The sequence below is a fragment of the Manacus vitellinus genome, unplaced genomic scaffold (genome assembly GCF_001715985.3).
Source record: "Manacus vitellinus isolate BGI_N305 unplaced genomic scaffold, ASM171598v3 scaffold_14_pilon, whole genome shotgun sequence".
NCBI lineage: Eukaryota > Metazoa > Chordata > Aves > Passeriformes > Pipridae > Manacus > Manacus vitellinus.
The window spans coordinates 3,696,133-3,767,797 of NW_021939063.1; the positions used below are offsets into that span (position 1 = coordinate 3,696,133).

The window sequence follows — 71,665 nt, forward strand, 5'->3', positions numbered from 1 at the left end:
TTTGCTCAAGTGTGCAGTGATATCTGCTATTTCCATCACATGAAAAGCCTTCAATTATTGTTTACATTGTTAATTTATACCAAATTTTTGCTAAGTGTAAGTCTAACAACTACAGAACTACTTCTAGTTGTTTATAGAAATTATTACACTGATAATTTAGACAATGGAAATAGCAATGTGTTGTATTGTATTTTATAGTGTATTTCACAGAGAAATGTGTTTCTGATTGAAACCTATGCCTAATTTATTTCCATTTGTTTCCTACATAGAGAAACCATTTTATTCTTCATTTTACTTGTTAAACTAAATGCATACTCTGTATCTGATTACCATTTGTACGTACATGCCAATTATATATCTAGAATACATTATGTATCATATCCGTGAGATTATGCCAGATTTACTTGTTATTATTAGCCACGTAGAGTTTCAAATGTGCTCAGAAATTGCAAAGCTTCATGTTTCTATTTTTCAAAGGAACAGCAAGTTTTCCTCATTACTTGCCCAAAACACTGTAGATAATGTTTTTTCATTCTTCAGTGCTGCATTAAACACATAGCAGCCAAATTAACTTCTTCATCAGAGAGACGCACCAAGAGATGTAAAGTGGTCTTTGTACATTTCCAAATAAAACTTTTTATTACAGTTCTAAAAAATTCAGTATGCTTTTTACAGAAGAAAGCAATAAACATTCCTTAGAGATGTTCCTTCATACTTTACTTGGATGAAAAAGCAGAATGGCTGAGGCACCAGCTTCTTCACTGAAATCAGCATATAAATAGTTCTTTCACAAGGCAACTATTACCAGAAAAAAAGGGCTGGGAGTTCTTAGACTCTAAAAAAATGATAGTGAGGCAGTATTGGAAAGTGTCAGTTAGACAAGAATAAACTCTCTAATGAAACTTCTTATCTTTTACGGACTTGTCCTGCAAATTTGAATTTATGCAGAGAAGACGGTGCCTACTGGTTCATAATCCAGCTTCCTGTCCAATATTCTTATAATAGATTACATTGGTAAGGTCCAAAAGTTAATTAGTGCAGAATTCCTCTGGAAATGCATCAAAAGTTTCTAAGGACATGATCGAGGCCTTGGTCCAAGTCAAATCAGCATCTGAAATTAGATGTCATTAATTTCTTATTATAACAGAAAATGCATTTTATATGCCATGCATCTTCAATTTCTGCAGGAGAAAAAGTGGGACACAAGGAAGTTTAGGCAGAATATTAAAACCGTACATCAGTTTTAGATCAGTGGGGAGAATGATCTATTTTGAAGCAAATCATTTGATTTTTGTGCAGTATTTAAACTGCTGGTTCAGTTCTGCACAAGAATGAAGAAGTTATCCCATGAAGAGATGTCATATTCAGCGGATTTCCAGCCTGGGGGATTGTTTGTCTACTTTTTTTTTTAAAAGAAAAATTTATTAGCAGAAGTTACATAATTATGCTTTCTCCCTCCAGGAAAAATGTTTGAATGCATCTCAGAGGGGGCAGCAAGAGGAAGATAGTCAGCAGTATTTAAAGATGCAAAGAATTATCTGGAACCAGAATACCTCTCATGGTATAATGGCAGGAAAATCAGACTAATTCTACATTAGGTACTATATTTAATAAATTGCGGCCTTTAAACCGACTTTTCTGCTTTTGGCAATTTTTTGAGCTTCTTGTTGCATTTGCTCCTTAATGCTGCATTGTATTGCATCAGGATCTGCCTCTTTTCACACTGTCAGTGTTGTTCTGCATTTATCCAATGGCTTAGAAGAGATGTAATTGGGAATTCCTACTCCGGCAGTGCTCACAGGATCACTCCTCAGTTTACTGATCTACATCCCCTGCAGCAAAGTGTGAACACAACAGAAATAACAGGACATTTGCTCACATGAATTAGTCCTGGAGTAACCACTGTTTTCATAGGAAAGCACAAACCAACTCTTCCGCGCACTAAAAACTGTTCGATTTCCACTTATGAAAAGCAGCTGAAATAAAACATGCAGAGCGCGTGCAATACATTTTATGCAACTACAGGTAAGAATCCATTCTTTCCATTTCTCAAGGGGGCGGATTCTGATTTTTAGCCTAAACAACTTAGGTTTTACACAGTTACACTGTCCATGTCCACACTAACTGTTAACCATTTCCTTTCTAGCAACTCCGGGAGACATCGCGCAACTCCATCAGATTTTTAAGAGCGACTCGAACTTAAAGATGATGTCTGAATCCCGGCGTATTTCGCGAAAGCCAGCAGGGGTACAGACAAGCAGCCGGCTGTGCCCAGGCTGGCCGGGCACAGCGCTCCATGAGGGCGGGCGCAGCGGCCGCCATTGAAAGAGGCGGGGCGCGCCCCCGTCTGCGCCTGCGCGAGGACCCGTCCCGGTGCGGCGGGCGCGGGAACTTGCGCGGGCGGGTGGAGTGGCGCGGCGGGCTGGGCGCGGATGGGGCTTCCCTTTCTCATCCCCTTATCCCGGGGCTCTTCCCCCTGGGAGCCGCCTCCTCGGAATGCTCTGTCCCGCTGGAGGACTCGGGAGGGTGGCCCCGAGGGGTTACGAGTGCAGGGGGGGCCCTCGGCCCGATGTGAGCCAGCGGTGGGAGGTTGTGTTTTACCGGACCCCCCCGTCCTGCTCCCTGCGCCTTTCCCTGGAGCGCGGCGGTGTTTGCTCGGGAAGGGCTGGGAAACGGGATTATTCGGGATACATGCGCCTTCAGCGGCGTCTTGGCGCCGTTCCTCAGCCGTGAGATACCGGAGGGGTTGTGTGGCAGCCTCCGGAGGGGTTTGGGGTCGTTCCTTTGGGTCAGGGATGCTCCAAGTGCGGCAGCAGCGCAGGGACGGCTGGGCCTGGCTTTAGGACTGCTTTTAATAGATGAAACTCTGACTTAAGGAAATAAAACTTGCCGACTGACACTCCCTGAGGGGTCTAAATGAGCGGCTGGATTTTTGTATCCCAGTTTGCGGCGTTGAAGTAGGCAAGAAGAAAGCCCATAGCGCTGTACTTTTGATTTGCAGGTGTTCCCTATCCAGGCACAACTTTATATAAACACCTGGCAGCTTTTCAGCCTGGAAAGGGTGGGAATGTTGCCCTTGAATTAAGTAGTACGGTGCAATGGGGAATTTAATTTTTTTCACGTGTGCCAAATGAGGTAGATTACCCATATGAAGAAAAAGGTAATCTGTTAATTTGGCCCTGTTAATGGTTAATGGTTGCTGTCTGTTCATGAAATTGTCACAAAGGGGATATATTTAACAAACATTTATCTGGGAAAGTGCTACTTTTCACTCACTTTCACAGTTTAGTTCTATTCTGCGTTTTTTGACTAAAATATTTTTGTTTTAAAAAGTTAGTTTTCGAAACTGTGTGGCCATTTGTAAACATGCCCTCCCCAAACAAACAAAACTCCAGTCCACAACTGGATTCCACCTGATGAATTACCTCGTATTTAGAAGCTATTGAAGAGTCAGACAAGTTGTATATTGGGTGAATAGTTCTATGTAAATTCCTTCTCTCGTGCTGAATATGTACATGTGCTGGTGTGTATACACACCTGTGGTTCTGATGGATGTTCATCTGAACTGACCTTGCATCTGTTGCTTGTTTTCTGGCCAAGGTGTGTGTGAACTATAAAATACAGCTCTATTTTTTTTTTGCAAGTTTTACTCTTTTTCAGTGTTTTCTAATAGTGGTTTGTGATCAGTTCACTAAAGAACTGTAAAGGTCTGTATGTGAGATTATAAATAACAGTTACAAAAAGTTGAAAAGTTTTAGGGCCTAATTCAGTGTGGGATTTTTATGTAGAATATAACAGGTGCTTTTTGCATCTGTTATCATTCAGGTGTTTCATTAAGGTGCAGAGGTGGTACCTTCACATTCTGGATAACACTTTGATGTTGTTGTCATGAGTGTTTTCTTCTTGAGCATGTGGAAGATCATTTTGTGAGAATCTGAAATGTTCTTCTTAACAAATTCTGAAGAGACACAATTTGCTTTCATAAACTGGAAACTACAATAATCTTTTTCTTATTTTTATAGGGCCACACAGTCATTGCTTTTCCTGCTGGATCCATCATGATAACTCCAGCTTTTGAACTGACCCAGGATCCGGATTTTCTCACAATAATAATCAGAGTACCTTATGCCAGAGCTTCAGAGTTTGATGTGTATTTTGAAGGGGAAGACTTTAAATTTTATTCTAAGCCATACTTTCTCAGGCAAGTAGTGGAAAAACTTATAAAATTTGAACTTCATAGTAAAGATTGAACTTAATTTTGGTCCCTCCAGAACATTCTTCATCTGCAGCTTTTACAAGGGTGGCTGCAGACAGCCCACTTCATGCAAAGATCTGTTATTTTGGGTCTGGCCTCTTTGTTCTTAGGCATTAAATCCCATTAAAGAGAGTTGAAAGAAACTTTTCTAAATTTAACTTACGATATATTTTTAATTGTGAGGCAGCCAGACAGACTTTGGCTGTAGTTTTGTAGAACAAGTGTGTCTTTTCCTGTGAGGAATCCATGGGAATTTAACTGCGTGGCTTCCATTACTATCAAAGGGAGTCACGTAGTCTAATCCTTTGGGCTGCTTTTGGAATGTGCCTTACATTTTTATAGGCTGAGATGTTAAGTTGCCTCATTGAAAGCCTGACTAATTCTGCATCTCATTTTTTGCCCACAGATTGACACTTCCTGGGAGAATTGTAGAAGATGGCAGAGAAAAAGCATCCTATAATACAGACGAAGGTATTGGTTCATGTTATTGGTATATATGTCATTAAAAATGCTACTAACTCCAGTAATTTATACTTGAAAACAAAAAAGCAATAGAGCCTATAAATTTGTTGCTTGCAGAGTGTTTATTACAGGCTTGACTTAAGACAATCAGTTTGCTGAAGGAGTTTCTTATGATCTTGTGTAACTTGTTTGGTGGCAGGATTAAAAATAAAACAGAGCTTGTATTCTTCCTTTGGTTTGTGTTTATACAGTGTGAGTCAGGAGACCACAACTGGTTAAATATTCTCTTTGATGTTTTATCATTAAAATCTTTGAGTTTTGTGAAATAAGGTTAAAAACATGCACAGAGATTGATGCATAATGAAATGCTACCAGTATGTGTCCCACTTCCTCTGAGCCTTTTTGATGAGAGGAAAAATGCACATTTTTGTTTGTCTTGGATATTTTAATGCACTAACTACGTTCTGACTTTCTTTTAAGGAACTTTTACAATTAGGTTACCCAAGGAGGTTCCTGGCCAACATTTTGAGGGCCTGGACATGCTGACATCTCTTTTAGCACCAAAGAAATCAAGATCAGCAAAGCCTTTGGTAGAAGAGATAGGTATGATAAGAAAAATTGTGTTTATACTAATGATATATGTACATAATGAAACGGTTTTAAATCTAAAGTGATATATGTGGAAAAATACAGTATTTATTACTGGCTAGTCCTAGGTGTGAGAAGGGTATGAATAAATGTAGAAATAAGTATGTTGTAGACAATATACATGTCAGCTTTATAGGTTTAGTTATGTTAAAATTTTTCCAAAATGTGCTTTAAAATATGCTAATTCTCTGTAGATCTCTGTACCCCTCTAGTGGCTGTAGAGCACACACACATTGGAGTCTTCTGCTTTCTACAAACTACCACAACTGGACTTTTAGCTCATATAAGCAGCTGATTAAAACCCCAGGTTCTGGTGGATATCTTGCTTAACATCAGTATTTAACAGACAAAAATGTTTGACTATCTCTGTTTAAACTTTTAGTACCTATCTTAAATTATTGATAACATCACTTCTGTCAGGGTCCTCTTAACATCAAATTCTGATCTTGTTGAAATCAGTGGAACAAGTATTTCAGTCTTTGAGGGAGTACACTTAAAAATTTAGCATTCCCGGTCTTCAGTTTTGAAAGTGGGAGAGTTGGAAGCAGGACCTATGGGTCACTGACCTGTATGACCCCCCAGTGTTGTGTGAGATTTCTTAAAAGATGTAGTAAAATGAGAAAGGCTTTCTGTGCTACCAGTGTTTGCCTTTCTAGGAAATCATATATATGTTTTCTGTGCACTGATTTTCTTTCTCTGACCATACAATATATGCAGCTGCCTCTGCTGAGCTGTCTGAGGAGGAGGAAGAAGAAGAATTTGACTGGGAAATAGAACAGACCCCTTATGAAGAAAGTTCAGAGAGCATTCCACCACTGCAGCACCCTTATGGATTTGGGAATTTGCGGTCAGGGGTGTTCCAGAGGCTGCAGGTAGGTGCATTTTTGTCTTTTCCTGTTGTAAAAGTTCTGTTTAACTGGCTGTGTAGGCTCTCTGGCTCACAAGGCAACTTTTGAAGAGTGGACTCTTCAAGGTGTCTGTCCACCTGGTGTCTGGGATTCACTAGCATTATGCTGAAGCATCTAAATTTGCTTTTGTGGGTTGATTGGTAGGATAGGAGACTTCAAATGCTGTTACTCTGCTCTTGTGCCTTCAGCAGTTTCTTTTAGCCATGAATTGATTGAAACTAATCTAAAACCTGTAGCATGCTGAGTAGTACAACAGTACTTGTAGTCCACAGCACTGTTATTAAAATAGCTGATGATTTTTTTGTAGTGTTCTTGCTCTAAGCAACTAAGTTGTAGCTGTTTAAAGCAAGTTAATTCTGTAACTCTAATTATTGCATGAATCGTAGTATTTTCAGGTTTTGGAGCAGAAGGATTGCTATTTATGGAGAAAGTATTTATATTCTGTTAGAATATACATACTGGTTTACTTGTGAAGAAATACATTTCCCAGCAGCATTAAAGTACCACTGCTTAATGATGTTTAAAGGGGCACTGCAATTGCCTATTAATTCATGTACAGCCACTTCAGAGAGCGAGAGTAATCTCAAAAGTCACAAGAACAGTATCTGTGATTTTTATCTTGTCTTCATTGTGGTTGTGTGCTTTTGTTAAATATTTCAACTTTTACAATAATGCAAAATAACCTCCCTGCCTTATGATAAAATATCCTGAATAGACTTGATAACATCATGAATTCTAAGAGGCTTCAAATAATTGCATTTCCTTGGAATTTGGATGTTTCATTTGCACAGTGAAGGCAGAATTTGGAAAGGGAGGTTGAAGATCCGGGGATTTCAGTGTAATGCTGATCCCTTCCTAAATTATTACTAAATCAGTCTTGCATGTCATACGTGTGGCTTGGTCCTATAACTTTTTGGCTCCCTTTGCAGGATGAGCTCAGTGATGTGATTGACATCAAGGATCCAGACCAGACCCCTGCAGATGAGCGAAGGAGGAGACGCCTGGAAGCTGAGGCTGCCAAGTTTGAGCCTGATCATTACCTGTGAGTATTGATTGACTTCACCTGCTCAAGGAGAGGGAGCTCAGCTGAAATACATTCACTTTTCCTGTTCATAAATTATTTGGTTTAAAGATCATGTCTGGAAAGAATAATTTCACTTTTCATTTGTCTCTTTCTTTGTCTCACCAGGGCAGGCCCTGGAGGGTTTTCTTAGTGTGACACACAAGACATTGCCCATCTGTTTTGGGGTTACTCAACTGTTTAATTACTGCTTAAGTCCGTGTTCAAGTGGGGCTGCTGTGAACTCTTGCAGAACATTGTTTCATAGTTCACCTCTTCAGCAGCTGAGCAGCCAATCCCTGCCAGCATTTTGGGTTGTAGATGTCAGAGCTTTGTTTTCCTCTTGTGAAACAAGAATTAATGAACCATCCTGGTCTATGAGGAGGTAATTTCAGTTTTGAAGTTAGGAATATTTTGTCTTGGCCACTTTGTTTTTTGCTTTCACGTGAAAGCTGTTTTAAAGCAGAATGAGGAAAAGTTCCAAATCAAAACTTTGTGTTTCTTTTGTGCTTCATTCCATGTAATGAACATGGAAGTGATTCTTCGTGTTCTTTTCAGGTTGGTTTTTTTCAGGTCAAGTTAGGTTTAGAAGCTGTAAATAAAATAAGTTGGAGCCATGAGATCTATTAATATACATTGATTTCTGCAAGATGAGTTTGGTGGGGGAAGAGTTTAGTCCCCAGTAGGGAGAACTAGTCCTCTGGTGTGTTTTGTGGGGGTCAGGAAGGCTTTACCCACTGGGAGTTTTTTCAGAAGGTATCTTTGCAAACCTGGAATTTTTCCCCAGTTGGATGTTTCAGAGGCAGCCTCATGTCTTTCTGTAGCACACAGAAAATAGAACAGCTTTCTGGAAATATCACTTGAAAGTACATTTCACTAGAACTGAAGTAGTTCCTAACCTATAATGGGATGCAAATTACAGTAATTCTAAGTTTCCACTTTAGACTCTGTGTTCTGGCCTGGTAGATGAGTTACACCATTTAGTTTAATGGCTGGGTTTTGGTTGCTTCAGAACAGATGATCCCAGCCTTTCTTCAAGAAAAATTGTTTTCCCAAGTACCCTGATTAAGAACAGAAGCTCTGGGAGAAACGGTGGCAAACAAGTGTTCTGGTGCCTTTGAGCAAAGTGTACACTGACTGATATCTCTAAGTGACTTTATAATGACATTGAAGGAAGGCAACAAAAACATCTGTCAGCGTGAGAGTGAAGCAAATTCCATTCTCTGTTCAGTAGACTGGGCAGGTTTTGTGTGGTGATTAAGAAGGTTTTAAGAAATTTCCTGCAGTTTTTTTCAGTTCTCTGTATTTATACCATTGTTTGGCTCGAAGAAAAAGCTCATATGGTAAAAGGAGGCTTAGAACTTGAGTCCTTTAGTCGAAATCCTCCCAGAATTACTACATTGAGGTTTTTACCACAGTGGCTTTGTGCTGAGATGGATGTAATCTCTCTTCCAGAATTCATGTACAACTCTTCTTTTTCAACTTTCCTGCTTCGTGTCCTTGTTTGCCTAAAAGTCCATCCCTACTCTGTGCTTACCCTTCAGCTGCACACCCTTCCTCCCCACAGAATACCTAGTTCTTGAGTGGGAGAGCTTCCCAGTAAAAACAGGTGATTTGTCTGAGGAGCCTTCTCTTTGGAATATTTTCCTTTTAATACATCCAGAACAAATCATGTTTGTTCAGCTTTGTGTCATGCTGCAAGCTCATCAACATCCTGGGGTTCTGGGTGGCTCAGGGAAGGTGGAAGAAGTAAGGAAGGGATACTATGAGATAAGAGAATGTTGTTTATGCTTTTAATAATGATTATTTTCTGCTTTTAAGTCAAAGAACATATCTCTAATGTGTGGAAAATAGCCCAGAGCCCAGTGAGGTGTATTTTATATGTGCATTAATATATACCCACATGCACTATGAACTGAAATAAATAGCATATGACTTTTCTATTTCTTTTCCCTAGAGCTGATTTTTTTGAAGATGAAGCTATTCAGCATGTTTTAAAGTACAAACCCTGGTGGGTTGATGCACATAAAAAGCTGACAGCCTTGCAGAGGGAAAGTCATCAGGAACATGACACTCATACATTCGGTGAGAACATGCTTATATATCTATCTATATATCTGTGCACACACCTGTTGCTTGAATGATAATTGCTGTGATGCCATGTTATGGTCTAGGTTATTGTTCTTAAAGGAAATTTATTACCTTACTATTAGTTTTGTGGGTCTCGGCCTTTTTTTGAAGGAAAATTGTGTCTTTTTAGAAACCTAAAGGGATGTTTTCAGGGTTAGTAGATGGCCTTGTAAGAGCATTGTTAACAGATAACTGAGGTCACCTCCCTGCACACAGTGACTGCAGAGAGCACTGCAAGTTACTATTATGCATATTCTTCTATTGTCCTTTGCTCATTTCCTTTGTAGTATGAAAATCTGATATTGAAAGCAGATAATGATAATCCCTTCACCAGAGGTTCTTAGTGAACTAATAATACCTGCACTTTCACATTTGCTACAGGAGAAGAACAATGGAATTTGGGTAAATGTTGTGTATTTTACTGTGAATGTAATCTGATCTTCATTCCTGGTCTCTTTTCAGCCTCTGAAGCAAGAAATTGTTAATTATATCCATCATAAATATTTGATTTAAAAAGCATTGGACAAAGGTACAAAGAAGCTTCAAAACAGAATAATGAGGGGTTCTTTTGTTTGTTTTTATCCATTCACTCCTTAGTAAATGAAACACTCTTACTGTTTGCCTGTGTTAAGGAATATCATTAAAATGAAGAGCTGCTGGATGATTTTATTGAGGAAGGTATTGAGATAGGTGTGTTTTTCTTCAGTGTGTTGCTGGGTTTTAGGGGCAGCAACAACAGAAAAACTACTTGAGAGCTTGGCAAGCCTGCTAATGAAAATTACACAGAAAATGGAGCTACATTAAGGGCATTTTTCTCTAAACCATTTGTTAGAAGAATGATAAAAAAAATTGGTCTGAGTCAGATATGGTTGAGTGAAGAGGATTGTGTAGTTTTGTGGATCTTGAGGCAATTTAAGTGACAAAAGAAGAGATGTGGTGTTTGGATGATGTTAATGACAACGACCCACCCTTTCCCTTTGAAAGACCTCAGTTTTGGTAACATTTGTACTGTTTGAATGACCAGTGACTGAGACCAGTGGAGGCTCTTAAACCTGAGTTGTGGTGAGGGAAACCACCATGAGAGGGAGTGCAGGTTCCACTTGAAGGTCTATGAATGGAAATACAAAAGGGCAGGAGGTGGGTCCAGGCTGTTCCCTCTGGAATCTGATCATCAGCAGGATTAATTCCCTGTGGGTTTTTGTTGCTTCATCCAATCAAAGGATGATCCAGCTAATCAGAGTTACAGATCCAGGAATCCTTACAAGCTGGGTGCAGTTGGACTGCACATCTGCCTGACTGTGTGTTCCATCCTGCCTGGGGAGTGGAGGTGACAGAACAGGCACATAAAAGGAACAGGGACTGTGTTAAGTGAAGGGCCTTCTTTACTGCTTGAGAAATCCCATGTTATTTCCTCTAAACCCGAGAAGTCTGCCTGCACTAAGCCACGGTGTGCTGTACAGGGAGAAGGATAAGGAGGCTTTCACTGCACTGGAGTGTGCTCCTAGTGAGGAGCCTTTGAACACAAGTGCTTAGCTGTAAAAAGCCAGAGGGTACTCGAGCACAGAAGCTCTAAGGGCACAAACACTATCCATGTTGCAGGTTGTTCCAAGGTGTTGTATGATGTGTGGTGATTCTTTGAAACTGTGTATGCAGGAAGGTGGGAGGTCAAACCTTTTTTCCTACAAAAATCAGATAGAAATGTCGCCTGTTTACTTCTGAACTTGTTTAAGGGCATAAAGAAAGAGGGGTTGAAATCTTGATGCAGGGTTGTTTTTTATTGCTTATGGAGAAGAAGCATAAAATGAAAGTACCCAGATTTCTTTCTCTTCCTGAGTTCTAAATTCATGTCTTCTGTTAAGGAAAACATCTAAAATAAGGTAATTTCCACCATCTTCCATGATGAGGACTTCCAAGTATACAGCCTGTAAAGAGACTTCAAATATTGAGATGTTTAAAACGTGGACAGCTCATGGCAGGTGTACTGCCCTGGCCAGCTTGCAAAAACTTTTGTCTGTCCTGTATGAAGGAAGGTTTTGTTCTTGATTTAAACATGTGCTGTTCCAAAGCTGTTAGAAAATGTTTATTTTCTTATTCAGAAACACTGAATGAATGGAATAAGTTTTTGTTTCTTCTTTTTCCTTACTTATACTGATGTCCTTTTAGTCGTTCTCTTCAGTGTTTTCTTGGAACTAAAAACTTCATTATGTTTGTCTTCGTCTTTGACTGCAAGGAGTAATTAGGAATAGAGATGGCATTTTTTATTTTTTGCATGGCATTACAATTAACTGAAGATTTTCTTTGGTTGATTACTGCTCTTATATTCATCTCTGGTTATTTTCTCCCTGTTTTTACATCATCAGGTTTTTCTAATGTCTCATTACCAGATTTTTTTTTTTTCTTTTTGGATTATCTTTTCTCATTAACATTTAAAGTCTTTGTCTCTCCTCTGTCCTTACCTTAAATCTATTTTTATTTGACCTTTTTCTCCAACTCGTGTGCATGGTGTGTGTATTTTACCTTTTTTTAATTTATTCTTTTTTTGTCCTTAATGTCTCTTCTTTCTTTGGTCCTTTTTTTACATTTTACTGTGTATCATCTCTCCTGGCCCGTTTTGCTCACACTTACAGTGTCTAATGCAAGTCAAGTAATATTCCATAAAGCCCAACTAATTACCCAGCCTTTCACATGAGGGAATAAAACTTTTGGAAAGCTTTCTTTTTGCTGCTGCTGAAGTTTACATCAGTGTCTCCTGCTTCTACAGATTTCAGATGAAAGGGTTTGTGTTTTCTAACAGTCACATTCAGCTTGGTTAAAAGTTCATTTTTATTCTACTTCCAGTTGCACAACTGTAAAAACTCCTCTTTAGGCAACACAATAATCTTCAAAGGCTCAGGCTGACATATGTATTCAATCTAACATTTATATGCTCCAAGGATATCTTATTTTGTTCATGGTAACCTGTGACCATTCTCCTGATTTCTTTATAGAATGAGAAGCAATTTCCTCTTAAAGATCCACCTTTCAGTAGAACTTGGCTCAAATATATACCATTACTGGTAGATTCATAAGTTTAAGATGAATAATTTTTCCTTTTTTATCAGATTTCTGCAATTGCTCTGCCACCTTTGCATCATGTCTGTCTTCCTGCCACTGCTCTGCTGCAGAGCAGGTATTTGTCATGTGAGGGAAGATTGCTTTTTATTCATGCAAAATCCTTAATGATCTGTCTCCTCTGTAAAGTACCTCAGGTTTTAAAAGGCAAGAACAGTAAGAAGAAAGAATGATGTATGGCTTTGATATGGTTTGCAGGAACTGTGTGTTTCTTAAAGAATAATGGGAAAAATTAGTATAAGGAGATTGTGAGATCCAGGAAAGACTGTCCAAGTCCAATGATTCCATGGAGAATGCCTGGAGGAAGAAAGTCAGAAGTGATGTGGAGGAAATGTGTTGATTCAAGAAGTGCAGGGAAGAAAATATATTAGTGAAGGAGCTAAAATTTTAATGGAAGAAAGGCAAAGAAAGGGGAGGGATGAACAAAGCAGACTTGGCTGATCATAGTTTAGAGGGAATATAGATGTGCACAGGAGGATAGCTTTGTGTTTTTAGACCTCCTAGTTCACTTCCTGTAAAACTGAGGCTCTTCTCATCACAAGTCTCCCTGACAGAGCTTTAGGGGGTCCTAAAGATGGGCCCATCTGCAACTTCTCCAAAAATGGCCCCGTGTACAAGGGAAAGAGCTTTTCTTGAATATTCAGTGCCACGTTTTTAAATGTGGAGTCCATACAGGAAAGAGAGGTTATCAGGATGTCAACACTGTGGGAAGGTTCAGTAACCTCTCATAAACCTCACAACAAATTCAAGCACAAGAGACAAATCAATAAAAAATCAGCTTCATTAGTTCAGTCACTTGTTTAAGTCCGTTACTATCAAGTATTTTCAAGGCAGTATCCAGCACTGGGGAAAATGCTGATCCTGCACAAAGCCTTTGGGCATCTTTTAGGCAGAGTAGTGCTGCCTTTTATCTCTTAATGGCTTAGGAAGAGCTTGAAAAGAGAGTTGTTTGCTACTGATTAATATCAATAACTAACTTTATTCCTGACTAATCCTCTCTCTGCTGACTAATCTCCTCCTTTATCTGCTGTTGCTGATTCCTTAACCTACAGGGATAGAAGTACACATTTAAAAACCTCAATATGGTAAAATAATATTTTAATTTAAAACATAAAATAAAGAGGGATCAGTTCTCCTCAGTTCTTTTTCGAGAGAGAGCTGTGGGATTCAAGGCTTGGCTTGACAGGACCTTAAGCCAAGGCTCTGCTCTCACCAGAAAACAGCTGGTTATCAGAGGTCCTTCCTGACCTGTGCTTTCCTGATCTGACCACTGAGTCAGCTCTCTGTGCAGATATAGCACATTTTATCTAAGTGCCCCTAACACATTTAGAACTGGAAGTGTCATAGTGGTCTGGAGATACAGATCTTACAGTGATTTAAGTGGTGTTATCGCAGCAAAATACCAGTAAGGCTGTAACAAAACACCCTCTGGCTGTCAGTCCTCATCCTCCCCTCAGAGATTAAACTGTGCTTCATTGACACTCAGGTTCTGAAGGGCAATTTGAAATATCTTTATTTTAACATGAGGAATGGCCAGTTTAAAGTATGTAAAAGAGGTGATTAAAGTGTAAAGGTAATCTCTGCAGAGCTATCTATCAGTAACTTTGTGAGGTGAATTTGTCTCAGTCCTTTAGGCTTGCATATATTAACAGTTTCGCTGGGGCTAGAAGGGTGGTTTTGCCACTGACAAATGTACAAAGCAATGTAAAGTCAAAGTTACAGAAAACTTGCAAATTTAGACTTGATAAGTACCAGCAGCTTCTGCTTTGCATCAGATTAATATTAATTGTTGTACAGACTATTAAGTAAAATGTTGGTAATGCAAGTGTATGGAAGTGCACAGCTTAATACAGCAGAAAGTGCAATTACAATTTCACTTGTTCATCATACTCCGTGTACTTGGCTTTTTGAACTGGGAAAACAAAGAAGGTGGTGATTTGGGTGTGTTAATAGTGAGTTTTGTAGTAAATGTGGGTAGAGTCCTTCCCAAATCTTTGTTTGCAAAGCCTAGCCATGATGATGATGAATAATGAGTTTCAGGCCTGGATAGTTCACTTTTAAAGAATGGATAGATATTTATTTGTAACATTAAAGTATTTTCTCCAGAGAGAGATTTTATGTGGAACACCTGGCACTTTGCAGTGAGTACATCATGTATCATTTACCTTTGGGAATTCTCTAGTCTGTGTCTTGTTTGCCATTGTTTAGTAAACTTGGAATTTCTGTGTTTATGGTCCAGTTGTAGATGTTATGATGCTTCAGAGCTTGCATTTTAGAGGAAGAAAACTTTATTCCCATGTTTCATGAACTTCACTTGGAATTATTTTGCTTTCTGCTTAAAAGAGAAATAGGGTTCACATTTACATTGAAGCATCAATTTACAAAGAAATGTACTGATAGAATATAGATACATCACCTGTATTAGTGATATAAGGTGTAATACAGAGCTGCTTTGCATGGACAGAAAAACAGAGTTAGAGCTGCCATAGTCTTACTAAATTGTCACTTTTTTCTAGATCTTAGCAAGTGGAAGAGATTGGCTTTGTCATGATGATACAAAAACTGGAATTTCTTTTTGTGGGAGCTTGTAAATAAATGGAGACTGGCTTGACTCTACAATAATGTTTAGCTCATCAACAAGTTTCCATAGGAACTTAAATCAAGCATTTCATGGTTATGAAGCTGATAGAAACATAAAAGAAGTTCATACAGTAGAAACATTGAAAAATGTTCCTCCTAATGCATAATTTTATGCCCTGAGATGAGGTGCCTGCATATGTACATGCCTTTGGCATCACAAACGTTTGTTTCAAAACATGTCATCAAATTAGAAAGCTCCTGTGATAAAGATCACCAGTGGATAAATCCACCAGTCTTACCAGTGGATTATATCCCAGAGATTGTGGATTGTGTGAAACATTTGAGGAGAAATATCTGTGAACACACTGAGCTGCTGCTGTGGTGTGACCAGACTCTGCTCACTGCACCAGTCCTACTGAGTAAATCAGAGCCTGTGGGCAGGGAATGCCAGTGCTCCATGCAGCCTGGATGGAAATCTCTTGGCTTTGGCTTCTGGCAGTTTTAATTGTTCTAAGTGGCTTCTTGGTTTCCATTAGGTTGGCACAGAAGTGGCTCCTACTCAGTTCTCCCAAAGGAGAAGGTACTGGGTGAGAGGATTCTTTGGCTTGGCTCAGTATTGCCACTCTTAACTAAGGGAGGTGCACTGAAGATAAGCCAAGTCTGATGGTCACTGATGGGGGATACCACAGCTCTTTGGGAGGAGATGCAGCTTCCATAACTATTGGTGGGGATAGGATTTTGATCTTTTAGATCTCCCTCAGACACTCGAAGGATGTTCTCAGACGGCATCAGCAAAGATCCTCAACCATGCCTAGGTCATGAGTCAAAATGGATGAGGCTTAGAAAACAGAATTGTACTTTTTTTTTCCCCCTTCCCTATTCTTTTAGTTCTTGCCCTTTTCTCCAGTAAGAAAATCTTTTTATCCTATCTTCTTTTATTTCTCCCACACAAGGTGGACTTAAACTTCATCTTACTCAGCTTCTGATTGTGCATCCAGGCAGAAATCCTTGGCACTTTGAGAGGTTCCAAATCATCAGTGTGTACATGCAGTAGACTGCAGGGCTGGAGCTTGACATTGAAAGGAATATATCAGAGTTTAATAAAAGTTAAAATGAAAGTAAGAATGATTTAAGCTTTTGCTTGAGTGATGAGTGACTTGTGATTAGTTACATGCTCCTTTTTAAAGAGACTGTTCAAGTAGTATTACCACCTATTAAAATGAATGTGCCAGCTTTAAATTCATAATCAATTATCCTTTTACTTTTTATAGTTGTCTTCTCTGAGGAAGAGAGAGAGCAGCTCAGAAAGTTCACAAATAAATCTTACCTGCTGGATAAAAGGAGCCGTCATCATGTATATCTTGGATTAATTGATATCCTCCTGGCATATTGCTATGAGATCTGTGTCAATGAAGGGGACAAAAATGTAAGTTAGAAAAAATAAAAATATGTGTTAGGAACCTAGTGCTGGACCCTGTCCTGCCATTTAGGAAACTTATTTTTTAAAGTGAACTTACTTCCAAGCACTAAAAATATATGATTAACTTAAAATTAAGGACTTTGTATCTCTAGATTGAGTTGTTGGGATGTATGTGGGGATTATTGGGATTTCCAAATACTTGTGTTCTTCTGCAGCAGCATTTTAGTAGGAGAGATGTGGAATTGCAGGAGATTTCAGACAATTCTGTTTGTTTCTGATTTGTGTTGTGATGGGTCTTGGTTTATGTAAATGGAAATTTAACAAAATAATTGTTCTTTTTTTGTTCTATGCTGTTATGTGGATAACTTGCCCTTTTGGAAATGGACTTGCTTCCCAAGTACAGCTTTGAACCTTGAATCTCCTCTGCTGGTATTAACCAGTGAGGTGTTTTCTGAATGCTTTTAATCAAAATATTGGAACATGTAATCAAAATTCTGTTCTGTCTTAATCAGATTGGCTTGGAGGGCATGGTTTGTAGAAAGAGAAGCAGAAATGTCCAGACCTCTTTACTCAACAGAATAATCTGGGACTGTTGTTTTGTGTGTTAGTGCTGCACAAAATTGCAAATCTGCCAGGAACACAATTGTACAATTCTTTATTTGGTTTGCAGTGAGTGTATGGGATATGCAGAAAACACACTGTGGGTTTTGTCCTTTTTTCCCCTCTTTTTTTTTTTTTTTATTCCTGTTTAATAGGAAAACCAAGACATTCAGGCCACACAAATCTTTACTAGAGCCAGGATTACAGATCAAGGCTTTCTGGATTTTTGCCCTAATCATCCCACTAGACCACACTTGCACACAAATACTGTGAATCTGTCACTTTTTAAGAATAATGACATTTTACATATACTGCTGGCTTTGGGACCCTCTCCCAAAGCCAAAAGTCTTGAGCTGTTTTCATGAAACAAGGCAGTTGAGCTTGGCTTTTGTTGATTCAAGTTTCTGTTGCTTTGTGCAAAGGGACAGAATTCCACTAAAATACTGTTTTTCTGTGCGTTGCTGTTGTATTTCAAAGACTTTGTGCATGGGCTCAATATTCCCACTATGAAAACCAACATCTGCATTGCAATATAATTTTTAATGCTGTCCCGTGGCCATTTCAATGCACGTAATGTAATTACTGCTGCTTATTCACAAAGGTTCTTAAATTGCTGCCAGAATGTTATCTTAAATAGTTTGCCAGCAGTCTTGAGTGTGGGGTTAGATAACACTTATTTTACTGTCTTCTCTTAAAATTAGGTTGAATCGTCTTGGAACATCAGGAAACTGAGTGCAACGTTGTGCTGGCTGGAGGTGAGGCAAAGCTAAAGTTTTGTATTATGTGGGTTTGCTGTATACTTGGGGGTTTATGGGTGCTGTGTGTTGCTTTTGGGCAAAGTTTACTCTTTCAGTATTGAATGTTAGTGGATATGTGTTGCTTTACCTGCTCCCTGTCTTTTCAGCCTTATTTATAGAATTATAAAGGTTGGAAAAGACCTTTAAGGTCATCAGGTCCAACCATCATCCCAGCACCACCCCCTTGTTCCCTGTTAAACCATGTCCAAGTGCCACATCCCTGTTTGGTTGCTGCTCACCCTTTGAAGCCAACACAGATAAGAGGAAACACTGAATTCTGTTCTTTCCACATTGACACTGTTCACTGAGTGTACACAGACCTGTGTAAAGAAGTTGCTAAAGAGCTGGCAGTGGAAAGGATGGCCTGTAATCCACTCATTGTCATGATGCAGCAAGCTGGGAAGGACTGTCCCAACCCCATTCCTGAAGTTACTGAGCCAAGTCTCAGTTTGCAGGATCAAAACTGAAATTTGACAGGACTTTTGGGTTCATCCTTTGAACTTTTCTAGTGGTGGTGAATGTTACATTCACTAATAACTTATTCTGACAACGGGTTTTCTAGATCTTTTATTATTAATTCTACAGTAGCAGGTCACAAAAGAGTGCAGTTAAAATGCACTGATTGCCTCAATTCCTGATTTATCTTTTCCAGATCCATGTCCTAACATAGTAAAGGGGTTTTCTGCATGTCCTTATGATATAGCAGTTCTTGGTGCAGCCTGTGCCAACTGTATATTTCATACTCAGAAAATTCAGTCTCCTGGCACCAAGCTGTTAATAACTATCTCTGTTATACAAACCATGTAGGGTGGGTGTTTTCATCATTCTGTAAACAAAATTGCCTGAGCTCTGGTTTGTTTGAACTGGCTGCCATTTTGCTGGGCATGACATGTACACACACCTTAGCATTTAAATATTAAATCACAAACCATAAATGATTTAAATGCTTGCTGGTCATCCATTAAAATGAAAAATGGGTTGAGGTAGTCACGGTGCAGAGAAGTGCTGGCTGTCAGCAAAGTGTTTTTATTAATTTTAATAAATTGAGGGTTCAGGATGAAATAGGTATTTTTATTTGAATTCATAAATGGAGTATTTTGTCTTGAAAAGTGAGAGCTGGGAAGAAAATCACTCCTTTAAAAAAGTCTTTAATACCACCTTAATGCCTCTGGCCTGAGTAAATTAGAGGTCTTCCTCACTCATAAAGGAGGACAAGGAACTGCTCTCCCCAGGCAGGTATATTTATCCTTGTCTTGAATATCTGTAATTTTCATGGAAGGCAGAGTCATGTATCATTTCTAAAGATCTTATATGTACACATGTATTTGGTTAATATCATGTGGATTTAATTTTTCTTTATTTTTAAAAGGCTTTTTATAGCTTCTCCTTAATATATATAATAATGTGGGACAGATGTAATTTATTGCTTTAATCTAAAGGATGGCAAAGTCTTGAGGTAGATGTTTTATTCTGATGTTCTCTACGTTCTTTTTTTAATCCAAAACCACTAAAATGTACAGGACTTCTGTCATCCTGCCATGCAAACCAAATGTGCAGTGTCTTGTTTCTGTTTAACATGTTGATTTCCATATCTATTCAAATACAGCTTTTTAGAGGCATAATATATAAAAATTTACTTTTTTTTGCTCCTATTCTGCTATGACTTTTTTCCTTAAAGGAAAACAAACAAGCACAAAGACTAATTCAGATTTTTTTCACTGATATACACAGAGCTTCACTTGCATCCATGATGTCCTGGTATCTTTTGGAAGAAGAGTGCTGTGCTACCCCCTGTACAGACATTTTGGGTTAGTGACACGTGCCTTCAGTGACACAGTCATGATACTGCAATTAGGTGAGTGTTTTAGGGGTTGGAAGTGATGCCTGTAGAACCACCTTGTTTGTGTGTCTGTTTGCTTTAATAACTTTGAATCCTTTGGCCAGTTTCACCCAAACTTGAAGTACCAACATTTCTGGACGTGTGATGGTTTTTTGAAAATGGGACTGTGGAGAGAAGAGGAAAAAAAAAATGAGTGCCTTTAGCAGTAGAAAGCCTCTGAAGCAACTAATTTATTAGGCAGCAGATAATACAAGCAGTATTCCTGAGGTGTTCCATGGTGTGGGCAGTTCAGTATTGCTGTGCAGAATCACACACCTGAGGAGAAGGGGTACTTTTGTGGCTCCTACTCAGTGTTACAGTTCTTTGCAGGTTTAAGGCAAAATGGTTGAGGTGACCCCAAAGAATAAAAAACTGGCTGTACACTGTGTTTTTGTAGCTTTTTGTTTCCCCTTGAGGAGTGGAGCTGGCATCTGACTGACTGCAAATTATTCCTTCAGCAGTGATATTCTTTTTCTATATTCCCTGTTTATCCCAGAGAGCTTTCCTGTAACAGTACAGATCTTCAAGCCTATGGCTTTCCCAGCTCCAGTTTTGCAGTTGTACACAACCATGTTTATATCTTGGGTTATTAAAGTTACTTGCAACTTTTCTATTCATCGTGAGTTACTACTTTTTTTAAAAAAAAAAACACATTCAGGGTTAAGATTAATTTTTTTGGACAGAAGAATCACTGAGAAGCAGCACTTCAGTGGTTTATTTTCAATTGCAGGATTAAAAACCCACACAAATGACAATATTAATCTCTACCACTGCCAAAAACTATTGATTCAAAATACTATTTACATTATAGCAGTCGGGTAGTGAAGTTTTAAGGGGGGGATAGATGCTGTCCTTCTTCACTTATCTCCACTGGCTTATGTTGCTGTTCATACATGTGAAAAAATAAAATTCTGGTAACAAAACTGCAATGACTCAGTGCTGTCAACCTTTTGGATTTGTTTTTTTCTAAGGAGGATAGTACGTGAGAGATAAGATACTTGCTTTTCTTTCAATGTCATGATGGAAAATGGTACTGCAGGGAACTTTCAGTGATCCAACAAAATTTCTTTAGTAGCTTGGTAAGGGAGATGAGGAAAAGCTGAGAAGAGCTGGGGGTTGTTCAGTCTGGAGAAGAAGAGGCTTCATGGAGACCTTAGAGGCCCTTCCAGTACTTGAAGGGGGCACATAAGAAGGCTGGAGAGGGACTTTGGACAGGGGTGTGGAGTAATTGGACAAGGGGGGAAGACCTTAAGCTGAAGAAGGGCAGGGTTAGATGGGATGTTGGGAAGGAATCCTTCCCTGTGAGGGTGGGGAGGCCCTGGCACGGGGTGCCCAGAGAAGCTGTGGCTGCTCCAGCCCTGGAAGTGTCCAAAGCCAGGTTGGATGGGCCTTGGAGCAACCTGGGCTGGTGGAAGGTGTCCCTGCCCAGGGCAGGGGGGTGGAACTGGGTGGTCTTTAAGGTCCCTTCCAACCCAAACCATTCTGTGATTCCACTTCATATGGACATAAATCCATTGGGAGTGGCATGGGCAGTGTAGTGATGAAAGTAATGGTGACGAATGTGAACTTCTGAAAGTTCTGGGGTTTGTGTATCAAATCACTATTTACTGTTATGGTGAGTGTAGAGTGTGAAAAGTGCTGATTTTTTTAAGGAGCCAACTGCCAAAGAATTGGAAAAGTACCAAGTGGATGGGTTACCCATCTGTAGTCAGAAGCAGGGTGGGGGAAGAGAGTGTGTGTAGGTATTGTTAAAAGAAATAGGGTTGTAGGTAATGCTTGTACCACCAAGACACATTTGTTCAGTCAAAAACTTTCCTCTTTAAGTCTTCAGTGGTATTTGAACCGTTCTTTTGGGGAACTTCTGTTTTTACAAAATACTTAGCAAAGTATGCACTGTGCAAATCAGAGTAGGACTAAAGTAACATTAAATACTGTTACCCTCTTTGGAAATTATGCATCACCGATTTGGCACTGTATGGGTGTGAGGGACATAGGTAAAAATCAATAACAGATGATGAATTCGATTAAGTAGTAACACAAAACTTGCTTTTCATGTAGATTCAAGGACTGCTGTTTAACTTAAAGGAAGAATTGATTTAAATTGACCTCTCCTGACTTGAGATTTCTTTCAGGATGCTGTTGACAGAAGCTGGGACATGGTATAATGCAATGTTTCACTAATAATAAGCACAGTAAACTAATATATTTTAAAATACTGAAGAATTCTGATGGCACTGAATGCCTCCAGTTATGTTACTTGACTTTAAAAATATTAGTCCTGTGTTGATGGATCACTTCCAAGATACAGGATACTGCATTTTTAAGCTATTAAGGATCCTTGCATGTGGTTGAAACACTTTATTTTGCATTAAGACTTCCTGCCAAAGTCTTAATTGTAAGACAAATGCATTGAGCTGATTAATATTGAGGTTCTCAGCAGATTTTTTCATATGCTGTTCTAGTGATCTGTGGTACTTAAAGTACTTCACCAAACTGTTCAAAATCAACGTAGTTATTGACTGTATTTATCTGTTCTTTGGGTAGGATTGAAAAAGGGAATGAAATGGCAGTGGTACATCCATGACCCTGCCAGAGCAGGTGACCCATTGTGGTCCCTTCCAACCTGAACCATCCTCTGATTCTGTGATTTTGAAGTTGTCATCTATGAGCTGGTAATAAAAACTTATTTGGGCTCTTTTTTGCAACATAAAATATCCTTTGCTTCTTTTCATGCAGAACCTAACACTAATATATTTACAATTCTGCAATTGCCCATTAAAAACAGATAGTACTGTTGCCTAACTGGGTAAGTTATTACCAGGATGTTTCAATTTAAAAGTCTGTGAGGGTTCTTTTCTTGCATTTAAAAATGCTGTTGTTCTCTCTTTTAAATGAAACAGTAAAGTTCAGTGTATCTTCTTAGATGAATGTTTCTCCTTAAAAATGTGGGAAAACATACAGAACTCTTCAGGGAAAATAATGTAAAATAGATATATGTGACTTTAAATTTCCTTTGCTTCCAAATACACAGTGTGAAAGGTGGTAGAATTTCATGATGGTGTAGAATCAGTATAATTTGTTCTATCAAATGGCAGATACAGAGCTGGGGTCAAATTGCATCTTTTTTTTTGAAATAGTCTGTGAAAAGAGGACTGGCTTTCTGAAAATGTAGAATTCAAGTTGCAGGCTGTGGGGTAGCAGCTGTCATAGCAAGGAACTCCAGAACAACCCAGTGATCTGCAGACAATTGCTCTGGATTTTCTGTTACAGATGTTGGGACCTTTTTATATTTGTGCTTTTAAAACTGTTGGAATCTTTTGCATAATCAGGAAATAGTATCTGCACATAAAAAGCAGTGTATTTATTGATCAGTTAAATGCAGAGCTGTGACTTCACACAGAAGAGATGCAAAAACTCTGTTAAATCATATGGACTCACACTCTAAAAGCAGACATTTGGTAGTTTGCTGTGCTCCGTGTTTGCCTTGACTCAGGATTCCCTATTCCGTGTCTGGCAAGATTTGCAGCCTCTCTAATTAGAGACCCATTAAGCTCCTGGAATCCAAAACTTTTAATTTATGAAGAAAGACTTTTTAATTGAGAATTAGTGCGATATTCACTGCTGTGCGCTGTCGCTTGGCAGATGAGTAGCAGGAGTGGATGTTGTAAATGCTTTGGGCTGACAGCTTGACAGCTGGAACCTGAGAAAATTAGCAAGATTTTAATTCCACATATCATTTCTTTTTAAAAGAGCTCACTTCTTTTTAGTCAAAATAGTGAAGTTTGACAAGCTTGGCTTGACAAGCATTGATGGGGATACAGTCTAAAAGTTATCAGTTATATTTGGGATTTTGTTTTCTTACCTGACTTCTTCAGTAGGTTTCCCAAACCAGCGAGTTTTTCAGTTCTTTGCCGTGGCTTATTACTCTTTGTTCTTTCTTCTTATTGCCATCTTCCTCATCCTTTAACTTTCATTCTCTGTCTCTATTTTTGCAGCCTGGAACTACTTACAAACAAATAAACAAATGTTGTGCTTGAACAGCAGGGGGAGTTCTGATCTTTTTTTTTTTCCTTTTTTTTTTTTTCCCTTCCCTGCTCTTCTAAATCTGTAAAATGTAATTTCATCCCTGTTCAGGTTTCATAGCCTAGGAGGAGCCAGCCTCTTGGGAGAGGGTTATTAGATTCCATTTGCAGTAGTGGCTGTTTTCATTTGAATATGGTGGTTTTTTCCCCCATTAAACAGCGAAAATAATTTTTTTTAAGTGTTCCAGCACTTAACCCTTTAGCAACTGTAATCAGAAAACCAAGGGAGGAGATTCCAGCTAATTGGATTGTTGCACATGAAGGAAAAATCAAACTGACAACAGAAAGTCTTCTGGTTGTGGAATGATAAATCATTTACATTTTTCATCTTTTACTGAGTTGATTATCTGTGTGTCAAATGGCCCTTTATTGGGCCTAAATTTTGCCAAATTATTCAGTAACTAGTCAGAAGCAGGAAAAGTTTTTCTTAATTTCGGGCCCTGGTGAGCTGTTGGGCAGTGGCATCATTACACTGCCTCACACAATTCCATGTGCTTGACCCTACTGAGGGCTGTGTCTTCCCAAACCTGCTATTTTCTAGCACAGGTATTTGTGGAGGCATAAAGGGAAATGTGTTTTCCTCCAGAGAAATGATGGGGCATAACTTTTTGTTATTTGTCAGTTACTTTTCAGTTTACTCTTTTTTTTCTTTTTTATTTTTTTTTGGTCAAAATACCATGCACTCTGCCTGTTACAAAGTCTGGGACAGCAGAGCTTGGAGAAGTGGAAAAGCTGGGGGAAGGGGCTCCTTCAGCTGTGGAGAATTACATGCATGACTGTGCCTTGAGGCTTTAGTCTTGCAGAGAGATTCCCACTGAATTCAGAGGGATGTGGATACCAAAGGACACAGTTACACTGCTGCTGTCCTGAGCCTGTGATTCAACTCTAAAGTTCCAGGATGGTTGTAGATTCCGTGGTTATTAAAGCCTCACAGGTGAGATGATGATAAATATGATCTATTAAGATTTCTAGTGATTCACAAAAACAAAAATCTATTTCCAGGAAAAGCTGCAGTTTTGAAGTGTCTGCTGGACATTCACAAGATTTTCAGGGAGAGTGACCCTGCCTACATCCTTAATGATCTCTTCATTACAGACTATTGCATCTGGATTCAAAAAATCAAGTAAGTTCTTCAGTAGTTATTGGTGTGAGTAATGTTTTCAGCATACTTTGTCTGTGAACAAGTATCAGCAAAGTGAAAAGAAATTCTGTCCCCTATACATGGAAATAAGATCACTCTTCTTCATTTAGTAGCTGTGTCTGTCCAGCTATTCTTGTGGAGATATTCAGTGCATTTTTTTATGTAGTGACATGACTGGAGAAAGGAGGGAGGAATTGCATTTTAAATAAAAATGTGAGTTTTCATGAATCTATTAATAGATTTTTTGGGGGGAAAAAGCAGCTTCTGGGGAATTTTCATTCTATTGCAGTCTCTCAGGAAGAAAAAAGCTTATATATCACTTATATAACTTCAGGATAAAGGTAAGAAATAACTCCTAGTTCTGAATTGAATTGACAGCACAGGCAGACCATTGACAGCTGTAGGAAACATTGATTTATGGGCTGTAGCAGTTGTAGCAATTGATTATCAACACCAGAGTAAGTGTCACAAATCTCCATGCACTGTGTGCTCCTGCCCCTGGAGCTGTTTGCCAGCTCCCTGTCCCTGACAATGTGCTTTGGCTTCCACTTCACTTGAGAGGAAACAGTGACTCTGCCACTTCCAGGCAAAGTCCCTGCACTTCAGCACTTCTGTGCCTCACCTGTGTTCTTTCAACAGAGTCAGCATGGCTTATTTCCAGAGTTTTGGGAAGTTTGCAGCCAGACTGGTTACAATATCAGCATGTTTTAATGGCTTAAAACCAAAAGTGTCGGGAGGAAAACAGTGGAAAGTGGATTAAATGATTAAAGCAATCTGCATGTTCAAATCTTACTAAGCTTTATATTGTTCTTGTCAGATTTATTCTGTTTTCCATACAGCTTTTGTATTTTCTTCCTTCCTTTTTATGTCTTTGCAGCCTTCTCTGAAGGGCCACAAAAGAAGGTGTGAGTTGGAATAGGCATTACTGATGTAAACACAAAAAAATGCCATTTTCATACTGGTTAATATAGCAAAATGTAGACTCATAAAACTGGTTAAAATTAGTCTTTGCTTTTCAGTTCACAATTTAACAAGAGAGTGTGGGAGAAAAATAACTTCAGTGCACGAGACACAAGGAGCAGTGAAGGGATATAGAGGGAAATTGGTAATAATTATGATCAGAAAAGGGAATGTGACAGAGAACTGAGCCTGCACAGGCTGTAGGTTTAGGTGAGACCTTATCAGAACTTCTTGGAGAATTAAAGACCCTCAGTTTATAGCTGCTTATTATGCATTGTAGATGATGTTGATTCTTATTCTCCTCTGTGTGCTTTCAGTGACTGTGTTCCTATAAATAGAAATGCACAAAACGCTCTAAAGCAACTACAGGTGTTTCCAAACATTCTGATTCATCAATCCTCGTTAATTCCAGGATCAGCCAGTTCATTTTACACTGTCATATTTGAGGAGGCCTTTTTTGGCCACACCTTAAATGTGTGGGAAATTCCCCAGGTATGGGGAAATTCATGTTCAGGTTGAAGTTGAGATGAAAAAGTGCAGTAAATAAAGAAGGAGATATTTCTTTGTGAAAGATCCATGAAATAACTGAGTCATAAGACAGTAATATCACTGCTGCCCATATCAATGAATATAATCTCTAGCAAGTCAGTCATAAACCCCAGGGTTTTCTTTAAATCCAGCCCAGGAAAATGCACAGTAGCTATAAGTGACTGATAGATTAACACGTTTCCTCCCAGACTCTCACATTATGTCCCAGTTAAGCAGAACTGACAGCTGCTGGAAAGAGGGCAATTAAGCTCTCTTATTGTCAGAGTGACAGGGCACAATAGCTGTCTGTCATTAGCAGAGCGGGAGAAAGAGGAACCGCAGAAACCATTCCTATTTTTAGGTCTGAATCAGGACAGCATTTAAGCATATGCTGAAGTCATTCCTGTTCAGTTTAGCAGTGAAGCATGTGTTTTAAGTTCAGCATGTGCAAAGTGAATGGGAACACTTCGTTTTAGTCCTTTATGTTGAAGGGAAAACCAAAAGTTCACTTGTCATTCAGAAAATACCTTGACAGATGCAGAAATGGGCAACCATTTGTCTGTTCAGGACAAGGGTTCCCAGCTCCCCAGGGTGAGGCATCTGGAGAGGAGGGTGGTGCATCTTCCATTCCAGAGGAAGAAGGTTATGACATCCCTCTGCTAACTCCCTCTGAAGCACTGGCACAGGTTGCCCAGAGAAGCTGTGGCTGCCCCAGCCCTGGAAATGTCCAAGGCCAGGTTGGACAGGACTTGGAGCAACCTGGGCTGGTGGAAGGTGTCCCTGCCCATGGCAGGGGGTGGGATTGGATGAGCTTTAAGGTCCCTTCCAACCCAAAACCCATTCTATGATTCTGTAATTGCCTTTGTGATGAGAGAGTTCTGTGAGGAGAAGGTATTCATAGGTATTTTTGTGGTGGTCTTTCAATGTAATTATTTTCATCTCCAGTGAGTCTGGATACTTTCTGGTTTGTTTCTTGGCTGTTCTTTGCTCCATGGAAGCTTCTTTGTCTCCATTTCCTCCTGTCTTTTCATAACTGAGAGTGCTCTCAAAATCCGTGGAAGGTTTTCCTTTTCTTTCCCTGGTATGTAACCAAGTCCTAGTGGAGGTTGGGGCCTCTTTTTTTTTTTTTTTTTTTTTTTTTTAATAAACAGTTAAAACAGCCTGTAGGTTCTTTTGAAAGAAGAATCTGGTCACTTTAAAAACAGCTGGAAGCAAACTTTTTAGCTCACCTGTGCTGGCAGAGAACAGTCTGGGAGACGCAGGTTTAGGAAAAAAGCTTGGCACAGGCAAAACTGTAATGGATGCATCCAGTGGCAGTAGGCACACAGTCCTATTCCAGATGAAGAGGAACTCCCCTGGTAGGTACCAGCTTTTAAATATTCCACGTGGAAACAAAAACCTTATAGCCAGCAGTGTGTCAATGGCTGATTACAAATTTGGTTTGAGATCATGGTTTGGCTGTGGAGAAATTAGATGAATAAGTGAATGTGTCACTGGGCTGGCAAGAGCTGATTTATTTTAAGCACAGTGTATCTGGAATTGGAAATGATTAAGCTGCTGAATAAAACACATGCAGGTGGCTAATAGTCAGTTGGGTATGGGGAGTACAAACTAGGTCTTTAATGCTAAGGATTTTATTTTCTTTTTTAGAAAAATTGTTTTAATCAGGTGCCTGGTACTAAGAGAAAAATAGATTCCCAAATGTCTTAGTCAAGATATTAGCAAGTGTAGCTAAAATTTTGCCTTCCTGTTTACAATCCTAAAGCTAGTTTTACCTGCTTTCTAGGTTTCTAGTATTTCTCTTTAAGCTGCTTTTGAGATGACTATTAATAATTTCAACTGCTGTATGAACTGGCATGTAAATCCTGTTAACTGTTACTAGGCTTTGGAGAAAGGGAGCATGTTGCTCAGCAAAACTTAGCAGAAAGAGGGAGAAGTAAATGTTAACCTGGATAACAAAGACCTATGGAGGCAGCTTGTGGTAAATCTCGGCAGGTGGTGTCAACATTTCTGTTGAAAAGCCAGATGCAGCCAGATGGAAAATTGCATCTTTAACCCCTGAGGTCATAATGACATGTCATCACTTCATTTGATCCCCCTGCTAAGTGAGCTTATCATCCACCCTGCTGTCACTTCTGTTATTGCTTTCATTTCCATAATAAAATTAAATTTAATTTGTCTGCTTTGCATGCCTTTGTTCTTTAGGTCCGAGCTTTTACAGGCCATTCTGATACATGTGGCAGCCTCTGAGGTGAAGTTGTAACTAAATTTGTATTACAGATCTGAGGTTTTCTGTCTTCCACACCTTCCTTTGAGCAGAAGATGAGGGAGAGGAGAAGGAGTTTTGGGGAAACCACTGGTTGGTTGGCAGCTGCAATAGGAGCTGCTGAGACCAGGGGAATCCAGGTGCAGGCTTGTTGCAGGAGAGCCTTTTCTCCCTCTGGAGAGGAGTTCTGTGTCTGTGACCCCACAGGAGTTGTCCTTTACAGAAGTCAGAATAGTTTACCCACTGCCTCTTGCTGTGCTGAGGTTCTTTTGTGTGGCCTGATGTCTTTCTCCAGTGTTTTGTGTTCCCCTTTGTGCCAGGCTCTATTCACACTGGTTTTTGGTCACTGCTGTACATATGTGCCTGCTGGCCATGACATGGGTGGAAGGCTGAACAGCTTCCTATGAGTCCTTGTCCAGGCAGGCAGTAAGTCCATGCTGTTCTGCAGCCCTGCCTGAGAGGAAAAACTTGAGCCCATGTCAATTTAAAATACTCTTACCTACTGTTTACTTGCATGTTTAGTTTTAAACATTTACCACTTTAGTGTCAGTAAATGAGCATATTCTGTGTTCCTGAAATGGAGGTGAAGTTCTGAGTGTTCCTGGCACTTTTCCAGGGGGTGGTACACTTAGTACAGAATCACAGAATGGTTTGGGTTGGAAAGAACTTTAAAGATCATCTTGTTCCACCTCCCTTCCACTAGACCAGGTTGCTCAGAGCCCCATCCAGCCTGGCTGTTGTATAGTTGGGATTAATCTGCTCAAAGTTTTGTGGGTATGAGACATGCAGGAGAATAAGGTATATTTGTCACTATCACTATTTTTCTACTTTTTAATTTACCATCTGACCTTTTGTTCATGTTCTACTGCAAAAAAAAATATTATAAAATGATTCTTTGTGTATTGTAGTAGCTTCAACTTGTGCAGTGAAGGAGATCTGTGTGTTAAGACAAATAAGCTGTTAAATTGCCTTGGTGTGTTCTGTGGAACTGTATCTGCAAGGTGCTTTGTTATCCTTCACAAATATGTGCTCCCCAACCTAAGACAAATGTAACATTGCTAATTTTGGTGACTGTAGGTGTAACATACCAGTTTGAGCATGGATTCTTTGATTTAAAGTTTGGAGAAAAACCCAGGGTTCCTGGTGGCATTTATGCAATCTTTGTGGAAGCTGCTGTCTTTATTGGAACTAACTGAATTAAAGCTAAGCCAGATATTCCTGAGCTGTACTGGCTTTTCCCTGATTTGCAGGTGAGACATACCCTGAAAGGCAGGTCGGCCTCATAGGCCTGCTTTCCTTTTCATCTCTTCCTTAGAATCGAAACCTAGTCCTTGTTGCAGCATAATTACCTGGTCTGAAGCCAGCAGGGAGTTGCTGCTGTATTGTAGGATGTGAATTTCTCTAAATAAATGTAGGATTAATTACATTCACAGCATGTCATGGAGGTGAAGAGATCAACTCTGATCATTCAGCCCCCCCTCCTCTTTTCCCCAGGTTTTCTGAATCACTTGTTTAATCAATACACTGTAGTCTTGGCCTGAAGTGTTAAGGCCTGATATTGCAAAGGCTTTAAGAAGCCCAAGTCTTTCAGAAAAAAAAAAAAAGAGTTGTGAGATTGAGGATTTTTTTACTGCCTGTGTCACATCAGATCATAAAGTGCACGAAAGGGAGTCAGGAACTCAACCTGTGGCATCGCAGTTTCAGTCCATTGCGTTGGTTAAAGTTTAGTAAAAATGTATTTTACAAGTTACCATCTCTTTATATTTGCAAAAAAAAGACCAGGTTTGAATGTAGAAGACAGCCTAGTAACATTCTTTAGAGCATACTTCTGATAATCAGAGGAGTGTTGGTAGTTTGATTGCTCTCATGTCCATTTAAACACACTGTACCACACTGAATCTGCAAAAGCCTCTCTTTGGTCCATATAAGTATTTGCATGGCTTTATAGGCCTCTTATTAATTTGCATTAAGTTCTCTGTTCTGTATAGTCTCTTATTTATTTTCCTTGTATCCTGTTGCACACATGGGCTCACCGTATCCTGTGCTGTGCTTGCTCATGGGACAAAAAGCATTAGGGAGCAGGGCATGTGTTGCAGCCTTCCTGAAAGAATTACTTCAGGCTTTTGCTAGACTTGGGGAAATATTTTGGAACATGTAACATCTTTAAGCTTCTGTGGCCAGATATTATGATCTTTGTATGAATTTAAATAGAATTTTAGCATGCATTCCAATGGTATGTTGAAATAATTTGTGAAATGGATCATCTATCTGCAAACCTAGGAAATTTGATCCACTTATTATTTGCTAAGATCTGGAAAACTTTGAAAAATGCTTCAAAGTATGTAGAAACTGTTTTGATTGTGCCATTTTTGCAGCTGTTTCTTCTTGACAGTTTTGTTTTCTTTAGGGGTTTAGGGTTTTGTAAAGCTCAAAATACTTGAAAAGACAAATCCCCCCCAGGCTTTTAAAAGACTTTTGTTTTTCCTTTTTTGCTGATTGTGGAGTTAATATTTACAGAATCATAGAGTGGTTTGGGACCTTTGGAAGGGACCTTTAAAGATCATCCAGTTCCACTCCCTGCCATGGGCAGGGACACCTTCCACTAGCCCACATTGCTCCAATCCAGTACAGCCTGGCCTTGGACACTTCCAGGGCTGGGGCAGCCACAGCTTCTCTGGGCAACCTGTGCCAGGGCCTCACCACCCTCACAGGGAAGAATTTCTTCCTAATATCTAATCTAAACCTGCCCATATTAATGAAATCCTATTCCCTCTTTGTGGCATTTTCATGTTCCCAGGAAGGAATTAACTGTAACTTCTGAAACTCAGGACTGTCCTGCTAAATGAGGGGTGAACAGAGTAACTCTTGTAAGCTGTGCACCTCTACTGTGAAAATATAAAGTTCAGACAGAAGGATTCAGGAACAAAACTGTCCTAAAAGGCTTTCAAATGATGCACTACTAATGTTAGTTTATTAAATATTTGATTTGTGATGGGGGGAAGAGGGAATGTGTAAAACATAATAAAAATGAATCAGTGCTTTAAAGCATTCTCAAATGTTAGAGGAATATGCTAATTTTCAGCTGTTAACCTCTTGGATTCAGCAGCCGTGATTGAAAAGAACAAAGGCATAAGCAGTAATATATTCTGGATGAAAATCCTGCCTCTTGGCTCTATGGGATTAATCTGATTTGTACAGCATGTTTAATGCACTTCATACAGTGGAGTCCTGAGGAAAAAGGCACCTCATAGTATTGCATTTTCTGTGCCTTGCAGTCCCATGGTCAGCTCTTCTCTGCTTTCTTTGGCTGGAGTTGCACTTTGACTCTACCTCCGTTGCTGCCCATGTCAATCTTAGTTTAGTGAAGGCTGCAGTAATTTCAAGTTTGACAAAACTCCAGTTTTCGAAGTAGGTGGTGCAGAGAAAAGCCAAATTGCTTTCATGGTGCTGCTTTGAAAGCAGCTTTGCCATTAGCATATGCTTTTAGCCTGGGTTCTGATGTAGACAGTTGTGTTAGATATAAGAGTGTGTAACAGCCCCATCAAAAAATGCCTTATTTTGATCTGTTTTGTAGTTAGAGGATTATATTTTTCACTAAGTCTCTTTAATGATATTGTCATTGTGGATACACTGGAGCCACTTAATTCTCTGCCCCCACTCTCTGCAAAACAAGAAGAACTCATTGGATTTGGGAGATTTTTTTAATTTGAAGGCTATTCTTTCCTTTGCTGTTTTGGCTTATTAAGAGCCACACAGGTAGAAGGGATAAATCAAAAAATCTTGGTGCAGCTTGTGATTGCACCTCTTGATGCACAGGGTGAGGAAGACAGGGTTCATCAGGGCTGCACCTTCCCTGTCCTGTGATGACTTGCAGCAGTAGCTCATGACTACAATCCCCAATTATTGTAGCTCATGACTACAATCCCCAATTATTGTAATTCCTTCTTAGCAGGTTTTACAAGCTGGCATTACTAGTGCTGGCAGCCAGTTCAGCAGGCAGCACGTTTGCTCACTGCTTGGAGTAATTGTGCTGCTCTAGGTTTGCCTCTCATTCACTTCCTTGGTGGCCTGTGGTGGTGAATTAACTTTGAGGTGCCCCAGCTGCTCTTCAAGCTTTTACCAATAATGGGAGTGGCTACTTCAGGTGGTGTCTTTGAGATTTAAAAATCCTTAAGAAAATACAGTATGTGTCTTTTTAGATAAATTTTTTGTGGTGTTAAATGTTATTTATTTCAAGGCTGAAAATTAATTGCACAGGCTGCCCCAGACTGGCCCTAAGTGCCTATTTGAACAACCTGCATTTTAATACAATCAAGTATAAAATGACACACTCGATAAAAGATTGTAGGTCGAGCTATGGATTGGAGAATATAAGACAGTTGAGGGCAGCAGCTTCAGAAAAATAGGTTGGGTCATGCTTGAGAACAGTTTGAACCTGAGCACCTCTTTGTTTCTTCAGCTGAAGTGTGTTCACCCTCTCACCTGCTCAGAGATAGAGTGGTATCATTTAGAAGAAGGAAGTGGTATGACCTTAGAATGCATCATTTGTAAGACTGTGTTAAAACACAGACTGATTCTCGTGTCTGTTCAAAAAGATGCTGAAAAATGGAGAGAATTAGGGGGAAAAAATGTTCTCTGACTGATCTATGTCAAGGCAAAGACACCAGGTAAACTCAGCAGTTCATTGGTAAGAAAGCTAAAGGTTGGTCTTGATTTGTCTTCAAGTATGATGGGACAGAGATTTTGGGGTTTAGCCACTGGGTAATATAACAAAAAATTACATATGCATCTAGTTGAACAGAAAGCAGGAAAAATTCAGACAGAAGTTTTTACATTTTCCTAGTGAAGAGGAATTAGGAGTTGGCTCATTCTCCCTGAGTTGCTTGGTAATTCTATAGTCTTATTTGTTTCCATCATGATAGCATAGCTCAAAAAAACACCTTGTGGCTCAAACTGGAGCTCTGGGTCTGGTGCAGAATGTATTGGAGATTCTGTGCAATTTGTTATGCTACTAAAACAGCCTCACAAGAGGAAATGCTATCATTTTCCTTAAAACTTAGATAAAGAGTAAACCAATTTATCAAAGAGTACATTGACTGTTGGAAGAAAACCCAGATTTATTTATTTTCATCCCAAGTCCTCTGCTCTTAAACCTTAGATCACGGTTCTTTGATTTAAAAATAGTAACTAATAATTTGCAAGCACATGATGTGTCTCCTCTTTCACTGTTTTGATGCATGTTTTTAATACAGTTTGTTTGTTTGCTGCCATCACGAGCTGCCAGTGCCTCTCCTTAAGTGTTGCATCTTTTTTAAGGCCTGAGCTGTCACTTCAATTGTCTGTGTAGCAGGAGGTGCACACAGAGCACTTTGTAAATAACAATACCCAAGTAATATAATATACTGATTTAAGAGCCTTAAGGCAAAACACTGTTTGCCCTGAGGGCCCAAAAAGGTGATAGACAGGTGGGTATAATACCAGATGTTTCCCTTCATGTATGTTTTAGCAAGCCCTGTAAAACATGGATTTTTAACAAGGGATTTAATCTCTCCTCCCAGCTGCTAGCTGCAATTTCCTTTGATGTTTTTCCTCTCCTGCCCTCTGTTGTTTTTTCCTATTTATTCCATCATTTTTCTGCAGCTCCTGTTCCTTCAGGCTGTGTCTGAATGCACCTTGCTGTGGGCAGAGAAGGCAGAAGAAGAAAGCCATTTTTTTTTCCCCCCCTCAGGCTACAGCTTTGATTTTCCAAAGTTGTGGGGAGGCATTTCCTACCTGCCTACAGAAGGGTCAGTGAGCTGTGTCGTGTCTCTTCAGTCAGCACATCTCAGCTGACTCGTTCTCTGGTTTGGGGAGGGGAAGGCTGAGCTCATGTGATTGTTCCCTTTCCAAACAGGTGGAATCTGCAGCTCTGGTCCAAGTGGGAAGCTGATCTCCAGGCTGAAAATGCCTTCCTGGTTTGCTTCCAATGTGGTCAGTAGCTAGCTTAATAATAATTATTGTTCCTAAAAGGCATGATCATGGAATCATAGAGTAGTTTGGGTTGGGACCTTAAGGACCATCTAGTTCCAACCCCCTGCCATGGGCAGGGACATCTTCAACTAGACCAGGTTGCTCTGAGCCCCATCCAACCTGACCTTGGATGTTTCCAGGGATGGGGCACCCACAGCTTCTCTGGGCAGCCTGTGCCAGTGTTATACCACCCTCCTTGTAAAAAACTTCTTTCCTGTATGTAATATAAATGGACCCTCCTGCAGTTTAAACCCCCATCAACCCCTGTCCTGTCCTGCCCTGGAGCAGCTGGTACCAGGTGCCCCAACACACGGGGGGGGTGTGGGAGAAGCTGGGAGCAGCTGTTCAGTTGAGACCCTTGTGAAAATCTGCCAGGAATTTGCAAGATGCTTGGGTTTGGTGTCTTTTCCTGTTCAGATTGTGTGAGATGAGAATGGACTGTGAGTGGGAAGGCTACAGGTGGTGTTTCCCCTTCAAGTGTTAAGGGTGTCAGTCAGAAGAGATGAGAGATGGAGCAGCATAAGAGTTAAAACTGATTGACCTCACTGTGGTTTTGGTGGATAAATTCCACTGCAAAGGGGTAGGATCATGTTGGAGTAGTGTGTTTGTAATTGTGCCTTTAAGGCTGTTCCCTGCCATTGTTGTTATTTTTGTAATGCAGGACTTTACTGGCATTATCCTGACACTAAAATTCACATTTTCTGCCCTACTGTCTGTGAGTAGCTTTTATTCACATATTGTAACACAAATTGTATAATTTGCAGTGCTGGGAGAGCTTTCTCCTGGATCACCAGCAGTGATGGTGAAGACACAGTTCTAGGTAATGGCAGTTCAGAATGTGAGGGAGATGGAGCTAATGTAGAACAACTGTGTGTTCCATTTCTGTATGCAGCCAATATTACTATCACATCATAAAATCTTTCTTTCTCTGCATCTGTTTTGTGGTGAGTTATCTATTCATCTTTCATTATTTGTGTTTATCATATATAACTTTGGAAGCTGTGCCATTGTTAGATGTTTGGACTGGCTGCAACTTACTGGAGATATTTTGGCAACAAAGATCCATTAAACTGTTTTTAAAACTTATAAATACTGTTCAGTTTCTTTTTATAGTCCAATATTAATTCCAAGTCTGTTTTCTCTTATGAATATTTTCATAATATCATCTACATAAGTAAGCTGTACTTGATTTCTTTTATAATCCATGATCTGTTTGGTTTCAACTTATCAAAAACACCAAGTAATGAAAATAAGATGTTATATTGGAAAGCTTCATCTTTTTTTTAAATATTTATAAATGTGAAGTTCAGCTCATGCAGTATTTAGATTCATTATGAAAGAAGCACCGTGGAATTTCAGAATAAACATGGAGGAAAGTCACTTGAAACATTCAGTCTTATTAACATAAAAGAAGTCACTTAAATTGAAACGATGGTGCTATGTTTTATATTTGATTTATGGTTAACAAACTGTAATACTTTAAGCTATGTAGATAGCAGTTCATGTTTACAAGACTGCCAGTTGGATTGCACTGTAAGTACATCACTCTCTTAGTTTCAGGATCCACGTAATGCCCTTTGAAAGCCAGAATTTCAAGATGAAAGCACTTTGTGTTCCCCTTAAACCCGCTGGATTCTCCCCATCAGCCGTTGTTTACGGTGCAGGGCTGTTTTCTGTCACCTGAAGAGAAGGGGGGTTTCTCTTGTCCAAAGTTGTCTGTTTGTGCTGCCTCTCTGCTCTTCCCATCCCATCCATTTGAAGTGGTGGCATCTTGCTTACAAAGAGATGTATTTTCCAGACTTCTCTTTGAAACCAGTGCTCCCTTTTTTACAGTGGGGTTTTCCCGTGTTTACAACGAAGGTTTGGTGTGCGGGGAACGCTCTTCAGTCTCTGCTTTATGTGGTGTCTACAAGACAAGGAGATAAAAAAAGATTCTGTGGACTTCCCAACCCAAGCCTTGTGCTGTTGTCTCTTCCTCCCATCCCTTGATACTTCCACCAGGCATTTCCACAGCTGGAATTAGCATGGATCAGCTGGCTGGTGTGTGCGTGCCGTGGCCTCCTACCAAGTCAGGACATGAGAGCTGTGTCCTGCCAGCCTTTTCTCATGAGGCTCATTATTTATATCTCTGCTTATTTTCATGAAATATATAGGAATTTAAAGGTCTCCTTTAAATTCTAGTTGCTCTTAAATTTGATGAAGTTGCCTAATGTTTCCAGGAGTACTCAGAAAGGAAATAATTAACAGTTAGTATGGACATGGAGAGTGTAATTGTTTAAACCTAAGTTATTTAGGCTAAAAATCAGAATCCATCATCTTGAAAAATAGAAAGCATGAATTCTTACCTGTAATTGCATAAAATATCTTGCACAGACTGAGTAGCTTTTATTTCAGCAGCTGCTTTTCATAAGAAGTGCAGAATTTGAACAGTCTTTAGGGGAGATGGTTTCTTTCTTTTCCTAAGAAAACAGTGGTTACTCCAGGACTAATTCATGTGAGCAAATGTGTTATTGTTGGTGTGTTTACACTCATCTGTCTTTCTTTTCCTGCTGGTAAGGCAGAAGATTAGTTAAAGTTTAGGTCAATTTTTACCTGAGTCTTGAAGAAAATTTTCTGTTTCTCCTTTACCAACACATTAAATTCAGCTTTGTTCTTCTGTTATCTTCTGTACTCATTGATCAGAGCTAATGAGATTTTAATGGCGTTATTTATTGCTTCTGCCTCTTACTATAAAAATGTATAATAAACTAAGCACATGAAACTGTTGAATGGTAGTGTTTGTGTTTATCTCTCTGGCTGTTAATTGTACAACCCCTTCTGTGATCCTTTCAAATCTCATAAGCCAGGTAGGGTCATGATGAGCTAACCAGCTAATAAAGGCTGGGAAGGGATTTAGTAGATGTTGCATGTTCATCTTTCTGATGATTATGAAATAATATTATCTGTGTTCTTCTGAACGAGGTGTGTGTTTTCCAGTTCATGCCTTAAACTTCATAGTATTATTGTTATGCTTTGTTCTAGCCATGTTTCACTGCAGGGAACAGTTATGTTCCCAGAACTGGGTGAAATAAAATGTTTGCATAGATTCCCTGAGCTTGTGGGGGAGCTGGGGCAAAGGTGTGTACAAAATACTGAGCAATGAAAACTGTGTGAAGTTAGAGTTGTCATAGTCTGCACTACAACAGTGTGCATGGATAGGCAAAGTGGTTGGCACTATCTGTTTACATTTACCAGGACTACTTTCTACTCAGAATTTCTTTCAGAACTTAAATTGGAGTATTTTTGGTCACTGCTTGAGCTTGCTTTTTCACAGCTATTTCACTATTGTTGGAGGTCATTGACTAGTGTATAATTGAAGCACTCATTACAAATAACCTTGGAAGTGAAATAAAAAAAGGGTGAAATATGGCATCTCACATAAAACACATGCTAAAAGGTGTAATTGAGCCTTAATCTCTTGTCTCCAGGCAGACTCTGAGGCTCATGTTCTTTTGTAACCCATGACTTCTAAAGCTTAGTTTGGGCAAATGGATGATGTGTTTAGTGTGATGAGTTTCTCATTATTGCAGGTAAATTTGCAAGGATTCTTTTCCTGTACTGGGGGATATTTTGTGATCGAATCTCATTGTTCGACCATTTGTGCCTTTTTTTGTGCCTGTTGACTTGAGCTGTTTCTGCATTAATGAATTCTGCTTTTGCATTCAACACCATCATCGTTATCACTTCTGTGTCTTAGCAGTCAGGGTTGATCAAACCTAGACTGTTTCATGTCTTGAATATTTTATTAAAATCAAATTGCTTGTCAATTCTGTATCATAAGAATTCAATCATTATATTATTTTTTTCCTTCAAGCTGCTGGAAATTGTATGTCAGATGTGGAGGGATGTTTGTCATTATTAGTTGCCCTTCTGAAGGAATCAGTCTACTGTTGGGCTAGAACCCTGAAATTTAAGTTCTGTTACAGCCACTCAAGAGTATGTGTGTCTCCCCCATTTATCCCCCACCCCTGGCTCTCCGAATATGCTGATCTAGTGACTTAAGGTGTTGCTTCACAGATGAGCTCAGTTACCAGTTTCAAGAGACACATTTTCCCCAGAGATCACCAGTTTGGTTGCTCAAGTAGCTGTGCAGGACTAGACACAAACTGCATCTGAATTTTAGAGCAATTTATTTCCTTCTTGATTATATGTCAGACTAGTTGGATCATTCTTGTATGAGCTTACTTTGTTGTCTTCTGCTATCACCTTTGGCTGTACCTTGTTGAGCCTTCTGCTTCAGGAGACCTTAAGCTGTAGACTTACTGCCATAGGGAGATTAATTTCCATCAAGATCATGACAGGGTTCCTGCGGGAAGTTCATTTGGCATTATCAGGAGACTGAATGTTGAACAATGTCTCTTCATACCCCTTTTGTCTGGGCAGATAAGGCTTGGGCTGGAAGACAGTGATGGATGGAATCCAGCAAGAGCCACTCGGGGCAGGAGGAAAATAAGATGATCTGAAGGGTGTGGAGGGTCTGGCCCTTTGCAGGTGCCCTTTTGTTCAGCAGTGACAGACTGTGCAGAAACATCAGTTATGTCCTATTGCAGCCTGTCCTCAACCAGTCTGGTGGCAAGGCAGGAAATTCCACTATTCCTTAACAGTTTAACTGACATTTCAATATCTTCCAGATAGTAAATCTGCGCATCCTCTGTATCTGAACTGCTGAGGGTCTACTTTGGGATAATATCTGGTGATGTCTGAGATAATTTTAACTCTGGGATTGTCTTCATATTTACAGTGCCTCTGGCTAAATGAATAATTGTGGGAAATTGTAAGCAGTGCTGCCAGGTATGTAATTTGGAGCACATTTAACGTGGGGATACTCTTGGCTGGTTGCATTGCTTGGTATCTTATCTGTTTTATCTCTGAAACTTTTTCATGAGTCAGTTTTGCCAGGCCTTGTGGACAAGGGTAGTGTGAATAGAGCCTGATGCTTTCTCCTTAAACTTGGTAACTTCTCATATGTTAAACATACACAATTAAGGCTCTGGGAATATCTTGTGATCCAGCAGGCAGAAAACCTTTTGCCTAATGCAACAGCTTTACTATTATATGGATCCTGTGTGTCCAGAGCTCCTGCTGAGTGGAGATAAGTTAAATAAGTGCCCTTTCTGTATCTGTCAGCCCTGCTGACTGGCACAGCACGCTGCTAGTTTGTATTTGAATGCATCCCAAGGAACTGCAGGGTTACCAGGGGACCAGAGCTTGGCAGGGAGACAGGCCCATTTTCATATTTGGTGGAACCTCCATTGCTCCAAAGGCACGTCTGCGCTTGAAGTATCTGCTGGTTCTTTGAGACCTGTTTATCTTGCCCGCGAGGCTTAAAGATAATTAATGTAAAGTGTTTTACACTTAAAACGTCTTGTCAGCCCCATGGAGCCAAGTCAGAGCCCTGCTAGCGTGGAGGACTGATTCCCTGTGTAGCACAGCGAGCAGGCCCCGACCGTATGGGAACAACAGAATGCATCAAGACTTTGGTTAGTTCTGAGATTAGTGAAGTTCCAGCTTGGTTCCAAGACCAGTTAGGTCACATTCAGACACCAGGCTGGTAAGCAAAGCTGCTGTCAGTGCTTGTGGTACTCAGATTCCCATGCTTTGTTCTGCTCCTGCTCTGCTTGGGCAGGAACAGCTTCATCTGCTGTGGCAGCTCCGTGTGCTGTCACTTGGCTGTGACTGAGCCAGGGCAGATAACAAAGAAATTCTGTTGCATTTTGCTGTGTCTTACACCTTGTTTACACTGTGTACTCGGCACAGTGGTTGTTTGTATACATCTGTGAGATGCAAAGCCAAATTGATGAGGCAGTAGAAATAATCCCTCTATTGTTTACAAAAACAAAAGCAAGCTGCAGCTTGTGCCTGTGCGAGGAAAGTCACTTCTCATTCCACAGCAAAATGTGACTGATTCCGGCTTTGGGAGGCTGTGCTGCCAGTGTGACTATTTCATAAACTCACAGAATGGTTTGGATTAGAAAGGACCTTAAAGATATCTTGTTCCACCCTCCTGCCATGGACAGGGACACCTCCACCTGACCAGGTTGCTCAGAGCCCCATCCAGCCTGGACCTGAACACTTGCAGGGATGAGGAGTCCACAACCTCTCTGGGCAACAACATTTGCTCTCATGTTTGCAAACACGCAGTACAGATTTTTAGATGTGTAATTCCCTTGCCATGATGGTGTGCTCTACCATCATCATACAGAATCAGGAACAGAATGCTGGTTTTCATTTATTCAAGTTCTCTTTGAGTTGTTTGGGGTTTTTTTAACTGCTAAAGCAAGAGAATTGGATGTAAGGCAAGTACCAGGCAGATGGAAAGGTCTGGCCCATTAACACTTTCTTTAAAACTTCTCCTTTCATACTGTGATTTCTGACTGATGGACATAAGATACAGAAGCATAATTACTTATTAATTTTAGCATTTGGGAAAAATTAGAGGATTTCGTGGCTAGATGTATCCCCCCACCCAAGTCCTGCATTTATTTTTACTCTGAGTACCTAGGCTGACTTTTGTTTTTCCTTCCAGCTTATGTTAAATCTTCCTTGGAAACAATCAAATCCCTAATGTATGTCTTCTGTGAGACCTGTTTCTCATAACTCTATGTTCTGGAGATAACAGCTGTCTTGATTCTTCAAATCCCACTGCCTTCTGTACTCCTTAGAACAGAAGGCAGACCTGGAGCTCACAGGAGTGTTCATCTTCACCTGGAGACGTGTCCTGCTCTCCTCCCACCCCTCAGCCCTGTAGTCAGTCCCATCACCATCACCTCTCCTCATGCTGCCACAGGAGGCCTTTGCTGGAAACCTGTAATGATTTCCCTTTCCTGTTGCCATAATCCTCTTTTTTTCCCCTCCTTGTTTTCTCCATCTCCCTTTATTTGCTAAATCTCCTTTCATTCTTTGTTCTTTTCAGCCCAGTTTCACTCTTTTATAATCTAAGATCTGTAGAACAAGATTTTTTTTCTTCTTCTAGCACCTGAAGAAACTCTCTTGTGCTTAGGCAAGGATTACTGTAGTTCTGTCTTGGAATTTTAATTCCAGACTACATGGACAAGCCCCGAGATGCCTCTGTTATCTGTTCCTCAAAGCTATACATTAAACAAAACATGCATCTGATCAGTTTAACCTGTAATTAAACATTTTCCTTAAGCAACTGACATCGTGATAACTAATAATTATCATGTGTAGCACCTTTAAAACCTATTATGCATGTTTATGTAAGAACACTATTACCATAATAATAAGATATCATTACCACAAATGTGCATACTGAATGAGCATGTCTTAAAGTAATCATGGATTCCATTAATCATACTTGAAAAATTAAAGTATTTGCTGTCTAATCTCTCAAACACTACTCGAAAGATTTTGGAAACAGCAGGACCTGTTTACTGCAAGTCTCTAATACATGAGATCTCATTTTTGCTTATCTTTCAGCTTGGGAAATCATTAGCTCAGGGACTTCAGTCTCCCATTGAAAGCATTTCCATGCTCTGACTTTTTAGGCTGTTTGCCTTGTTTTTTGTCCAGGGAATGCCCCCCACCTTTTCTTAAGGCTGATGTGAAATGCACTCCTGAAACTCAGTTCTCCTTCAAATCAGATAATTGCCTTAAAGTAGATGAACTGATAGCTAATTGTAATTCTCTTAGTCCCTTGCACAGGGGGAGGAAAAAACCCCTCAACCTGTTCTTTAAGTGCTCTTTTTTTTTTTCCATTTAATAGAAGATTGGGAAGTTGGAGAGTGGAATTTTCTGCTTTTATGTATAAATTTGTCAATAGGTGACAGTTTGACTTTGTCTCTCATATTGAAAAGTCGAGCTCTGCAGATTGTCCATTTTTTTTCTGATAGAGACCTCAAGGACCAGAGTGAAAGTTGGGAAGAAACATTTGGCCTACTAAGAAATCTGAGGAACTGAAAAGAGACTTTTTCATAGAATCATAGAATATTTTGGGTTGGAAGGGACCTATAAAGGCCATCCAGTCTGACCCCCCTGCAATGAGCAGGGACAGATACCTGATGTGTCTAAGAGCTAAAAAAAGCAGCTTATTGCTTAAGAGAGACCATTCTTTTATCTGTCAGTAGGACCACATTGAATTTAGTAACATCATGTGTGTTGAGCCAAATGAATATATCACTGTGGGGTTTTTTCCCTGACATTTGGCATTAAGTAATCTGGAGCCCAGTAAAGTATTTATTAAGGCCAAAAAAGCACATGTCATACACCTCCTTAATACTTGATGCAGTTATGGGATATGTTTCTATATCTATAAACTATGTTATAAGAGAATAGTGAAAGAGGAGGAGAGGATTTTAAGGACTGAGAATATCAAGCAGGGAAAAAAACATGCATGGAAAATCAGAACAGCAGAAATAGGAAAAAGCCAAATAATACATACAGAATTGGAAAACAAATTGACAGACACGATAGAAATCTGAGGAGAAACAGGACTTTGAAATTTGATTTTCACCCTGTAATGGCAGCAGTGCAACAGGTGGGTGAGACTGAGGCAGTGGGAGCTGTAGGTGTGTCACCAGAGCAAATTGTGCCAGAGGGTGTGTTGTGAGTTAGTTGTTCGTGGCTGTCAATGAAATTAAAGGGAGCCACATTTCAAACTGGGACAAAACAGTGTTCTCTGTCCCAGGGCACATCCAGCTTTGGGAGCTCCTATTGCTGTGGACAGTCAGGGAATAGCACAGGAAGAGGGGCTGTACCTTCATGTTACTGACAGCTCTCACAGGGGAAGGGGACACCAACATAGAGCTGGAGGGGAGGAAGGAGACTGTTTCAAAAGCAAAGCCAAATGCTTTCTGAAAGGGATATAAACTCTGGTGACTCGGGGTATAAATCAGCTTCTCACCAATGTGCTCAGGAAGCAGATTTCCCTGCGAGCCAGTTGTTGTGCTCCCACCTACCTGCAAGGCTCCATGAACCTCTCAGTGTATCACTTGGCTTCTTTTCCTTTTTTTTTTTAATGATGGAGCAGGGAGAATGCTTTCTTTGTTCCCAATTAGGTTGGCAATTTCTCAAATCCTCCATAACTTTTTAAGAAAAAAAATCAAGATCTTGACAAAAATAAAATGGATGTAAATTGCCAAAAAGAAAACATCAGAATAATGTTAAGTATGCAGATTTTTAAAATTTGGTACCTGACTTTATAGTAGAGACTGCTAGGATGATGTTATATTTAATTCTTAGCTTTACATTTAAAAATCATAGAAATATAAATTGTTTTCTGTTGCTTCACTTCTGAGAAACTTAGTTTTTTTAGTCTGTGGGTTGAACTAAGGAAGTTTATTATGTTCTGTTCCAAGATCAGCTTTTAAATGTTGCACTGTCTGTAAAGTGTGTAAGAAGCTGCACCAAATTTCCCTTCCCCCCCTTATAAATACAATTCCTTTAGGAGAAAAAAAAATATGGAAGCTTCTACTGAGTAATTATGCCCCCTGGGAAATAGAATATAAAGATCTTTAAAATCATTCAACTGAGAGAACAAGCACTTTAACTTTTGCCTCGCAGGAGTCATGTATTACATCCCCAGCTCCTTGCTCCAGTGTCAGTGTGTCGTGCCTTGCAGGTTTGCAGCTTTGGCAGAGGAAATGAAACCCAGTCAGTTACTGCAGGATTTATTGCAGACCTGCTGCTGCAGGAAGTGGTGAAAAGCTGATTGATGGTCTGAGGCAAAACTCTACAACAAGAAACAGGATGTATGTTTGTTATTTTATACCCATTTTCCCCTCTGCCCTCACCACCCTCCATTTCAAGGCACTCTCTTGCTTTTTTGGCCTCTGTTTATAAATCCACGATGCCCTTTTCTGGGAAAGCACGTGCTGACTTCCAAACACTCGAGGGAATGGATGGGCTGCACCAAGGGTTGGAAGCCCATGTGATGTGTCTGCTTTATTAGAGGCGTCGATCTAAATGCTCCTGTTATTCCCGTTGAATTATATTTCAGCTGAATTCCAAGTGAAAGGTAAAGCACATCTACAGAGTACTGAGCATTTCCTGTGATAATGGGTGCACCAGGCTGGCTGGGAGGGGAGAATGGATCACTGAGATGGCCCCGATCAGCAAGTCCTGCTGGTTCATACACATTTAACAGACACATCTACAAGGGTAGTAAACCAAAATGATTTTGCTGCATATAAACTTAATGCAACCAGCCACATGTGCTGCCAAAGACAGCAGTCCTGGAAAGGTTTGTTCTGAACTGCCTTCTCCCTCACTGTGCACTGCTGCAGCACCAAAGCAGCCATATCTTTTCTGAAAGTATCACGAAGACTTTCTGTGGGATATTGTCTAACCTTGTGGTGGGCAAAGTTACCCCAAATAATCGTAATTATGAGTACTTTTTATTTTTTTTTCCCCTCCTGTAGCATCTGCTTTTACAATCAGGACTGAAGAAGCTGTTCTGCACAGCAAGCAAATAGTAGAAATGTTTTAAGGTTTGTGTTCTCGTTACCGAACGGGAAAGTTCTGTTTGTAAAGTTCAGTAATACATCTTGTTCTTTTGTTAAAGGTCAAAAAAGTTGGCTGCACTCTCTGAGTCCTTGCAGAAAACCACGCTCACCAAGTCCCACATGGGGTTGGAACTGGAGGAGCTGGAAGCAGCAGCAGTGCTGGTACAGGAGGAAGAGAACGCGTTAAAAGCTGCTGGCACAGTTTCCAAGCAACAGCTGCTTTCCTCGGAGTCGGAGACGAGTGACTCTGAAGAATCAAGCAGCACTTCATCATCTGAGACAGAAGGCTCTGATTCAGATGAGCAAGAGTCCTCGACCAGTGAAGATGGGGAAATAAATTCCTTCCAAGGCACACTTGAGGAGGAGAGGACAGCTCCACTTATTGACTGTAATGGACTGAGGCAGGGCACAAACACCTCGGCGCTGGGGGTTGGTGATGGAACAGCAGAGGCTTCTTTGCAATCTGTGGCTCTTCCCGGGAAATTGATAGAGGAATTGGAAATGCAAATGCACTCTGCAATGAGGCTCTCAGAGCAGCCTGAAGGATTGGCTACTGTGAGCTGCGTTTCACAGGAACAAGCAGAAAACCCTGTACCCAAACCTGACAGATTTTCAGAAGATGCTGCTGGGAAGGGAAGTTTCTTGGAGGTGTCTTCAAAGCCAAACCCGTTGCTTTTTCTCTGCAGCCCAAATGAAGATGAAGACTAAAGGACCATGTAGGAACACAGTGTGACCCACGGGCACACAGCTCATCACTGTGATGAGATGTCCCAAGGCTGTCCTGAGCTGCAGAAACATGTTTTTGGTTTTTGTTGGAGGACAAAGACTGCTTTGAAAAGAATTTGTATGACTGTGTGTTAGACACCTTCACAGTTAATTTTTATTTTTCTCCTCTGATTCAACAGTCTGAGTTTTGATGTGGGAATGTATAATTTCAATAAACTTCTAGAAGCAGTCGTCATAAAGCTTATTCAGTGATGTCCTAGTGAAATACAACTGAAATCAGTTGTTGCATGATTTTAGTTATCTTTAGTTGTTGGGATTTACTTGAAAAAATATCATGTTTCTATAAACTTTTTTGACATTGAACTACTATTTCTTAATTTTAAAATGCTTTATAGCTAACCACTTCAAAAATAGTGGTTACAAGTTTAAAAGTCTAAATAGTTGATTACAAATTATTTTTAAATATATATTTTCTAAATTTCTGTACAAAATAAAGGCTATGTCTTTGTCGTCAGTACAAGAAAAAATGGTCATCTTATGTGTCCAAGGGATAGAAACTTATATTTCTGCAGTTCTTACAGAAGTTATTTTAGCAGTTTTGTCATGTATTTACTCTTTTTTGTTGTTTTTGAAATGTTGGGCACTCCTGTGGACATTTCCGTTGCTCTTTAAAGAACAGAAATCCCAGTTATTTCTTATTCCTGCATATGGCCCTACTACCATTCCAGTAATGTTAACCAAACTGAAGGAACAATGTGGCACGTGGGTCATGAGCACAGGACTGAGAGCAAACCTGGGCTCTCTGGTCCTGACTTTGCTGGTCTGGCACGTAGCTTTGGCCAACTTACCTGCTCCTTTTTGTCCTTATAGTGTTAAAACAATTCAGTCACTTGATATAATTCGTTAACTAGTTTCTGTTGTTGAAATCAGATGGCTACTGCAAATTATCAGCTGCTATTTAATCTCTACAGAAGGATTTGGGAAGGAAGGAGGATGGAACATGGACCGCCAGGTTTGGTTTCAGCAGGAGCACAAACCCACCAGGAGCCCCCGGATTCACACCTCTGAAGGAGCAAGTTGTGATTACTATTCAACCTTCTTGCTCTTAAAAAGTGTGTAAAAATCCCAAGCTTAAGGATTTGCTCTTCACCAGTGCTATTCCCTGCTGGAAATCAGCAGGTGAGCTCTGTTCCTGTGCTGGCTCCTGTTCAGTGAGAGCTGCAGCCCTGATCTGCCACTATTTTTTATGTTCTTAAATACCTGCTGGTCGCTTAATCAGTCTCTGTGTTCTGTTCCCTGGGGGAGAAACCTTTCCCATCCTGTGTGTCAGGGAGCATTTACTCTTCTAAATGCCAGCAATAAAATCTGTGCTGGAGCTGCTGCTGTCTGAGAGGGGAAAAATGCACTTCAGGAAAAAAAAAAAAAGCAAAGGTCCTCCTGCTTTCCCCAAATTACAGGTGTGAATTCTGGAACTTCCTGCAGCTGAACAGGGGCTGGAGAAACTCTGTGCCTTTTTTGCAAAACTCTTTTCTGGTCATGAGAATGGAATTTGATTGTTGTATGTTGATTGATGGCAATTTTATGTGACCTCTGTAGTGATGAGGTGGGAAATTTTTCCGTATTGAGTTTTTTCACATGTGGCTGCATTATCCACCACCACTGGAGTGCTTTGGATGAGCAGCACCTGTATGAAAAAGAAGCCCTGCTTCTCCAAAAAGAATGCACTTTTGAAAGAGAAGTGGAGCTCTAATGTTGTTTAGCCAGAATTAAGGCTTACTGAATCTGTGAACCACCAACACTTGGGAAAACAAAAAAAAAAACCAAATCCCACCACTACCCCTGACCCCTCAATCCCATAAGCTCCTGTGGGTTCTGAAAGAAGCCAGGGAATTCTGGTAAGGAGTCAGATTTCTGGAGAGGAGCTATTTGGATGAATCCATAGGAATTGTTTTGCAAATCTTCCAGGCTGAAAATCAGCTGCTGTCTGAGGAACCCAATACATGTATAGTCTGTTTGGTTGGCTTTAAAATTCTCCCTGTCTCTAGTGCCCTTCCCCACCCTGTGCACCCAGGCTGATTGGTAGCACAGCCAGTACTTGATTTTAAGGCATTTGTTGCTCATCATCATAATCTTCCCAAAAGGAACGGAACTGCAGTGTCTGTCCTGGAAATATGTTTGAATATGAGCTAAGCCTGAGGGAGAAATGCTGGGGCATTTTGCTGGAGGAGGGGAAAGCAGCTTGTCTGAGGTGTCTGGAGTGCTCTGGGGGAGAGATTAATCAGAGTTGGGTTGGCAATATAATTTGTTTATTGTTGTTAATCAGTGAAGCTTATATCAGTGATTAGGGCAGCTAGACTGTTCTGTGTGTGGCAGAGCTCCCCTGGGGCCAGTGAAGGTGTCTGTGGGGAGATGGCTCCAGGTACCATCCTGACACTTGTCCATGGACCTCTCTGGGACAACACCGACCTCCCTTCTTATCCAGAGCCAAGCAAAGGCAAGGTCCCAACCCCACGTCCTCACAGAGCTGAGCTGTCCTTAGGGAAAGCTGGGAAATGATTGGCAGCAGCCTGAATTCCTGCCTGAGGCCCTGGCAGGGGTCTGTTCGCCATCCTGGAGCGCTGCTCCTGCCAAGGAGAGCAGGAGAGGGAACTGTGTGTGCTCTTGGTGGCACAAGTGCCAATCCTGCTGCCCTGGGCTGCCCTGAGCCCTGGTAAATGGAAACGGAGACAAATCCGATGTTCTCAGGCTTTGACTGCACTGAGGGGGCAACATGAAGTGTGTGGGGAGGGAGGCTCTTGCATCCAGGAATTGGCTGGAAAAGGATGGAGATGCATCATGTGAGGGAGGTGCTTGTTCACACGGAGCTTTAAGAATAAGGTGTTCAAAGCAACAAGTGAAATACTGGAAACAATCAGAAGGAGATAAACAGAAGCGGGTTTTGCTCTTTTCTCCTTTTTCTTGATGGCGACAGTGTGACTCACAGGACATTGCCACCTTCTTTCCCCAAATTAAAAATCAGTGCTGAATTGACTAACAACCCTAACTACTCTGTGATTAAATTATTCCCCCCCCCCCCCCCCAGCTTTCCTTAATTCCAAACAGTTTTCTGAAAAGCCTGTAAAGGCTTTGCTCTACGTCTAAAGAAGAAAGCATCGATTAGACTTGATTTACTGCAATAAATGATAAATATGGCAAAGGAATTGATTCACAGCACTGAGTGAAGGGGCTGGGCAACCCTCTGCCACTGCCACAGCTGAGTGTTGTCACAGCCCGAGCCCATGGCTCAAGGCTGGAGAAAACAAACAGGGAAACACATGTCAAACAGATAAATTGCTCTGCTGTTTAGAGCTCTCCGTAGAGGCCATTTGTCTCCAAGATAAGGAAGAATGCACTCCAAAGCCGGGAGAAGATAAGGAGGGAGAAGAAAATGAATGTGGAGTTGCTGTGGTGGCACTTGGGTGTTGGCACAGGGAGAGAATGATGTCCCCCCACGTCTGCAGGGAGCAGGGTGAGCACCCAGGGAAATGTCCAGTGTGAACTTGCAGACTTTTCTTAAATATTTCAGGAGTGGATGGTATTTATACCTCTATAGCAGACAAACAAATGGTGTCATGTCAGTTGTCTGAGTCACTGGAGTGTTTTCTGAGCCTGTCGTGGATCTGTCCCTCCCCTTTTCGGTGGTAAGTGGGCTGCAGCCTGTGGTTATGTGGGCATATGTGAGCCATGATTTTGCATTGACACAACAAATTTGGGTTTGTAGTATTGTGGTACCCATAAATCATGCCATGTTTTATATTCTTAGGTTTTGGAGAAGTAACAGTCCCGCTGCGACAAATGCTGCATTTGGAGACCTGACTGAGATTGGATCCAAAATGCTCTTGGTAATGTTGGTTTGCATTTCATTAACTGTTTTCTCATATTCACAAGCCACAAGACAATGAGCACAGTTGGTGGCATTTTGGAGGATGCTTGGGGACAAAAACAAGAGCTGTGTCCCTCAGGTAAGGACTAAGATGTTGGCAGAGCTCCGTGAAGGAGGAAAGCTCCCAACAGCAGGTGATTTCTGTGGGAGAAGCTTCCTTTATAGTGATTAGCATGGAAAAGGGCAAAAAGTTCAGGTTTAGAAACCAGCAAGGTCAGCAGGTGGTAATGTTATTCACCAATGACCCCAGGAGCTTGGTGGCCAGTCCATCTCTTTGCTGTTGATGTTCTGAGTGACTCTGGAAATCATTTTCCCTGCTTTCACAGAGGTACCCAGCCTAACTCAGGAAGGTTCAGACTTTGGAAAGGGGATACAAAAATACCTTAAAAAGGATTAAAACTCAAATCTGACAGTGGAGACTTCCATATCTGCTACTGACTTGTGCTGAGCAAGAGTATAAGAGGCTAAAATCTACCATTTCTGATGTATTCTCTAATGCCCCTCTGTGTATCAGTGTCCGAGTGTTGCCCTGCTCCACAAGGTCCCCTTTCTGTTCACCTCTCCCCTCATCACCTCACCTGTTCACAGGGTGCTTGTCTGCAGCACACCTGCTCTTTATGTCAATGTATTTTATATTATTTTATGTTTATATAATATTTTTTTATTCTGCCACTCAGATTACGGCAAGACCTCACCCTGCCCTGCTTTCCATGGGGTGGGAGCTGCAAGGGATGAAGAAGAAGCAGAGGAGAGAAGCTGCTGAGCAGGGAGCACAGAGCCAGCACTGACCTTAAACAGAACTGTGCCTGGGGAGTGACAGGAGGAGAAAGTTCAGCAGCCACTTTTGTCAGGAGCCAGCAGGTGTGTGTGCTTGAGCCCAGCCATGCAGGCCTTGGCTCTCCATGGAGGGCAGGACTGGCTGCTGCTTGCAGTGAGGATTTTGCAACCTTCAGTCGTGCTTTGGGTCTGGAGTCAGTGGTGGGGTGAATGACTGTAAACATCGTTCCCTCTAATTATGGATGTGTGAGAGATTCGGGAGCGTAACTCATAAATGGTAATGAGATGTTAAAAGGATAAATCAACTGTATATCCAGAAGAGACCAAACTCCCCTCAGCTGCACTCCATATAATCCAGGTAGTGACCTGATGGCAGCACCCTACCTCCCAGGGCTGCGATTACATTTCATCTCATGTCTGCAATTTTTGGCAATTATGCAGAAATGTCCTATTTCCTGCAGTAAATAAATTGGGATTCGTGTTCTGCCTTGATGTAACTCCTCCTCCCCTAATATGCTGCATTGTCCATTGATTTGCCTAATTATGTGTATTACAACTGCACGAGGCGCTGGGTAGCAGCAGGGGTCCGTGCTGGGGAGAGGAGGAGGGTGATTGCTCCATCTGTTCCTCCGAGCTGCCGGGAGAAGCATCGGGGAGTGAAGTGGGAAATGGAGGGGAGGAATTACCATTTAGTGCAGGTGCCTCTGGAAGGGGAATCCCACTGCCAGGTGCTGGCAGGCAGCTCTCCTGAGCTCCTCGCGTGCTTAATTACCCTATAGCGAGTCTTCCCACCTCAAATTAGAGCCGGCAATTGCAACCGAAGCCCTGAAACAAAATGGGGAGCGTAGCAGCACTTAATCTATTTCACTACAGAGACCTGCATTTCTCATTCAGCAACATTCATGCCCCATTCGGCCGAATTTAAAGGCAGTTACCTGGAATTAGATGATTAATTTTAAAATCTGAGCGTGGAAGCACAGCAGACAAGGTCAGAGCATCCGAGCTGCGACTCTGCGTTCCAGTGGTGATATTCCAAACAGCAAGGGCAGTGCTCTGTGCTGCAGGATTTAGGAAGAAGTTGCTCAGGGCTGCCGGAGCCAGTGCAGGGAGCACCAGGCAGAGCACGGGATGAGCTGTCAGCACTTGCTGTCCTGAACAAGTGGCTTTCTGCCTCCGCAGCTGCTTCTCCCTTTCACGCTGCCTGGATCTCTGATGGATCAGTGGTGGCAATAGGGTAACGTGTTGCTGCTCCCCTGCTGGCTCCTGCTGCTGCGAGCGGGTAACTCATCAAATCAGTTTGTTAGTCCAACTGGAAAATATCTGAGGGATAAAAATGGCCAGAACCTGTTGTGTGTGTGCCGTTGTAACAAATGCACAGGGACTGTAACATCCTGGGAACAACGCACTTGGAGAGGGAAGACTGTCAAAGCTGAAGTCATGGTGTGTTTCCTGTTGTGTTTTAAATTGCTTTAACACTTTGTTGTGGGCTTCTGCACCACGGACCAGGGCTGTGAGGAGTCACACATCTGTGATATATCCAAACTTTGCTGTAGATATGTCACATCTGTGATATATCCAAACTTTGCTAGTCCTGTCATTAATTAAAAAATGAAATTGTCTGAAGCGATCACATAACCAAGATTGCAATAGAAAGTTGAGATTTTTGGTCTGCCCTTCCGGTCACCTCCCCACACTGCTTTATACCTGTCCTGAGTGACTGGTCTGTTCATGCTTGGTCCGTGTAGCTGGGGTAGAGGAGTGAGCTGAAATCGCCTCTCCCTGACACCTGGTGTAAGTTTTAACACTTAATGTGCTTTTCTTCCTCACTCTGTGGCACATGTGCCCCACTCAGGGCCTGCAAAGAAACGCTGTTCCTGCTGCTTTGGGGAATGACAGAGGCCGAGATGCAGGAGCAGAAATGTTGGCATGCCTGGAAGCTCACTGTGGCACCACATGGAATATCATGGCTTCATCCACAGGGATGCACCAAGTTGTGTCCAGGTCAGAGCTGTGAGGATCATCTACAGGAGCTACGAAGCTGAACTGAGGAGCCTGGCAGTGCTCCACTCATTCATCTGTGGTCAGAAGGACCGGACAAGGGTTTGGCACTGGGCACCAGTGGAAAGTTGCCTTTTGCCTTCAGATGTCTGACAGCAAACTCCATCAGCCTCAGGAGTGGAGGGTATGTAAGGTCCCTGAGAGTAAGTGGAATAGTACTGTATAAAAATTGGGATAAGTCTCTATTCCAAGAAGACACTGGTGCTAACACGCTCTAAAATCCCAAAGGATTTGAGTTATGAATAATTACAGTGTTACACCTTTCCTGAACCTGTTCTATACAGATAATTGGACAGCACTCCCAGGCACATGGTGGCATTCTTGGAGCTGTCCTGTGCAGGGGCAGGAGTCAGACTTTGATGATCCTTGTGGGTCCCTTCCAACTCAGGATATTTTATCATTCTGTGATAGCTGAAACAGTCAGCTTGGGGAGCTTTAATACCCTGCTCCTAATGACCCTAATGAAAAGTCCTAAATCACACTTTGCCTATAAACTGCAAAGCTGTTGGGTGTCAGTGAATATCCAGCAGAGGCGGCAGAGGACGCGTGTGCACACACAGATGTGTGTGTGTGTGTGTGTGTGTGTGTGTGTGTGTGTTCATCAGTTTGCTTTTCAAAGTGGCTAAAAACAGAAGTCTGAGGAGTTCCCCCTGCGAGGTGATTTCCCTGGATGCTGCTCCTTGCGCTAATGGTATCCTCTCAGCAGAGAAAACATCCCACTCCAGAGCTGAAGTGGTTGGCAGAAGCTGTAATTAAGGTGTGAAGAGACTTTCCACACAAGAACCTGCCTCCCAGCGCTGGGCTCCTCGCTCGTCTCGCCTGTGAGTGGAGACTTCGGCAACTGGCTTTTATAAATGGGCTTGGAAGCCTGTCTGTATTCCTGCTGTTCTATTTGGGTTGCTAATCCTCCAATTTGCTCCTTAAATCCCTTAAAGTAAAACAAGAGCAGAAATGTTATCGCGCTGACTTGCAGTAATAAACATAAGAGAACAAAATATTTATAACATAAATATTTATAATACAAGTACTTTTGGACCCAAACTTACCAAAACCAAACTGCAATTAACGTATTTTTTTAATACTGATAGTTGCTAGAACAGGAATTCTGAAGCTTGGAAATACGGTTTAAGATCATTTTTTGCTTAAAGAATTGTCAACTTTATTAATCTAGCAGACATTTATATGGGGAAAAGAGAAACTAGAGAAAATGATGATGTATTAGGTGGGTAGGAGATATCAAATTAACGTGAGAACCTACTGGATTTTTGGGAAGTCATGGGAAGCTATTTTCATTGATAATGTGATACAGACCCTGACACACGTGTCCATGAGCATGGGAATGTGGGAGGCATTGTGCTGGGAACACTAAGCTGTGAGCATGTTGCCTTCTGCTCAGGGATCAACGTCTGCCTTCCCCCCAGGCTCTGACCCAACCAGGCCCTGCAGAAAGGGCTGGAGCTGCAGTATCAGGTTTTCCTGGCTGCTTATGTTGTTTTAATACAGCCCTGAGTTCCTTGTAACTGGCTGGGTATTTCCCACCTCAGGCACAAAAGGGGTTGAGCGGGAGGTTGCATGATGGGGACGGGTCATTTAACTCATTACTCTGTTGCAAGGGTGAAACCAAGGTTTTTAAAACAAGGTCCCCCACCCGGATGGGAGGACCTCAGTGCTGGATTTCTGTTACACTGGCAGTAATGTTCTCGAGGTGCTGCTAACAAGGAAAATACAACTCATGTGATGCTTTGAGAACAGCAACATACAACTTGCTTTGGTAAAAGCAAGGGCTTCTTGAGTGACCACGGACACCTCCCTTACAGTCCTGGCACCCCACTTCCCTTAGAGGGCCAGCAGTAAAGCTCCCTTGCTCTGCATCAGTGCTCCCCAGTCACGAGCACGAAAGAGGTGAAATCTGTTTTCATGTTCTATTTTTGTCTTTAATTTACATTTTAGTCAGAAATTACTGAGATTACAGGTTAATTAACGGTGCAGAGTAACTGGGTGATCTGGCGAGCAGAGCAGTGACAGCTACAAGCTGTGGCCGTCAGGGCCCCGCTGCGACATCAATATGAGCTGGATGTTTAATAGATCAGGGGGAACGGGCCTGGTGAGCGGCAGCAGTGGGGAAAGTGTGAGTACCCGGAGACATCCAACGCCGGGAATGTGGTTTGAGCGCTGAACTGCCCGCGGCATTAGACACGCACTTACAAGCTGTGTGGTGAGCAGATGTGGGCTCCAGGGAGGGTTTAAGCTGGCGGAACGCGCGAGGGAAGGCAGGAGGAGATACTCAAAACTCCTCTGGAGAGCACGAGCCGCGCTCGCCGCAGCCCGGGCTGGATCTGCTCCACGGGCGTGCGGGTGTGACTCTGCTCCGGGGAGCTGGATGCTGCTGCTGTGTTTAATCCATCCTACAGATGCCGCAGGAGGTGCCTGTAGAGGCTGGCTCTGGGTTCAGCCACAGGAGATGCCGTGATCCCACAGGCTGTGCTGGCCTTTCTGCAGCATTCCCCGAGCTCCAGAACTTCCAGGCTCTGATGAGACTTTCTGGCTGTGTGCTGGAGGAGAGCTCCCTGTGAGGACAAGGGCATTGTGGCTGCAGAGTCCTTTGCTTTTCAGCCTCTTGCAGCTGCTGATCTTTTGTCCCCTGAGCTCAATTTTGTGTCCTTCCAGCAGCCTGGCACAGTGGATTCCATGGAGCAGGAGGCTGGGAGCTTTGCCAGAGGTGAGACCACAGCTTTCCTGGCTTCTTGCATCACTGGTAACTTTGCAACTTGCTTCGGGGAACATAGACAGGAAAAAATGGACACATTTGGTTTAAAAATAAGCTGCTGAATTGCAATTTCCATCAGCTCCAAGAGACTCCAAGGTGCCCAGCAGTGGCCTCTGCCCGCTGGGGTGGGGTGGGAAATCGAAACCTGGAGATTTCACAGGCAACAGAACTCGGAGCCTGAAGAGCTCTATGCAAAACACACTGCACAACTCGAGGAAAAACTTCTCCAAGTCGCCAGCCTGAATTTTCACTCCACCCTAGTCCAAAACCAGCCCCTGGCAGTTCTTTGCTGGCTGAGATTAGTCCGTGGGCGGCTTTAATCTCAAATGCTAAATCGGAGAAGGTTTCAGTCTGTGCAAGCCCGCCCGCCTGCGCTGGGAGTTCTGATTCTCTTTTTCCGTTACTTTTTTCCCTATTGCTACAACAATTAATTAAGAATGGTTCTGCTGAACCCTGTTGATTCATTTGGCACTTGGAAGCTTAATGAGGTGTGAACCTGCAGACTGCGGCATCGGTGTAGCTGACACGGTAATTTATATCAATTGCCGTGATTAGTCCAGGTCCTCAATCACCGCGTTGTTTCTCCGAGCAATCTGTCACAGCCTGGGCGGGGGGACCTCAGGGCTGGATTTCTGTTACACTGGCAGTAATGTTCTCGAGGTGCTGCTAACAAGGAAAATACAACTCATGTGATGCTTTGAGAATAGCAACATACAAATTGCTCCGGTAATAACGTACTTTTCACTCCCGAGATGACTGAGAGCCGGCCCTCGTACCCGCCCACTGCCTGGTTCGTGTTTGCAGTCAGAGCAGCTGCGGGGCTGGGGGAGGTACCTGCCCCAGGTGGGAGCAGCTTTTTGGGAGGGTGTTCTTTCGAGGCCAGAAGGTCTCGTTGCTTCAGCCTGTCGGGCTGTGAAAATCACTCTGAGGGTTGTCGTGCTCACTGTGCCGTGACGAAATTATTCATCGGTAACTCTTAGTTCTGCAAATTCAGCCCGTGGCCGTTGGAGCCACCTTAGATCCCTTTGCCCCTAGCAGAGGTGTTGAGCAGAGCACAGCAAGGCTTGTGTGACCTCTCTGCAACCACACACCCCCCAGTAATGTCTTTACTGATGCCACTGCATCGTATTAACTTCCATATTCTAACAAAAAAAAACCAAACACCCAGAATCCCAGAATGGTTTGGTTTGGAAGGGACCTTAAAGTTCATCCAGTACCCCTGCCCTGGGTAGGGATATCTTCCACTAGACCAGGTTGCTCTGAGCCCTGTCCAGCCTGGCCTTGGACACTTCCAGGGATGGGGCAGCCATGGCTTCTCTGGGCAACCTGTGCCAGGGCCTCCCCACCCTCACAGGGAAGAATTTCTTCCTAATATCCCACCTAGATCTGCCCTTCTTCAGCTTAAGGCCATTCCCCCTCGTCCTATCACTACATGCCCTTGTAAAAGGCCCCTCTCCAGCCTTCTTGTAAGCCCCTACAATCATATAAATGTAACTCTTCAGAGTTTTGGAAATAATTTGATGGTAAGACAAGAACAAGAAGGACACACAGCCTTTTGGCAGCCTGGGCTTAGCAAAGCCAACCACAATGAAAATGTAAATCAGCTACATTTCTGCTCCTCAAAAATACTTGGTTTATGGACTGAAGGTCCATTTGCTGTCGCTGCATCATCTCCAGGTCTCCTTGTACACACCTGCCTTGTTTGTGCCCTCTGTTTTGTGAGGGTGGCACTTTGAGGGCCACCAGTGAGCCCATTGCCACATCCTGGCTCGGGGCAAGGGCTGGGTTGGGCAGCAAGACCTTCAGTGGGAGCTGCTGGCAGCAGAGGAGGGTGGGACCCAGCGGGATGCGGGGCAGTGCCCTCACGGCGCCTGGCAGGGGCAGTAAATCAGCCCTGGTGATGGGGAGTGGTTTAAATCAGCCTAATTGACTTTGTGGGGTTTGAATGGAGCTGGTGCTACTTTTGTTTAGTTTTTTTGGCCTGACTAATGGAAAAACAAACAAACCACCCCCCCTCACAACTGAAACCAGGAATGTCAGAAACTGAGCTACACCAAAATAAACCCGCCTTGAAGCATTCCCTTAAACTGGGTCTCTAAACAGGCAAGATGGATACATGAATAAATCTAAAAAGCAGTAAAATTAAGGTAAAGATCTTCTTAATGTTCAGAGAACCAGCAGGAAATCTTAAAGTGTTTTTTTCTGGAAAAGAAAATCTGTCATAAATTCTGCATATTCAATGTTAATGCTCTTAAACTGAGGCACGGACTCATCATTTCTGTACCAGGAGTCTTCTGTACCACTGCAGTTGTGTAAACTAATTTTAACACCCTTTCTATTTTCAGCACAGTGTCCTTAGAGTAAGTGAGCGTTTGACCTGTAACCACTGAGAGTAGTGTTCACTTTGGGGCCTATGTGTAGAGAAATATAATTTATTTTAATGATATTTAAGCTAATGAGCTTGGCTAATAGATATTTTTGAAGCCCTTTATAGGGGTTCAGTCATGGGACAACACGCCACTGGGCACAAATGCTCATTTACTCTGCAAAATGTCAGAGAATGGCCCATCTATTAGTAAAGTGCATTCTATTTGATTTTTAAGAATATATTTCCATAAATTACTGGCCCTAGAAATAAAATAAATCAGCCAGCTATTCAGTGAAATCTTAAATGTTAATTGAGAGTCACGGGAGTGACTCGAGCCAAAGGAGAGAAGGGCACAGGGGGATGAGCTGGGTGCTGGCTCAGGGGCTGTGTCACCCCATGGGGTGCTTTACCAACAGCTTTCCCATGGATATGTTCATCCCAGGTCTGTATTAACTTCTGCTGATGGGGACCCTGGCAAGAAACCTCTTCCTGTGGCTGGGCAATTGTGCTGCCACCCTGTCTACCACCACCGAGCAGGTTGGGTTTAGCTGGGTGGGATGGGGCTGCTCTCCAGAGCAGCTTGGACAGCCTGGAAGTGAAAAGTGAGCCCTGGGGGAGGAGGAGGATTGAGAAACAGTCTCAGGACCAGAAGGGTGATAGTCAAATGAGTCACTGCATCTCCACCCTGCGTATCTGGGTGCAGGCACTTGAATTACACCATGTGTAGGCTGGTGTCTGTAAACTCAGCTGTCTTCTCTATAGACCTGGTTGAATGTTGTGTATCATCATTGATCCTTGCATGTTCCTTTCTACATACTTATTCTGCTCAATGCCAGCTAACCAAGGTTTCCCTTTGAGGGAAGATGGTTTCTACCACTGGCAGATCTGTGGCCAGCTTGAGCTGCTCACGTTTTCAGCATCCCCAGAACTTTCCAGGCCTGGGGAGGGAAAACTGTGCCTGTGAAGCCATTGCATCAGGGAACATGGGAAGTGAACAGACCTTGCAAGGTCCATTTTCCTGCCCTCAGGCAGGTTAACCTGTGTCAAAATCATTCCCAGCAGCTGTTTACTTAACCCATCCTTGAGCTCTGCCAACACTGGAGACCCCACAGTGTCTCACTGACAGTTTTGGTTACAGCCTGTGGTGTGGATATGTTGTTATACAAGTGCTTCATAACAAGGACAGTGGGTTTCTCTTCCTCTCCTTTTTAGCAGGGAGGGGACAAGGGCAGCAATTAAATCTGTGCAGGTGCTGTCTGTGGGCAAACCCTGAGGCTGCTCAGCACCGGAGCAGGACCCTGGATCTGAACCCTCCCATCTCCTTTCCTCTTCCCTCTGTCAGGTGAAATGATTTGGGTTTGTGCTGTGCATTCTTCTCCCAGGTCTCATTCCAGGGAAGGAGCAAGTGGCACCTGGATGCGCCATCCCGCTGGACAAGCAGCTCCACAGGTAGAGCTGTGGCACCTCCACGTGCCAGCAGCCCGGGTCTGTGCTGAGCAGATGAAAGATTAGAGTGATCAATTTGGTGAGAAGGGAGATTTTTCTCCATCTGTCCACCCTCAAGGCTCTATTTCCTCATAAACCATTCCCCGAGACATCAGGAAAATTGAAGCTGTTCAGAAATGGAAAAGATAGTTAACCCAAAATGAATGAACCTCTTGCACACTGGCTGGCTCTCCCGAGCAGGAGGGAGCAGCCAGCTGAGCCTCCAGCCCTGCTGCAGCAGGCTGGGTTTTGAGAAGAGGAAGGTGCCCCACAGCCCCTTGTTTTCCCCCAGCACCTCCTCTCTGCGCCGCTCAGCCAAGCGCAGCCAAACCCTCCCCCCCGCTGCTCAAAGATGCCTCTGCCCCAAACCAGGCAAGATGTGGGGCTGGGACAGACCCCCCCAAACTCAGCTGCTGTTGTGTACCCTGGCTGTGCTGGGAGTGCTCATTAGCAAAGCCCGGGGCTCACAGGCTGCTCCTGGCCGGCCTCGGCCGCTGCGATTTCCTCATTTGGAATACGGGCTCCCAGGCCCCCGGGCAGCTCTGTCCATTTAGTAATCCAGTGTGTAATGTGGCTTGATTTGTTTTTATTTTAAGGGAACAGCAAAAGAAAAAGAAGAAAACACATTTTACAGGGTCTATGTTTGTGAAGTTTCAGTGTCCTGTGCTTCCAATCCTCCCGGCTTCATTAGCACTCGGTGTGAATTGTTGGAAGCAGGAGGGTCACCTCTGGAGGACTGGGGCAGGTTTCCTGGTGGGACCTCGGGGAACCTGCCTCTGTTTCCTTCTTGGGACTGCATGAATAGAAGAGATGTAATTCTTGTCCTTATCAAAGTGTGCCTCCCTCCCCATCCTGGTTCTTGCAAGGAATTTAACTGCCTCTTTCTCCTCTATCACTTTCCAAGGACTTTTTTTCCTTACTGCTAGGATAGAGAACATTTCTTAAAACCCCACGTAGGCTTCTTCCCATTCCCTGGGCAGGCCAGAAGAAAAGAGGTGAGTCATTGGGTTTGGAAAGATCCTGCAAGGAAAGTGCTCTGGATGGATTTGCAATTGAACTTGCTGAAGGAAAAATCTGAGGGTTTTCTCTGGGTGCACGGGGCTGGCTTTCCTGAGGGCCAGACACGGCCAGGGAGCAGGAGCTGGAAGATGCAGTTGCTCCTTGGAGAAGTTGGGAGCTGCAGGGCAGACCTCAGCCTTCCCCTTAGCCCTGCTCAGCCTACGGATGCTCCAAAGCCGTGAGGAAACGAAGGCACCACATGATTTTATTTTTGCCTCAAGCCAAGTTTCTGCCAGGAAAACTTCTCCCACGCATCCTGATCGGAGCCTGCGTGGGCAGCCCCCAGCAGCTGGTGCTGTCTCCCACCAAAGCCCACTGGCAGCGAGTGTGGCGGGCAGGCCAGAGCTGCATCCCAAAATAACTGGGGTCCTCATGAGATGGAGACCAGGGACCTCAGCCTGGGGGAAGGAAACCCACTTGTCCTACACAGACACCCCAGGCACGAGCCGTGGGTGGTGCCAGGGGATGACGGTGCCAGGGAGAACCTTTGGGAGCCCCTTGTTGTCACCTCAGTCTGCTGATGGTGCAGGTGAGAGCTCAGCTCTTCCCACAGACACCACGTCCCTGCTATCCCTGTCCCCATCTCCCTGCCATCCCTGTGTCCCTGCCATCCTGTCCCCCTGCCAGCCCCAACCAGCAGCCCCCTCTGGGCTTTCAGATGCTTCTACAATGCAAGTAAGGGTCGGGAGCAGCACGCTATTGTAAGCATGAATGCAGAACCAGTCCTTTTCCTACCAGCTGTCAAAAAGTATTATTTAATCTCAAACAGCTCTCAGTAGCTTTTTTTAGTTGTTGTTGCTGTTGTTTCCTCTAGTTTGTTTTAAGAAGGTTGTTGAGTGTGAGAAAGCAGGAAGCAGTGTCAATAACACAGTGGGTTTTTTCTTTTCACAGACACCCTTTGAACTCCCTTTACTCTGCCTCCCCTCCAGTTACATTTACACACCCTATAAATAACCTTCCAGGGCTTTGAAATGCTTTTATTAAAGCTAAGAGTGATTTTTTTATTTTTTTTTTTGCCAAATCCAGTGTTATTTGCTGCATTATCTGTAGACAACCTTCAGCATAATTACTATAAATGGCTTTAGGTTTTAACCCCTCCCTGTGTGTGCTGAATGAGAAGGAAAACCAGGCAGAAAAGTGGCAGAAGCTCGTGAAGGAGATGATGGATGTGCTGGCCCCAGGTCTCCAGGGTGTGTGGGATGGGGGAAAGTGGGGCTGAGCCTGACCCAAGGCCTTCAGTGGCCACTGTCATCCTTGGGGACAGCTGCCCTGGGCACTTCCAAGGTCCTGTGTGAGCAGGACTGAATCCCCCAGTCCCTGCACATGACTGGTCTGCTGAGAGGCACTGGCAGAGTATTGGGGGAGGGGACCTGGGCCAACATCCTCATGTTTGGGATCAGTTCAGCACAGTCCAGCTCTCTGGGATGGATATTTCTGTTGCTTAGTTGTTACTTTGGGCTTTACCTTAATAACTCCACAAACAGTCCCAATTTACACTGATTTAAGCCAGAAAATGATGGTCTTTCATAATCCTTTGCTGCCCACAGTACTCTGTGTCCTTGTCTTCCCATGCCAGATCTTGCAATAAGGCTTTGAGATGCCTCTGCTCCAGGTTTCCTTCCTTCCTCCCACTGTCTGTCCTTCCTGGTGCAGCAAACTGGTGGCAGAACCACCCCTACAGCTTTGACTGACCTGCATTTTGCTCTTCTCCCAGTTGTTTTTTTTTTCTATTAGTCATCACTGAGGCTGTGGCTTAAAGAGCTGCTTGATACAAGTTTTGCTGTGTCTCCTGGAGCCAAGTCCCTGGAAAACCACCCAGCGCCGTTAGAGTAGCACTCAGTGACAGCAGATGAGGGTTTCTGGAAACTTAATGAGGTGTGAGATAAGACCACTCCTCCCAGCCTTGCAGCCCGCAGGAGTATTTATCTCTGCCTCTTGTTATCCCACTGAATGATGAAAATCTCGCTCACCATCATCAATTTTCTGTCCCACCAGGTTGATGCAGGGAACCCCCTCAGCTCACCTGGGCAAGGGATGGAGCTGGGAATGGCTCTGCTCTGAGCAATGTCCCTTACAGCCACCTGCCACTAGGGTTGGAACTAGATGGTCTTTGAGGTCCCTTCCAACCCAAATCCTTCTCTATGATTCTAGGAATTTGAAAGTCAGAAAATGACAAAACCAACTCACAATATTTTGAATTAATTGAAGTATTTCTGTTTGTGTGAGCCTTTTTTTGCTTGCTGTGTTAATATCTACAGATGTACAGTTAAAACAACAGCTCCTTAATATGATCTAACTAGAAAGTTAAGAAGTCTTTATCATCATTTTAAATAGAATAAAATATTGTAATTTTGACAGTAGTGGATTAGAGTTTCTTTAATGCATTTACATCTGTTCCTTTGCAATGGGTTTCACTGTTTTGAGGTGGACACTTTTGGTAAGGGGAATGAAAACCACAAAAAAAAAAAAGACTCGGGAAAATGTTATCATTGCCTCAGAATAAACCCAATGGTCATGAAATATTTATTAACGCATTGTTGGTATTACTGGGACAGTGCATTTTGGAGGAACTGAAGGAAGGAGGAATCTTCCTGACCAGTGTGCTGGAAGCCTGGCAGGTCATTTTCTATTCTAGATGTAGCTTTTGCAGGCGATGAAGGGCATTAGCTAAATAAGAGATGATTTAGTGGTGATGGCACTGTTGGTCCGCGGATCCCACAGCTGCTAAATTTCAATATAAACTCCATAACTCTGGATGCAGAAAGAACTGAACACGCACAAGAGACTGTTTCTGAATATATTTTTCCCCCTCTCTCCAATAAAAGGCACAAATAATAGCGTATTTTTCAAAGTGCAAAGCACTTTACATTGCAAATAGTTACATTAAATTTACATTTCACGGGTGAGTGGCCATAGCCGCCGCTTGCCACATCCTCGCTGGTGACACTCCAGCAGTTGTACATGATCTAGTGCCCACTGGCCTGTGCGTGCCTGGATTGTCCAGGACTAGAGGGGGCTGAGGGCAGAGTGCTCTTGAGCTCCACAAGTACCTCCCACAACCTTGTCTTCAAAGTCAGAAGGTGAAGGAGTGGAAGCACGGGGAAGCAGGTGCTGGGAGAAGGCCTTGTGCAGTGACATAGTGATTTCTGGGCAAAGCCAAGGGGAAATCCATCCTTCCAGTACTGGAAGGACATGGTTTCTGTGCCCCCAAGGTAGGGGCACATTAACAGCCAAGCCATGCTTCTGCTCCACAGCATCCAGCCCGTGGATCTGCAGTGCTTCCCTGGAAAGGTCAATACACTCACTGTCCCCATTTTCTCCAGTGATCAATGCAGTGCAAACACTCTGCTGACAGATGCTCCAGCCACAGAAAATTCATTTTCTGATGGTTCTCTTTGGGAGGTGCAGAGTGGCTGCTGTTACTCTGATAAATCTGCACCCTCTTGCCATGGGCCACCTTTCTGGTTTGTGTTGGTAGAGATGATTTTTTTTCATAGAATCACAGAGTCATTTAGGTTGGAAAGCCCCTCTAAGATCATCAAGTCCAACTGTTAACCCATCACTGCCAAGCCCACCACTAAACTGTGTCCCTGAGTGCCACATCCACAGGTCTTTTAAATCCCTCCAGGGACAATGACTTCCCTGGGCAGCTTGTTCCAGGGCTTGACAACCCCTTCAGTGAAGAAAATTTTTCTAATATCCAATCTCAGAAAATTTCCTATATAACATCCAGTCTAAGATTGATTTTCATGCCCTCCTTCGAGGAGCTCCCTGTCGGAGCCACCCTGGCAGTTACAGGCTCCCTGATTTTCCTGCTTGATCAGAAACTGTTGTCTTCCCCTCCTTGCTCCTGCAGATGATTGCTGCTGTGCCTGAGGCCACCAACCAAAATCTGGGGCTGGAAGGATTGTAGGAATAAAACCCCCTGGCCACCAGCACATAATGTCAGGCAGGAGCCCAGCACTCCTTCACTGCCATAAGAAAATGAGGGCATTTTTTTTCCCTTTCTCTGCTTATCTACAACAGCCTCGATGGCTTTTCTGATCATTCCCTACCCTGACCTTTTCATTTTTCATTGTTTCATTTTAGTCTCAAGGTTCATTGTTTGTCATTTATCTGTGTTGGCCTTGGCACCTGCGAGCCCGGGGTCTGCACCTGAGTCACTCCCTACCTGCGGGAATTATTCCTCCTTAGTTGCTGTGCTGGCATTTACCATCCTGGCAGCCTCGAGATCCTGCCTGGCATGTGAGGCCAGGCTGAGTCACAGCTGGGTTTGCATCCGTGGAAAATAAGTGGAGACCTGAGAAGGCACAGGGGGTCTGGTCCCATCTCTGGACAGGGCAGGGGGGCAGGGGTGTTGGTGTGGGAAGTCCCAGTGGGGATGTGTCCATTCCTCAGCCTGACCCAGGCACGAACAAACCTTTATTCCCCACTGGGATTTATTTTACCACGTTCTTTGTCCAGCAGTGCCCACACTCACAGATTACAAACCCATGTGGGTTCGCCAGCCTGCGCGGCAGCCATGACTCTGCTGATGTGCAGCCGTAGCTGCCCGTTGGGATTTGCTGGTTTGGATTTGCTTGCAGGCTCCTGGGAGAGCTCTCCTGTTTTATGGCTCTTTTCCCTGCATGCTGTGCTCCTGTTCCCCGTGAGCAGCGATGCAGCAGCCCTGTGCCACGCACCGTGCCACCGCCCTGTGCCACATCGGGGGCCAGCTCCCGCTCGGAGCACCATCATTTCCAGAATTTCCTCTATGAAAAAATCTCAAGCAGTTCCTTAATAAACTAGTTCAGCGTATAAAGTATTTAACTGTTGTGTAATTTCCTGGCAAGCCAGCGGGTCCCCTAATAAATGCAGGAGCGTCGTGCTGGCTCCCGGCCAGCGCTCAGGCGTCCCTGGCCAGTTGCCCTGTGCCAGCTCGTAAAAACCTCCTGCCCCGGCTCCTCTTCCCATCCTGCTCCCCCCTTGTGGAGGCACAGCCAGGTAGGGGGGGGTCCCCGGGAGCCCCCCAAGTCCAACTTGAGGCTCATTGCCCCGTTGTCTGCAGGGAGGAGGCTGGACAGTGTCACCAGCCCCCACGGCCCCACCACCGCTTGTGTGACAGAACCAGTTTTTCTCCTCTGTTTGCACACACGGAGCCCTTTCCCCAGGGGTCGGATGGTTTCTGGCGCCTGCAGCAAAGCCACAGGAAATATCACCGACTTCAGGGGTTTCTATGGGTTTTAGCAGTTTCTCACCTTTCCAAGCAGGGGTAAAAGCGTGGAGAAATGATTCATCCCATCCCTGAAAACCAAACCAAAACCCACCAGGGAGCCAGCCGAGCCTCGGGCAGCGAGTCAAACCTCCCCGTGCTCTAACCCAAGGTCACGGCTGTGGGGCCTGACTCAGATTCCTCAACCTTTGGGGTCTGATCCCGGGGGCCTGACGGCTCACCACATCAGCACATCCCTTCTTTCTGGCTATTAATTCCCTGCAATAACCCCCCAGCTGGTGCCTTCCTTACAAATCTCCCTTAAGGCACAGTGCCTGGCGGATGCTGGCGGGTGCCAGTGGGTCTGCTGGGGTGCTGACAGATCTGTTGGGGTGCTGGTGCATCTGCTGGGGTGCTGGCAGGTCTGCTGGGGTGCTGCAGCCCCCTCCCATCCATGTGCTGTCCCAATGTGCTGGCCAGCTGATGGAGTCACTCCAGCAGCGTTTGAACTGGGAGGGAGGTGGGACCAGGATTCAGCTTCAAAGGCTCTGAACTGGCTGCCAAGAAGTTCAAAGTGGCAGATTTGGGTTTTATTTCAAGCCTCACGAGAGCCTTGATACCTTATTTTCTGAGCCATGGGGACGCTGTGATGGGATTTGGAAGGCTCCGTGTGGCTTTGAAACAGGTCATATGTTTGCTACAAACCCCTCTGGGCAGCAAATGCAGGGGGACTGTGGCTGACCTGGTGCTGCAGCCCCTGGCAAGCCTGGGAGAGAGGAAGGAGGGGACTGGATGCCTTAATGTGTGAAGTGAAACCATCTGGCAGTAGACAGACAGACAGACAGACATCCCACACTAGGCTGTGCAAGCCTGGGTGGGTGGTGAGGGCTCTCCAGGGAGAAGGATGGGGAGAGGAAGACATGGAGCTGAGCTGCCTGAGAACTCCCAGGCTGGGCTGCACTGCAAGGGGATTGTCTCTTAGTCACTTGTCTGGTGGGACTGGGCAGACTGGGCAGACTGGTCTGCCTGGGTTGCCTGTGGCAGATCCAGAGGGCAAAACCTGACCTGGGCTGCCTGCACGGGGTGGGGGATGTTTTTGGAAGGGCCTTCCTCTGCCTGGCATCAGTTAGGATTGTCCTAGATGATCTCTAAGGTCCCTTCAAACCCAAACCATTTCAATGATGGTTTGATTCTACATTTCACATTCTTATCCTTCAGACCCTCTGCATCCCTACACCACCATCCATTTGCATGTGAGCAAAGATTAATTTGCCAAAGCCATGTGTGGGCATCCTGTGTTCAACTGCATTAAAACAAAGAGTGAAGGAGCTCTGGGGGGCCAGGCCCAGTGCAAAGCCTGCTGAGGCTGATGAGTTTTCCTGATAACTTAGAGGACTTTGGACCCTGCCCTTTAGCACATGCAGCTGAGTGCTATTGGGAGTGATTCCTGCCCCGTGTGTAAGAGAGGGAGCTGTTGGGAAGCCTCTTGCATTTTCCCATCCACAGTATTTTTTTGTATCAACATGTATGTTTTGGGCAGGGCAGTAAAAGCACATGCAATACCTTTATCCATATTTCTGAAGGATGTTTGCTTATAGGTTCTTTTCCAGTGTTTGGGAAGATGTGCTGGCCTGAATCCGCTCCAGGATGCAGCTGTGCTGGGGTGGTTTGGATTTGTTTGGGTCATTTGTGCCAAGCCAGAGAAGCAGCAAGACTATCATGCTCCATCCACACACTGAATGCTCCTTGGAAGGATTTCCTTCCCCTGGGATTTCTGTCAATGAAAATTGGCTTAGCAGGGGGTGGCGCTTTTGAATTTGGCAATTCCTACACTAAGTGCTCAAGAAGGTAAAATCTCCTGACAGACCTTTCCCTAGAAATGCTCCCAGGCCCCCAGCTTGAACTTATTTCTCATCTGCCAGGTGCTAATGGTCACATTTCAGTCCTGTCCACATTAGTGGGACTTACAGCAGCCTCTCCAGGAGAGCCCCTGCACGTATGTTCTCCCCACGGGAAAGACCTGAGCACGTGCTCAGTGCTCTGCTGAATCACAGCTTCAGAGCACAACTTGTGGCTGTGATACAATTTAGGATTTTATTCACTATTTTATTCCAGCCCTATACGTACCTCGCTGCCCAGTGTGTTTTTTTCTCTTTCCAGGCCAATTGCAGACCAGTTTCTTTGCCTTGCTTGTCCTGCAGCCATTTGCTACAACAGCTTCTGTTGTTGAAGGTTTTGCTTGGACACACCATCTTACCAAGAAATCAACTGTGTTTTCTTTGAAATCACACAGGTATCCACATTTCCTTATTTTTGGTTAAGTGGCCATCACCTCCTAATTATAGTTTCTCTTTTTTTTAACTACTGTACTCAATTTACAGCCTAATTACCCTTACCTTGTTTGTTTAATGGAGCTTATATAATGATTCCTGTGATCTTCATGAGATGTTACACTGGGATTTCATTTTTCACTTTATAAACTGTGATTTTATATTAATGTTTTTAACCTCAGGTTTCTAATCATAAAGTCATAAGGAGTTTAATTGATTTGAAACTAGCCATACCCTGAAGTGTGTACATGTCAGATTGATTCAAATTGATCCAACGTGTTTAAATAAAACTCATGCCAAAAGCACGTCGCACCTTATGCTACCAGATATTTGCCCAAAGCCCTCTGGTAACTTAATTATGCTGCCATCTCAGTATAATAAATTATTGACTAGTACATGTTTTTATGTGTGTTTGTTGTGGTTTGAGGAGCCAGAGAATCCCCCCAGTCCTGCAAGGCAGTGCAGGCACATCGTGTTGGAGGCAACTGGTGCAAATCCATTTAGTGCTGGTACTGGAGGCTCCAGTCCCTGCTCACTGCAGCTCTTAGCAAGTGTCTTGGTCACATCCTTGTGTCTTCTCAAAGTTTGGGTTCTAAAGTTTTGGTGTTCTAAAAAGCTCCTTTTGCCATTTAAAGAAAGGAATGGGAGGTCAGAGAGAGAATACAGCATGTGGATCCAAGGTGAAGCTGACACAGGAGCAACACCTGATTTCAGACTGAACAGTCAGCCTGGAAATCTTCAACAGCTGATCTGCTGGGTCTGCTTTGCACATGGGCCTGCACAGTTTGTTTAGATCTGCCAGACCCAAATGTGACCAGTTTGCAAACATTCAGCTGTATCGTGACAGAGACACACAGAGGGTCTGCTAAGGCTGCAGCCCCCCAGGCAGCCCTGCAAGCTCTGCCTCCCACAAGATGCTGAGCTTGGTGTCTCTGGCTGAGGGATGCAGCAGCTATTCCTGCTGTTGAAAACATCCAGGAAATATCGAAAATCATTGTTTCATGGCAAAAACCCTGCAGCCAATGGGAAATGCCTTTTGGAAAGTAAGATTTGATCCAAGAAACCCACGATGCAATATCAGCGAAATCAAATGCTGCTTCTTTACCTGAACCTGCCCGAGCAGTGCTTGGGTCATATCACCATCACCAGGGTGCCTCTGCAGGGCCCAGTCCCTCCCCTGGAGTCATCTGCATGCCTAGAAGAGCCTGATGGGCCAACTGACATGAGTACAGATTTGTGAGGTAAAATGAAGACAGTTCAATCTAGAAAGATGGCAACAGATTTTTGTCTTTAATTTGGAACCTCAGTATTACTATTGGATTTTTATTTATTCTGTAGTTGGGTTAGATTTTAATAAAATAGTTATGTGTGCTAGTACAGACAGATGAGCAGAGACAAAACTGCTGAATGGGCTAAAACACAGCAAAGTTGATTACAGTGACCTGTACAGTCAGAAGCAATGAAGTCAGTTCTGTTTTTAACCATCTTGGATTGTTTTATTATAAATTTATGCCAAAAACCATTGGCTGAGCTGTGATATGTGTCAATGCAGAAATGCATAAATAAATAAAAAAACAACAGGTGGATGTTGAGCTCCAGTAAATATTTCCTGGCACAGCCTTCCCCTCTCAGCTGTATCTCCTTTACAGTCCCAGGGGTGAGAGGTTGTGCCTGCAGATCTCCCTGTGCCTGGGGTGAAGAGCCTGAGCTGGGTGAGGTGAATCCCAGAGAAAAGCATCCTTGGAATCATGGGGCTTCTCTGGTTTGCCTGAGACAGCAGAGAAGAGGTGCAGTAAAATGCAAAAATGCTCTTATCAGTTAAGCACTTGCTTTCCAAGTTTTGGGGTAGATTTCCTGTGAGCTTCAGGTTTGGTTTTGAGTGCTCTTTTCTATGTAGATGACACCAAGTAACTAAGAGATCTCTCTTCCACAGAGACAGGACTTGTGGATTCAAAACCACCAGAAACTCAGAGCTCAGAAAACTCATGTTTGTTTGCTTTTATTTAAATTTTCATGCCCTTGGGAGCACAGGGGTAAGGGGGGCTTTGTGCACACAGCAATTGTGCTGAAGTGTGACCACCTCTTTCAGCTGCACAAACCCTGTGTGCCACCCTGGCCAGCAACAGGCACAGCCAGAGCCTTCTCAGCTGGAATTTTACTCTGAACCCCATGAGACCAAATTGGTGAATGTAGTTATCATTTTAAACAAATCCCATCTGTTTTCCATAGGCAAATCCTGACAGATGATCGATGGGGGGTCTGAACCAGCATCCTCTGTCCCAGGATGAACCTTTGCAGTTGATTTCCACGGGTTGCAGTCAGATCAGGGCACAGAGCAGGCACTTTGCTGCTATTTCAGGAAGTGCTTTGAGATCCTCAGGTGTTCAGAACCCTGAGTGTGACTGTGCCACATGGAGCAGCCAGACATTGCTCTGTGCTGTGCCAGGATGGACAGAAGCACATCACCGTTACCAAACAGCCCTGGCCTTGTCCAAGCAGTTCGTTTCTGTGCAGGAATTCGCCCCAGTGCCACACACCCAGAAAGAAATCACAGGTGAATATATTTTGTTTAGTTGTTCATGTTTTGTGAACACATAGAATCATGGAACGGTTTGGGTTGGGAAAGTCCTTAAAGACCATCCAGTTCCAAGTCCCCCGCCATGGGCAGGGACACCTTCCACTGGACCAGGTTGCTCAAAGCCCTGTCCAGCCTGGCCTTGAACACTTCCATGTGGAGAGCTGGAGGACATCACTCCATTCTGCTGAAGGCATTTAAGACAACTGTAAGAAAAGATGCAAGACTGCTGTGGATTTTACTTTTTGCATTGCACTGGATTTTGTCCTGATTGGGAATGTTGCTGTTAAAAGTGTCTGCAACTTTTTTATCACAGACCCACAAAAATCCTGTCTTAGACTGGCATTTCTCCATGGGCCAAGCAGAGGTGTTGTGCATTGATTCCAGGGAAGAATTCCCTGTGGAGCACTTGTGCTTGTGCTACCCATGTCGGGGTAGCCCTCTGTGTTCAGAGTGTAAATCACACACATCTCTGCACTGACTCGCTAGTAAAATACTGGAGCTCTAGAAATAATGTGCATTGCTCTCATGAGAATATTTTTTATCAATTGGCCCATAAAATTCACCCAGGAATTATGTGAGTACCAATATATCTCTACCACCCTCCCACTGACGAGACCATCTATTTGGGTATAGATGAAATTGAGTTTTAATTTGTTCTCTTTCGCAGGCGCAGTTTTATTTTCCGGGTGTAAATATGGTGCTTACACAAAGCAATGAGCCTTCAGGGATGCTGGTGATATGCACCACTGCTTTTCATGGCTTGGTGACATCGGGCCATGGCAGACAGTGCAGCCCTCACCCGGCGTGTCTCTGGCCAGCCAGCTCTGTCTGCAGCCTCCTGAACACCACGTGCCTTGTACCCGTTGCTGGATCAGTTGGAAGGGACAGATTTCCCTGGGTGGCCGTGGCAGCCCTAAGTCCCCTCAGCACCGTGCACTGCCCAAGCTCTGGAATTACAAGTGCTGCAGGCAGTGGCTGTCTCTCTTTACACGCAGCCTGAGATTTGCACCAAGTTCTGGCACAGAGGACTTCTCTGTGCTGCCTTCACAGCCCTGATGGTCCCCAAGTG

The 71,665-nt window shown here is 42.9% G+C and overlaps 1 protein-coding gene across 1 annotated transcript; it reads left to right on the forward strand.

Moving 5' to 3' along the window:
- The first annotated feature begins 2,564 nt into the window (after window positions 1-2,564).
- Window positions 2,565-46,292, forward strand: SHQ1 (SHQ1, H/ACA ribonucleoprotein assembly factor). The gene is made up of 12 exons (XM_029958377.1): window positions 2,565-2,957; window positions 4,023-4,201; window positions 4,662-4,726; window positions 5,198-5,320; window positions 6,083-6,237; window positions 7,203-7,315; window positions 9,291-9,418; window positions 16,426-16,580; window positions 17,876-17,929; window positions 19,703-19,826; window positions 24,935-25,055; window positions 45,395-46,292. The coding sequence occupies exons 2-12, from the start codon at window positions 4,059-4,061 to the stop codon at window positions 46,041-46,043; spliced, it is 1,830 nt and encodes a 609-aa protein (XP_029814237.1). The 5' UTR covers window positions 2,565-2,957; window positions 4,023-4,058; the 3' UTR covers window positions 46,044-46,292.
- Window positions 46,293-71,665: the final 25,373 nt, after the last annotated feature.

Coding starts and splice junctions, on each gene's coding strand:
- SHQ1 (XM_029958377.1), top strand. CDS start 4,059: ATGATAACTCCAGCTTTTGAACTGACCCAGGATCCGGATTTTCTCACA. Junction 5,321..6,082: donor GCCTTTGGTAGAAGAGATAG/GTATGATAAGAA, acceptor CAATATATGCAG/CTGCCTCTGCTGAGCTGTCT. Junction 7,316..9,290: donor TTTGAGCCTGATCATTACCT/GTGAGTATTGAT, acceptor TCTTTTCCCTAG/AGCTGATTTTTTTGAAGATG.